The sequence below is a fragment of the Podarcis tiliguerta genome (assembly GCF_965153285.1).
Source record: "Podarcis tiliguerta genome assembly, chromosome: 1".
Taxonomy (NCBI): Eukaryota; Metazoa; Chordata; class Lepidosauria; order Squamata; family Lacertidae; genus Podarcis; species Podarcis tiliguerta.
The window spans coordinates 43,248,317-43,319,333 of record NC_139534.1 but is presented as its reverse complement, the minus strand read 5'-3'; the positions used below and the strand labels follow the sequence as shown (position 1 = coordinate 43,319,333).

Genomic DNA, 71,017 nt, shown 5'->3' with positions numbered 1-71,017 from the left:
TATGCTGTTCAACACCAACATATTTATTTAATTTTTGTGTAAATTTTTGCAAATAACTAAATAAAGCGAGCGTAAAGCTTGTTCCCTTCGTAAGTGACCGAAAATGACGCCTGCTATAAAAATGTGTGTCATGCACATTAAAAAAAAAAGGAAAGATTACAATATAACTGGAAGGTTAAAAGCATATTCCAAGTATGATTCCTATAGACAGAGAGCTGAAAAGATAAGATGTAGTTAGTCATGCTGTGATATGGATAATGAAATCATGATTCAATCCTAGATGACTGCAAGAGCCAAGGGCCAACCACTACTACTGAACAACATTCATACATTTGGGAGAGGCATGTGTAGGAATGCACAATAAGGTGTAGTGTGTGTGTGTGTGTGTGTGTGTGTGTGTGTGTATCCTCACTAAGTTTTTTAAGGAGCTGTTCAAAGGGCTGTTGAACTCCTTGACATTGATCTCCCCCACCTTAATCTTAATGGGCTTAGGGATAGGCTCTGGGTGTTACATCTCTGGGATATCTGGTAAGTACCTCTGGTACAACCTTGCATCATTGCTTAAATGCATTATGGATGGGTAAGGGAAAAGGAGGTCTTTTCTTCTTGAGGATCATATACCAGCCACATTGTAATCAGGGCTTCGAATGTGAAAGACTAGCAACCTGATCTAAAATAGTAAATCCTATGTTCCTAATGGATCTATTTTATGATCCCTCTATTTAATGTGGACATGGTATTGAAATGAAACAGACTCCCAAATCAATATTTAAAATTGAATTCAAAGGGGAAATAAAGCTTGACTTTTTATTTTCTCCTCATGGAGGGATTTTTTAAATGGTGACAAATATCTTGTCGAGTATGCCAAATTTTCGTCAAATGGGGGGAAGCTTAAGTGGGAAAATTTAAAGAGAAGCGAGAAAAGGGAAATAACTTTATTTGAATTTTCAGAATTTATTTTGCTTGCAACATTGGATTTGCATATCTAAATTAATAGCACTTTATTGTTTTGGGGTGCCTTTTGATGACCCATTTTGGCTAATGGAAAACAAGGCACCCTCAAGCGCTTATTTTGTTATGCTTCCTTTGGCAAAATGAGAACACGTGTAAATGAAGTGCACAATCACTGGAAACAAAGCATCATTTCACACATTATTTTTTAAATTCTGTTGATTGCTAGATGCATGCATGGGTGTTTAGCAATCCTAAAATGGTAGGGAGGCAGGGCTGGAGATTCTGCAGTGGAGAAACCTCCAATTCCCAAGTTGTGCCAAGTAAGGCGGAAGAAGGAGGGTGGATTTTCCCATTCGGTTTGGTTCCGTTCAGCTTCCGATTTCCACTAGGGAAGGCCAAAAGGAGTATGCCAGTTTCAGGATAGGTGAAGCTTTTCAACTCTCCTGGGGGCATGTTAGAGAATGAAGGGGCTCTATATGTAGTGGATCCATGGCTTGCCCTAATCCACCCAAGAGCAACCTCTGAAATAACCTCTTTTTGGGCCCTGGGGGCCTCCATCTCCAGAGAGGTCTGCAGTATCATAAGATCCTGGGAGCCACCTTCCCAGGGAATGTAGGATTGCTCTCTTAATTTTAAGGGATATTTTATTGTTAATGTGGCTCTGTACATACTCCTCTTTGCTCTGCATCCAGTGCACTCCCATTGCTGGTTTATGAAGCCCAGTACACATGGTGTCAGCCACAATCCATATCTAGCCTGAAGCTCCTTGAGAAAGACTGCATTTTTGTGTGTTTTCTCCCAAACTGTCTTCAAAACACATCCAACCGTACTGATGTGTACAACACATGCAAATAGAAATTGAAATAGAGTGGGGGGGGGAGATGTCACTGCTTCATTTTAAGCCGGTATTGTGTGCACGAGTCTTTAACTTATTGCTTGAACTGCTCTGAGATAGGTAAAACAAAAAGGTAAAGGACCCCTGGACAGTTAAGTCCAGTCAAAGGCGACTATGGGGTTGTGGCGCTCATCTCGCTTTCAGGCTGAGGGAGCCAGCGTTTGTCCACAGACAGTTTTCCGGGTCATGTGGCCAGCATGACTAAACCACTAATGGCGCAAAAGAACACTGTGGTTGAAGCCAGAGCACAAGGAAACATCGTTTACCTTCCCGCCGCAGCGGTACCTATTTATCTACTTGCACTGACATGCTTTCAAACTGCTAGGTTGGCAGGAGCTGGGACAGACCAACGGGAGCTCACCCTGTCGTGGGGATTTGAACAGCTGACCTTCCGATCAGCAAGCCCAAGAGGCTCAGTGTCCCTGAGTGTCCCTGTGCTCTGATGATGAGTAGTATAGAAATTTTCTGATCCATACACAGAGAGCTCCATATCTAAGTAAGAATGCTTGGTACATCCTTGGCTTTCGATCCTCTAAACTAAAGCATTTTGGTAATGCGGAAATAATCAACACATTCAACAATAACAATGGAATGTTATCAGATTATTCAGTTTAAGTTCCCTGCTTTGAGGTGGCATCCTGTCTACAGAGCTAAGCCTCTGAGCTTCTAGCCTTTCCCCACCAGCATTATTGACACGATAGCTCACTTAATTCTTTCTGAAAATCTAAATGACATTATTCCGCAAACTATCACATTCCTATCGAGGGAGAGGGTAGTGTTTTGGCATGAACCAGTTGGGTTAAAAGTTAAAATATCCATGGAATCATAGAATTGTAGAGGAAAGGACCCCCAAAGGCTAAAAAAAATCTGGATTTTCACTTTCTGAAATATGGCAACCCGATAGGATACACACATTCGTTTTGGAAGGAAGGAAATCAATCCACCTTCCTGCATCCAGCACAACGATGGCGGTGACAGGGGAAAGGACTGGATGGCCTCAGGGTACCATGGGAATTGCTTTGTCATTTGCAGAGGAGCTAGAGAATGCCAAACAGATTTCCAAACAGAGTTAGCACAACAGAACATTAGATCAATCAACAATAATCAAATAAATGTGTTCTTTTGGTGTGATCTGAAAATACCTTGAGACTGGAAAACTGTTGGCTATTGATATTAAGGGTTTAATAAGAAGCTGTCTTGTACTGTCCGATCATTGCTCCATCTAGATAAGTATGGTCTACAGAGACTGGCAGCAGCTTTTCAGGCTGAAGTCTCTTTGTTCTCCTTGAATATACCAGGGATTGAACTTCCTGTGTGCAAAGCAGATGGTCTACCACTGAGCTATGGCTCCAAAGCATCCACTCCCAATGGTACTTATGTACAAAATGCTTAATTCCATGTTCCCACAATCCTGTGCTGGTGACCTGTGCAGGGTGAGGATTCTAGATACGTAGCTAGCTTCCAGCTCTAAGTGAAGGACCTCAAGGTAGGATGAGAGAGACTTGGCCTCTTCTAAGAAGACTCTTGTGTTTTCCAGTTGCATGCTACAGACATGAAGTGCTGCAAATTCCCATGTGGGACATGTGGTTGGAGTTGTTCTGCAGAAGTTCTGACCAAGCTTGAGGCTGAGAGAAGGAAATTTATGCTATGCATGTGTAAAAGACAGACTTTACGTGCCATTAGGTTTGTGTGCATCACAGAGAATCATTGCGACCAGATGCAGTGATGGTCTTAGGTGGCTCTCAAAAAGGGTCAGATAAATTCATGGAGGTTGGGATAACTAAGGGTTCATCCACCCTTCTGCTTTCCCCACTGCCTTCCCCTGGGGAGATCCAATCTTTACTGCTGCATCAGAGCAAATGTCAACTGAGCTTTCTCTGGATTAACATTTGCTCTGATTTAGAGCTGAAGATGCTTTCTAAGCCCAGATCCATGCCTAGAAAGCCCAGTACGAGCAGAAAACCACTTGGACCTTGCTTTGGTCTCATGCTTTCTAGGCATGAGACAAGTGGAAGTGTGGATGAATCCTTAAAATGGAACTTCTATGCTCAGAGACAATGTAACCTGGATTACTAGATGCTGAGGGGGACAACAATTTCCATTATGTCCTATTTGTGAACTTGAACTTCTGTGAAAAAATAAGTTCCTATTTGTGAACTTGAACTTCTGTGGGGGAGAAAGTTCCTATTTGTGAACTTCTTTTCTATTATGTCCTATTTGTGAACTTGAACTTCTATGGAGGGGAGTTCCTATTTGTGAACTTGAACTTCTACGGAAAAAAAGGTTGGGCCATATGTCTACCTAGTCCAGCAAGGCATTTCTTAGGTGCTCATAATGAAGTGTGTGTGTGTGTGTGTGTGTGTGTGTGTGAGAGAGAGAGAGAGAGAGAGAGATGGGGGAGAGAAACACATATAAAGGCCTATCATTTCCATAAATTCTCTGGGCCTCTAAGTCCTAAACATTTTGCATGAATCACTTAGCCATGTAATAGTGCAAAAGCAAAAAAAAAAAAAAAATGTTACCCACAGGACAAGTTTAGGAAGAGTAAACACACATCAGCATCAACAGAAATTTAGTGTCCCGATCAAGGGAAATAATAGTACCGCTCTGTTCTGTCTTGGTCAGACCAATACTGTAACCAGGTCTGGGTGCCACAATTTAAGAAAGATATTGACAGAGGAGGGCAACCAAGATGATCAAAGGTCTGGAAACCTTATGAGGAACAGTTGAGGGAACTGGGTATGTTTAGCCTGGAAGAGAGGAGATGAAGAGGAAATATGATAGCCATCTTCAAATATATGAAGGGCTGTCACATGGAAGATGGAGGAAGCTTGTTTTCTCTTGGTCTGGAGGATAGGACTCAAACCCATGGATTCAAGTTACAGGAAAGGAGATGCCAACTAAACATCAGGAATAGCTTTCAGGTGGTAACAGCTGTTCAACAGTGGGACGGACTCCCTTGGAGTTTGGTGGACTCTGTTTTCATGGAGGTTTGTAAGCAGAGGTTGGATGGCCATCTGTCATGGATACTTTAGCTGAGATTCCTACATTGGACTAGATGACCCTTGAGACCCTTCCAACTCTACAGTTCTACGATTCTGTCTCAAGCAGCAGCAAGTATGTGTTACCAAGAACAACAATAACAAACATGTGAAAATTATTTCCCAATGCCAAATGTGCAGTCATTTAGACACTGGGTTATATTTTATTTTCTTTCAAATGCATGCACAATTATTATTTATATTTACCAAGAATGGATTTCTGTTTTCAAGCCCAAACTCAGTTGCTTTATTATTTTTTTTAAGACTCCTTCATTTGCTTAACTCCAGCGCCATCTGTTGTTAACTCGGGGAAAATAATGGCCAAATCCAAAGGGAAGCCACACCAATAGATAATGAAATATTAATTTTAACTTTCTGTTGTGAACATAAGTGGTGGCACAGAAAACCATGTTTCTCGGGAGTGGAGGTGAAGGAACTCCCTTAAGTGGGAAGACATCTGCTTTGCATGAGAATGTCCCAGGTTCAATCCTGGCATCTTCAGGTAGGGCTAGGTGAGACCCCCGTCTGAAACTCTGGACGGATATGCCAGTCAGTATAGAGAATACTGAACTAGATAGAAAAATCCTCAGACTTGGCTGAAGGCGACATCCTACGTTCCAAAAGTGAATGGAGTTGTCACCTTTCTTAAGCAGTGCTGTGTTTTTAACAGCGGACTGACCCACAAATATTTGGCAGGTGAAGCATCTCACCAGTTTGATTTGTGTGTGCCAGGCTGCAGTGAAAAAGTCGCAAGAACATAATAAAATCCTGCTGGATCAAGCCAATAGCCCACTTAGTCCAGCCCCCTGTTGCCACAGTGGTCACCCAGGATGCCTGTGGGAAGCCTGCAAACGGAACCCAAGCACAAGAGTGCTCTCCCCTCCTGGGTTTTCAGCAACTAGCATTCAGAGAAGCATTGCTGCTTCTGACCATGGAAGCCGAACATAGCTGTTATGGCTAGTAGCTACTGATAGCCTTATCTTTCATTAGACAGGGTCAGAGTCCGTAAGCAAAAATGCCAACCCTAAAAAAAAAAAACTTAAGGAAACCGTCGTGCAATGTTCATGCCATTCACCATCATGTGAAGCCAGTGTGGTGCAGTGGTTAAGAGCGGTGGACTCATAATCTGGGGAACCGGGTTCGCGTCTCCGCTCCTCCACATGCAGCTGCTGGGTGACCTTGCTGGGAGACACTTCTCTTAAGTCCCTCAGCCTCACTCACCTCACAGAGTGTTTGTTGTGGGGGAGGAAGAGAAAGGAGAATGTTAGCCGCTTTGAAACTTCTTTGGGTAGTGATAAAGCGGGATATCAAATCCAAACTCTTTAAACTCTTCTTCTTCATGTGGGCAATGGTAGCTGATCCATTAAGGCCCTTCTGCACCAACCTTGTTCTCCAGCTAGCTTCCACCTGCCTGCCTTTTAACCAGTCCAGGGGGGTGGCACCGCCTGTCAATTCTTCCTCCTTAGGCTCAGTGTTGCTCTTTAAGAACTCATCAGGGTGCAGGATGGGGACAAAATTGGGAAAAGTGGCTGTCATTCTCTGGCTCCATCTACTCTTGGTCTCCCTGCTTTCTGCTCTGCCAGTCCCAATGGGCTCTGGCTGCCATTTGCCTCTTCACTGCCCCCTCCAAATCCAAAATTTACTTGCCAGTACATAACACATTCTGAAGCTTGGCAACCAGCTGACATTTCTACATGAGGTGCTGTAAAGATTCCACCCCTCAAAGAATTCTGGGCACTGTAGTTAATTAGAGGTTGCTGAGAATTCTAATTCTATGAAGGGTAAACGGCCCAGAATTCTTTGAGAGAAAGAATATGCTTTGAATGTGCTTTAAAGGTGTGGCGTACCCTACACAGCCAAAGTTTATGTTTCTATGAAAGTTTCCTTTCTATGAAAAGGGGAAAAAATGGTATCTGTACATGCAATTGAGAAATAATGTAACTTCAATGTCAGCGAGATAATTTGAGTCCGCACCAATTTACCATTAATAATAATAATCGTAATAATAATAATTTTATTATTTATACCCTGCCCATCTGTCTGGGTTTCCCTAGCCACTCTGGGCAGCTTACAGTACATATAAAAACATAGGACAACATTAAACATTAAAAGTTTGAGTCTCTTGCATTCGAATATCTATCTGTGAAGGCACCCAGATATTCTACCTGCAGTCAAATTAGCTGATGCTACTGTTACCCAAGATTACAGCACCTGAGGTTACAACCCTCAAAGGGAAATCCATGCGTGAACAAGTCTTACATTTGTTATGTATGTTGTTTTGCTTGCCTGTTTTCCTTTGAAATGTCAGGTATCAACTGTTGCCAGGTGCAAGAGATGTTAGGTGGATCTGGCAGAACAGTTCTTGCTACCTGCTTGGCTTACTAACAAGTAATTATTATTACCAAAGAGAACACAAGTCAGCATCATTGCAGAAGAGTGGGAGATATTTTATCATGCCTCTTCCATACACCAACAAGGAAAGTGCTATCGTGCTGCTGATTTTCAAATCAGAATTACAGGTGCCGCTGATAGCGAGCGCTGAGCCATGAAGCTGCAAGAACATGGCTCGATTCTCAGATACCACGCTGAGTTCTGCTTCTGGTGTCGTTAGAAATAATCTTACAAAATGAGCAAATGTGAATATGGAGCATAACTATGGGAAGCAGAAATGATATTCAGCTGCTTTCAGATAAGCCTAGTAGTCAAGTAGAAATTTCTGTACTGATAAAACTAAGCAACATTCTGATTTGGTTTGATTCCTTTCCCCACTTTCCTTTTGCAAAGGAAAAACATTGCAACCTTCGCATCCTAACAGTGCAATCCTTTACATATTTACTCAGAAATAAATCCCAACGTGGTCAATGGGTCCAGAGAAGAGTGTGTAGGATTGAAACCCAAATTAAGGACTCAGCTACATTAGTAAAAATAAAATGTTATAAATGCGTTATAACACTGTGATGCCAGATGGCGTTGTAGAGCTGAAATCAGAACTCTGTGAAATTTTCCATTGTGAGCTTTAAAGCAGTTTTTTCCCGGAGCATTTTCAGAGTGTTTTTTACAGCTGTGTAGATGCAGCCTAATAATCTGATACTAATTCAGAGAATAAAACATCTCTTTCTTTCTTTCTTTCTTTCTTTCTTTCTTTCTTTCCTTCTTTCCCAGTTCTATAAGGCATGTAAGAACTTGCACTCAATATGACAATGCAGGTTTACTAACACCTGAAGCTCACTACTTCTCTTGTTGAAATCGCCACCAGCATGGTTAGAATGTGGGAAAGGGTACATATTGTCACCCCACTACTTTCAATATGGATGAAATGAAGGGTCTAATCTTCACCAGTGATCTTGTCTAAGGATCCAGGCAATGAATCCCATTCTGCATGCATTAATACAAGGTGTGATTTTGTGTACATGGCCATGACCCATACACCATTTGCATCATAGGTTATGCAGCAACTTAAACAGCAACAAGGTCATTTCTGCACACACAAACACAGCTGTGTTTCAAATTGCATCTTTACATTGCTATACACACCATGGGGGGGGGAATATTTAGGAAGTTTTTGATGTCTGATGCTTTTAATGTATTTTTAATCTTTTGTTGGAAGCCACCCAAAGTGGCTGGGGAAACCCAGCCAGATGGGTGAGGTATAAATAATAAATTTATTATTATTATTCTTATTCTTATTATTATTATTATTATTCACCCAATGCCCATGACCTGATTTGTTTCCCCGCATCTGAAACCTTCCCAACTTCTATTCAAAGAAGTTGTAACCTGCACAAACGTGATGGATGTCTTACATGTACACAGGTTTTTAAGTGAGATGGAAGCTGGTTTGAATGGGACTGCATCACAGGATGTTTTCAGATTTGGTTTATCTGTAAATGAATTAAGAGAAAAGTCCTCTTAAACCTAAAGCAGTGCTCCCAGCAACGCTTGAAAATGATGTTCCATTGAAATCAGTGGGACTCAGAACAGAGTCACAAATGCAAGCTTGCCATACAATGGCTCGCCACTGGATTAATCCACAGCATACATTGACTTGCAGTGGATGTATGAACTGCCTCAAGTTAAGTGTGTTCTTTCAAGTGGTCTGCCTCTTTGGCAGCACAGTCTGTTGTAGGGAAAAGAGAAAATGAAGCTCCGTCCTCCCAAAATGTATCTAGCTCGTTCCACAATCAGTATATACATTTTATGATATTCTGCACGGTTACATGTGATGGCTGTTTCAGACATAAAAGTTACCACTTGACATCACAGTCATGAACTGTGAGCTCAGTTTCCTTAGCAAATGTGTTTAGGATTTATAGTGAAAATACTTTCATTCTTTTACACCACGTACTGTATTGGAAAGGAAATGTTGCAAAAAAGGGTCAGATTCCCTCTCTTTGCAGCAGATGGGCCTGATGCCTGCAAACTGTTTTTGCCATCATGAACAATGGACCCAGAGATATTCTGAAGAAATGAAGACGATGGGTGACTCCTGCCTCATCCAGCACCTTGCCTAAGAGTGCAAGGCAGCATGGGGTAAGGGCACCATCAAACCTGGCTTTTTGACCCTGAAAAAACAACAACAACACTGCTCCCTCAAAGTGCTCCATGGATACCAAAACTGTGCACATGTTGCCATTTAGTCTGGCTCAAATGCACTCTCACCACTGGTGTTTAAAGCCAGAATTACAGGTGACGTTAGTTGCAATCTATAGGTATCTTGTTGTTTCTTGAGAAATTCTGATGTTTCATGCAGTGCTTTTTTTCCTTAAAAAATGGTTAGGGGTACTCTCATTTTGACTCAAGAAAATCACCATTTTATAGTTCAAATTGGGAAAAATACAGTAAATGGACAAAAGCACAAAGATTCACAAATTGTTTAGGGGTATGCATACCCTTACGTACCCCCCCAATAAAAACAACATTGGTTTTATGTGTTCTCCCTGCTGCACCCCCACCAGCACGAGGGGAGCAGTAGCCAGACCACCTGCAAAACAGCTGGAACTTTTGCTACAATCTCCCTGCTTTGCCTTGCTATTGCTCCCCCCACACCCAGAGACAGGAGAGATTTTTTAAAGGGAAATTCCCTTATTCCGAATAGGATTCCTAGCAAGAAAAGAGAAAAGTTGACAGCTATGTGGAGGACACTAGACCCACCCGCTGATTTACTACAGCTGGCCTTGACACCAGACTGCAGGGTGGGGAGATTAGAATGCTACTTAGCGGGCTAATTGTTTATTATTTGAGAATCATCGATGTTGTTTGTTATTTATATTGTGTGTTGTTTTTATTTTTTCATGTTAGGTTAGACATTATATTGATGAGCCCCCTTTCCCCCTTCCCCATATGGGGTGGGTGTGGGTGTGTTGCTGTAAGTGGCTTGGAGACCTTTGGGTGACAAGCGACTAACAAATTTAAAAAAGCAATTCCTTCAAACGTTATCCAGTGGTCACATCTCCGCTTCACCGTGGCTTAACGTTTTCAAATGCAGTGCACGGAAGCATTATGCCGCAATGCTTCTTGCTCAAATCCGGGGCGCCTCGCTCTGCAGTGACACCCGCAGAGCTCCATGCAGACGATCACTTCCCGGGAATGCTGCTCGGAGACCGGCCCCTCTCGGATGAACCGCGACGCCGCCCGCTCCGCGTCTTCCGTTCCAGGCAAGTCACATGAGTGGTCTGTGCTCACTCTCCCCCCATTCCCCCCCTTTTTTTACAAAATGGAACGGTCCGCGTTATGCTGCGTGCCGTAGTACGGATGAGGGGCGGAGCTGGGTTGCTGGCGGAACAAACCAATGAGCGGGAAAGGGGAGAGGGCAAGTTTGCGGAAGGAGAAACGCGTTTTGTAGCCTTTGCGCGCGGCGGGATATTAGCGAGCTGGGAGTCGAGAACCTGGCATGGGCGCCGTCAGAGGGCAGGAGCACCAGCCTCCTCAGGAGGTAAGGCTGAAGCGGCGGGGCTGTGTTTCCCTCTCGCAGGACAGGCTGGCCTTTCCCTTGCGGGTGGCGCTTCCCTGCCCCGCTTTTGTCTATGGGCTGCAGTTCCCCATAGCGCTCTTGGGGGCGGGAGCTTTCCGGGCAGCGCTTGCTTTGCAAGGCGAGCCCGCAAGTCCTGTTGCCTTGCAAGAAACGCGCCCCGAACACGTCGAGGTTCGCTTCTGCGGAAGGAAGCGTGTATATAGGATGAGCGCAGCCAGGGGCGCAGGCTTCTCCAGGAAACGTTAGTCCTGGGGTCGGTGTTTGTTTGTATGACGGGGAGGACACTTGCCGGGCCAGTGTCACACTCTGCACATGCTCAAGGCGCTCATCATTGCTATTACCTCAGATGTCTTCCTGGGCGGGTGCTTAGTTCAGTAAGCCCTCAATTTACGCGAGGGATCACGCCTAAAGTCAAAATCGCATATGGGTTCAATGGAGGGTGGGATTACCAAAATAAATTTCCCCTGAATGCCCCGTCCCATTTGTGCCCTTTTTATTCATTTATATATTTTTTTACCACATGCATAAAGCAGAATGCAGTGGTTCCCAGCGGGGCACACGCCCCACAGGGGGCAATTCGATTTTTAAGGGGGGGCAGTTCGAGAATGAGTTGCTAACAGTGAATTTTTTGCATTTCTTGTGGTTCTAGGGGCCTCATATACAGTATATAAATATATACAGTGGTACCTTGGGTTACAGGGGACGCGGGTGGCACTGTGGGTTAAAGCCTCAGCGCCTAGGGCTTGCCGATCGAAAGGTCGGCGGTTCGAATCCCCGCGGCGGGGTGCGCTCCCGTTGTTCGGTCCCAGCGCCTGCCAACCTAGCAGTTCGAAAGCACTCTCGGGTGCAAGTAGATAAATAGGGACCGCTTACTAGCGGGAAGGTAAACGGCGTTTCCGTGTGCGGCTCTGGCTCGCCAGAGCAGCGATGTCACGCTGGCCACGTGACCCGGAAGTGTCTTCGGACAGCTCTGGCCCCCGGCCTCTTTGAGTGAGATGAGCGCACAACCCTAGAGTCTGTCAAGACTGGCCCATACGGGCAGGGGTACCTTTACCTTTACCTTGGGTTACAGGTGCTTCAGGTTACAGGTGCTTCAGGCTACAGACTCCGCTAACCCAGAAATATTACCTCGGGTTAAGAACTTTGCTTCAGGATGAGAACAGAAATCGTGTGGCAGCAGCGGGAGGCCCCATTAGCTAAAGTGGTGCTTCAGGTTAAGAACAGTTTCAGGTTAAGAACGGACCTCTGGAACGAATCAAGTACATAACCCAAGGTACTACTGTATTGTGACATACACATTTTAAAAATTAAAATCAGAATGCACACAGCGGTGACAATGGAGAGGTTATCCAAACAGAAAAGTTTGTCTAAACAGAAAATACACTGGGCACATTCAGGGGTAGTAGCGCTTCGGGGGGGGGGGGGCAGTCAGGTTTTTAGAGATGCTTAGGTGGGGCATGGCCAAAAAAAGGTTGGGAAGAAACCAGTGGCTGAATGCGAGCAAGTTAAATGCATGTAAGTTTGCAGACTTACTGTATTGACAGGCAGTACATCAGCTTCATTTGGGTGAGTGCAGACTGAAATAAAGCTCTCCTTCCAAACTCCCATGGTGTAACTGGAGGATAGGAGGCTGCTTGGAGTTGCATATTCTCTGTTCCAGAGAGTATTTCCCTGAGTGTCATGTCTTGCGCTTGAAATACCCTGTGGATCCTTTGGAGGTGGGAGTGGGGGAATGAAATACCACATTTCCTTTGCTGTTCAGAAATCGGTAATGGTAAATGTTTGTCACAGAGAACTGGATAGCTGTGTTTATTTTCTGTGAGCATTTTCTATAGAGCAGTTATATGTTGTACTGTGAACGGACAGTCCACAATGTTGCACCACATCTAGAAGGTAAAAGTTGTTATTATAACAAATTTATTTGTACTCTGATGTGACTCGAGGCAGCTTACATATAAAATGAGAACTGATAAAAACATAGGAAAACATTAATTACCGTATTTTTTGCTCTATAAGACTCACTTTTTCCCTCCTAAAAAGTAAGGGGAAATGTGTGTGTGTCTTATGACGCGAATGCAGGCTGTACAGCTATCCCAGAAGTCAGAACAGCAAGAGGGATCGCTGCTTTCGCTACGCTGCGATCCCTCTTGCTGTTCTGGCTTCTGAGATTCAGAATATTTTTTTTCTTGTTTTCCTCCTCCAAAAACTAGGTGTGTCCTGTGGTCTGGTGCGTCTTATAGAGCGAAAAATACGGTAAAAACAGTAAATCATTGTCAGAAGTAAAGTTCTGCTTTTTGTCTAGCAGAGCAACCCTATGCATGGTTTCTGAGAAATAAGGCCCACTGTGTTCAGTAGTTACTTGGTCCCAGGACTGTAGTTGCTTGTCATCCTTTTGAAGAACATCTCACAGGTTCTGGGTGATGCGGGGAGTGGCAGCAGAGAGACACTTTCTCTAGCAGTTTACTCCCATAATGTGCTTTAGTACCAACATACACATACATGGAGCTGCATGTCTACCAACATACACATTTTTTAAACTCTGTCAAAATACAGCTCTGTATTGTAATACAGGGGGAGTCACTGTGGAGCTCTACAGATTTTCTTCCTCTTCTAAGACTACAGTTCCCATCACCCTTGACCATTGACTGTTCTGGCTGGGACTGATTGGACTCGTCATTGAACAACATCTGGAGGGCTGTCTGTTATGATGTATGAATAGCATAGCTTTGTGACCTTTGCAAGCATCCAGCTTGTACGCAAGTATAGACCACCTTGTAACATCAGCACCGGTCTGAAGTGGATATGATGTTTACTACATGCATTTTTTCTCTACTACTTACTACTACAACAACAACGACTACTTATCTTTATATGTCATCAATCTGATTTGGTTGCCCCAGCCACTCTGAGCGCCTTCCAACAGAATATTAAAAAAACAATAAAACTTTTATAAATTGCACATAATTTTGTGTTTTAAGATGATATTTCCCTCTCTCTCCAAATGACATGGCTGTTTTATCAGCCAAATTCATCTGATCTTCATTAGTGCAAGGGCTGCTGTCAGAAGTGCCTCAGAACACATGATAATAACAACTTTGGTGCAAACTTTACGTTTCTTAGAGCTGGTGAGCTAGCAGAAGCTGGTGCAAGGACTCTTATTAGTTCAGTGGAACTTTCCCTCAAGCGCCAAGATTCAGGACTCTGAAAAAATACCAAATAGCTCAAGAGATATAAAACATTGTAAACATCAGTAATTCCACACTGCAATGGTGGTATTAGAAATGTAATGATTGGGCTAAGCTGTAGAAGTTTTAGAATGTTTTATTAAAGAATTTGGGAACTTGGTTGCATAGTCTATATAAGTGACAAATGCGCCTGTCTTCCTTGAGTTGAGGAACATTGGTTACTTCATTATTCTTGTGTCTGACAGAATCAGAAATCTCAGCATATGCTACTGGAGGAAAAACCTGTGCAATAGTTGAACAGTTCTCATATGCCGGACTTCCACCATCTTGTTTTTGCAGGATTCTCTGGGGCTATGTGCATTGATATTTTTATAGCAGTTCCATAGGACGGAACCAGCTATAAAAGTATTAAAACTGTTTTACAATGTAGTCAACAGTGTGTCTACTAAAAGGAAATATTTTGCAAGAAATTTGTAGTGTGTACACTTAGAAGAACATGGTTTTGTTTTTTTGAACATAGAATCAGTTTATTATCTCTTCTAGGTTGAAACCCGTGAAGATGAAGAGCAAAGTATTAAGCTGAGTGAAATCTTAGAGCTGCTGGTGGCAGCTGGATACTTCAGGGCAAGAATTAAAGGGCTGTCCCCCTTTGACAAGGTGAGAGTGTAACAAATTATGCACAAGGCATGCTTTAATTGGTAAAAAAAAATTATCAGCAAGGGCTAATTTGTACAGATGAGTACAAATGTTATCCAGATGGCTGTGAATTAAGAGTGCAATTTTAAATGTTTTTTTTTAATAAAAATGAATCTCTTTTTATATGTGTCTCAATGCAATTTGCAAAGATACCATAAAAGCAGCTAAAATAGTTAAAAAACGGACAGAATGTGCAATCAGCATAAACATTGTTGCTTGCCGGAGGGAATAAACCTCCCTCTCCTCCAGATGTTTACTGTTTTGAAGGTTCCCCTGACCACCCCAAGCCGATTTTGTGGGGTTCTGTGGGCGGTGGAGAGGAATGCCCCGTGTGAGTGGAAGCCCTTATACAGTGCCCAAGAGCACTGCCAGGAACTGGTATTCAGAAGCAATACTACCTCCAACTGACACTGGAGGCAGAACATAGCCATCGTGAAAATGTGACATTGGGGGCTATCTTTTGTGTTTCATTTTTAAATAAATGCACAAGATGCTTCTGTGTAACTTCTGTGTTCTTCCACCAAACATCTGCACGGGATAAAACGAATGTGCTTGCCTTGTTCTAGGTGGTAGGCGGCATGACGTGGTGCATCACAACATGCAGTTTCGACATTGATGTGGACTTACTGTTTCAGGAAAACTCTACCATCGGCCAAAAAATGTAAGTGGGAGCTTGCCAGAAAGAGGTCTTACTTTCCAGTTGTGTGATGTGTTCAGTACCAGTCATATTTGTAATTGAAGCTTGCATAAGGGGTCACCTAAGCCTTAAGAATTATTATTATGAATTGAATTTCTATACCACCCTTCATCACAGGGTGGTTTACAATATAAAAACACAAAACTTGCATACCATTATAACTAACAATAAACTGCAGTTTAAAAGGCCATCGTTTGTTTAATTAGCCAAAGGCCTGGGAGAAGTGGAATGTTTTTGCCTGGTGCCTAAAGATATGCAATGAAGGAGCCAGCACGAAGCCACTGCAGAAAAGGCCTCTTCTCATGTTGCCACTCTCCTGACATCTTATGGAGGAGGCACACAAAGAAGGGCCTCAGAGAATGCTTGCAGGCTCTGGTTTGGTTCATATGGGGGGAGGCGGTCCTTCAAATCTGTTGTGCTCTCTATTTTTTGGTCCTACTGCCACTGATGTGCCCTCCCAGTAATAAAATCTCTTCTCATCCTAAGCCTGAAAGCAGCCATGAAAATAAAGTAAAACGTTTAAGTACAGCAGGAACATGTAGAAGCCCACACTTACATTCTGCTGCCTCCTCCTCCTTTTTGCACTATTTAAATGTTAGGACTTTTAAATAAAACAGTGACAATTGCAGTCGTACCTTGGAGGTAGAACGGAATCCGTTCCAGAAGTCCATTTGACTTCCAAAACGTTCAGAAACCAAGTTGCAACTTCTGATTGGCTGCAGAAAGCTCCTGCAGCCAATTGGAAGCCCCATTGGACATTCGGCTTCCAAAAATAGTTCGCAAACCGGAACAGTCACTTCCGGGTTTGCGGCATTCGGGAGTCAAAAAGTTTGGGAACTAAGCTGTCCCAAAACCAAGGTATGGCTGTAGAGTGTTTCTATTAAAACATGAATGTCTTAAACTGTTGTTACTTTACCATGTGCTACCTTGGGAAGCTCAGAACTGATTAGATTTGTGTCCCATTGGCGCACTGGATCGAATTCACACTTGCTTAGCTTCATTCTAGAATAAGGAAATCACAGACCATTCCCTGGACTGAAACTGAAAGCATTTTATGAAGTAAAGATGGATTGTTTGATAAGAAGCTTTTAACAACAGGTTTATAAAAGAAACAACAACCTTGAATTTTTTCCTCAGTTTTTAATAAGAGTTTGCAAGCTTGTCTAAAGATGATTTTTTAAAAAAGAAGTGCTTCCAGTCCTACAGATCAGCATTTATCAGCACAGTTCTAAATTGCTTGTGTATTCACTTTTTAAAATCTAATATTTGATTTCAGCCACTAGAGGGCAGTTTCAGGCTAGTTAAGGCTTTGCTTCCACCCAGTTTCACCTTAAGCTCTGTCATCCTTCACCTTCTTTCCAGTGCCTTGACTGAGAAAATTGTATCCGTCTTGCCGAGAATGAAATGCCCTCATCGCTTGGAGCCTCATCAAATACAGGGGTTGGATTTCATCCACATATTTCCTGTTGTGCAGGTAGGTGCTCCTTGAAACATTTCTCCCCCCAACACCTCCGTATAGTAGGCCTGCTGATGAAAAACCATATTGTAACCCTCTTTCTCTCTCCCCTGCAACTCTAATAGCCACTGGGGCATGGTTTTGATCAGGAAACAACCAAGTAGAATGTGTGTTCCTAATCATAAACAAATGGTTCCACTAATGTGGGTAGGAGGCCCTTTAGATGCTGTGGGGCTCAAAGGTCCCTTCAGCCCTAGCTAGTGTTACCATTGGTCAGGAATGATGGGAGTCTAGCAACACGTAGGTGGCTACCCATTCCCCATCCCTGCACCATTGATTAATCCCTTTTGTAGCCTTGCAGCATTTCCTGTAACCAAAAAGTGTATGGAAAGAGATACTGCATCGCTGTTGCTTGCAGAGACTGTATTGGAAGCATAGTTCAGTCTCGTGATTAGATCCTGAACAAGGAGCAAGTTAGAGGCATCTTCTAAACCTAGTGTTTAACTTGGGATCTCAGAGTCTTTTATATAATCGTATATATATCGTATATAATCTTCTGTGAAATAAAAATAATTCAAAGCATTTAACCCATTTCCAAATTTGAGTCAATTATTAGCAAGACTCGGGTGTTCAAATGGTTTGCTATTGCCCATGTAAATGGGAATACTGTTGCTTTATAGTTTTATATGTGCTTGCTTTTCTCTGCCCTGGAACATCATTTGCAAAATTGACGTTTCAGCCAAACCAAGCCAGGAGGGTGTTTCTGTGGCAAGTGAACAGTGAGGAGTTCTTTGCCTGGAAAGCTGGCTACTTAAATAGAGAACATGGGTTCCCTCCCCCCCCCCCCACACACCAAAGCAGAGTAAAGCATTGAGAGCTGCAGATGTAAGAGCAAGTCAGCAACTATTTCTGCCTGGTTATCAGTTAGACAAAGTGGGGAGAAGTAGGTTGACAGCCAGAATGAGACCAGCACCTGCTACTCTTCCATGGTCCTTGTTTGTTTCTGCATTTTTCAACTAAGTGCAGCAACGACCTGCTTGCACCAAATAGGAGTTGAACTTAGCCTGAGATCTCTAGTTGCCGACTCCTGATCTACAATGACAACATGCGTTAAGATTTTCCTTTAGGTCACACGTCCCAAGCCTTGTGCCTGTGCACAAGGACCAATGTCCATTGGCATGCTAAGTCTTCGGGCAACCTGATAAGCAAGTGACACATCTGATCTGGGCCTGCAGATTGTCGTTCGTGACTACTCAGGTTTTGCTGCTATGCACTTTTGCGATATGGTCGTAGAAAAGCAGGAATTAGAGTTTCATGCAGCCCAGTCCAGGTGTCTCCAGATGTTACTGAACTACAGCTCACATCACCCTAGAGTATTGACCATACTGGCTAACAATGTTGGGAGCTTCAGAAGGACGGCATGTTGGCCACTCCTGCCTCTAGACCCTGTGAAGCAGAGTTGGCCTCATGAAGAACAGATTAACTCACACTGTTGAGAGGAAAAGCACAGCAAAGGCTGAGTGAAACATGCCAGAAATATCTACAAGTGAGAAAAACAAGGGCCTAACCTGTCTTCCATCATATTTGTGTCCTTTCAACATTTTTGCCTCCTAATAACCCTGTGAGGTAGGCTGAGTTGAAAGGGAGTGGCTGGGTCGACAACAGCTGGTCAGAAATTAAAATCCTGGGTTGGTATTCAACTGAGTTTTACTTGAAGTAGACCTATTGAAATTAATGGACCCAACATAACTATGTCCTTTAATTTTAGTGGTTTTATTCTGTGTAACGCTTAGCTGAATCTAGTCTCAGTCAGACACACTCATCTTTTATGTCACGCTGAGACTCAGTGGGTTTTATGTTTCTTGGTTCAGATGATGAACATGCACTGATGGCCATGTTCAGTGTCTAAATGTTTCAAAATATGAAAGGTAAGTAGCTGTAATAAGTGTAACCCTTTGTTTATAGAGTGTTGATTTTCCTTATTTTTTATTCCCTTTTTGATATCCAAGTCTGCCCTGAGTATATATATATCTATCCAAGGCGTTGCTTTAATGCTGGTGGTTTCCCTTTTTCTTTTCTCCCAGTGGCTTGTGAAACGTGCAATAGAAACCCGTGAAGAAATGGGAGATTACATCCGCTCATATTCTATATCTCAGTTTCAGAAGACACACAGTCTGCCAGAGGTAAATATTTGGCTGCGTCTTTTGTAATTCAGAACTAGAAGTGATTATTTTAACCGTCTCTGAAACGGATAGGATTGATGCAAACCTGCACCAGCTGATTTGGCTCATAGGTTTCAGGACATAAGCGGATAGATCACACGTTATGAGCTGGCATTGGAGCAGAAAATATGAGTAGAGTAATTCAGTCCAACTCCTTAAGTATTAAATGCCCAGTTGCGCATCAAAAAGGTAGATGAATTTGCAGTGCATCCAAGTGCATTCATCGGGTGATCTGGGAAGCTGTTCTTGAAGGCACTTTTGAAGCTGTGCTCCTATTCGGTACTGAGTGGCACAAGTCACTTTTTTCTTGTAAGGTCTTTTTCACAAAATTGTATTTGAATATATTTGTGCAGTGGCAACACAAACCTACACTGTGCAAGCACCAAAACGTTTCCCATTCTTAAAAATACGTTGCCGACCTATTCTTAGTGCAGAATGAGCCATTCCTTGAGAAGGAAATTCCAGGTGTATTGTTTCTCTATGATTAAAAGGTGATTGACAGTTGATAATGTTATACCTTAACATGACAGCTGCCCACTGGAATAAAATAGTTCAAATTATTTTTTTTGTGTTTTGGTGGTTTTCGCTCACATTGTCGGAAGTTCAACTTATGATTCTTGCATCTCCCTGTGTCTGTTGGTGCCTTTCATTATTTGTGCAACTGCAAACTAGTGAGCATCTTTCTCTGCCTCATTTGTCAATAAATGGAAAGTGATGTTAAAGGTGTCAGTGCTGGAAGATACTCTGAATTTTTCTATCTGATGGGCCAAGTTCCTGCTAATGTTTTACTATTAACACCATATGTCTAAGATGTAAATTGCATTGTGGAGCTTAGTCCTAGGTAAAGTAGGTAGGATCGCAGCTTCATTGTGGTTTATGTAGCCTGAGGCTATTCCTGATTCCCACCTTTAAAAGTTGCTGCAGAGGCGCAGAGTACATATTTCCAGCTTTGGTTGGTTCTTCAGCCACAGCCATTCCTGGATTGAAGTAATCTGACCACAGTAATTCATGCTTTAATAATTTCCCAATTAGACTTTTGTAATATGGTCTACATGGGGCTGTCCTTGAAGACAGTTCAGAGATTATAGTGGGTGCAAAATGTGGCAACTGGGTATTGATTGCCACAGAAAGATCTGCACTATTTGCTATCATGTCCAATTCAAAGTGCTGTCCATAGAGGCGCAGGTCAGTTCTGTGTCCAGGGCAGCTGTCTACCAGATCCACCTGGTATACAGGCTGAGACCCTACCTGCCCATGGACTATCTCACCAGAGTAGTACATGCCCTGGTTATCTCCTGCTTGGACTACTGCAATGTGCTCTAGGTTGGTCTACCTTTGAAGGTGACTCAGAAACTACAATTAATCCAGAATGCGTCCGCTAGACTGGTGACTGGGAGAGGCCGCCGGGAGCATATAACACCATTCCTAAAGGATCTTTACTGGTTCCCAGTACGTTTCCGAACACAGTTCAAAGAGTTGGTGCTGACCTTTAAATCCCTAAACAGCCTTGGCCCAGTATACCTGAAGGAGCATCTCCACCCCCGAGGTCCTCCTCCAAGGGTCTTCTGCTGGTTCCCTCACTGCGAGAAGCGAAGTTACAGGGAACCAGGCAGAGGGCCTTCACAGTAGTGGCACCCTTCCTGTGGAACATCCTCCCTTCAGATGTCAAGGAGATAAAGAATTACACAACTTTTAGAAGACATCTGCCCTGTATCGGGAGGTTTTTAATGCTTGATGTTTTTGTTGTGTGTTTAGGGATGCTGTAAGAGTGGCTGGGGAAACCCAGCCAGATGGATAGGGTATAAATAAAATAATAATGATGATGATAATGTAAATATGCAAACAAATTAATACCCAGCTACCTGAAGGTGTCTGCCTCCTGATATATTCCTCCCTGTTATCTGAAGTCTGCCAGGTAAGCTCTGTATGGTCATCAAACAAAGCCTTGAGTTCCCAAACTTGGAATAGGACTTTGTCAGTGGTAGTTTCCTAGCTGTGTAACACGAGATTAGGCTGGAACCTACATTAGTCACTTTTCTTCACCAGCTTAAAACATATTTTTAAAAATCTGTTGGGCCTTCTGAAGTGTGTACATGGCCCTTGATTACTTGTATTCTGCTGAAGGGTTGGCTGTATTTTTTGGTACATTTTAACATCGCAGCTTTGGACACAACAGCTGGCCAATCTTTGTTGACACTGTTGAGGTTAAATCTGTTTGTGTGTTGGTATTTAAAGCTATCTAAATTGCTTTGCAGGATGATGACTTCATGCAAAGAAAAGAAAAGTCTGTCAAAGCAGTTAGTGAAATCTCTGTAAGTGTGGCATTCAACAGTGGGGGTTTTCAGAAAATTTACAAATAAATAATAATTGGATTTAGCGTTGTTTTGATTATGTATATATTTTGGCTTTCATTTACTCCCCCTTCCCTTTTAAATATGCATAGACCATGTTTGTATGATATATCTGCATACCTGCTTCCTGGGCATAGTAACTTTTCTTCAAATGAATTGCAACTTCAAAGGTGCTCAGTTTTATCCATTGTGGTATCCATTCACTACATTCCTAGTTAGTTTTTATAAAAGAATGCATTTTTAGAAATTGATCTCCCCTGGGGTTCATGGCAGTGGGGAGGGGGCTAGAAAATGTTTCATCCCACATCATTGGTAACACGCTAAAGGAGAATTTTCTGGTCAAGTTGTGGAATGTCAACAACAATCCCAGCACTTTGGCATATACAGCCCTCAAATGACTCTCTCTGCTAGGTTAGTACAAGTGGCAGCCCTAGTTAGAGTCTGTATTTGAGTTGGGTGCAAGCTGAGTCAGACATACAAGATTTTAAACCTGCATTCCTGGACATATTAACTAGAGGATAAGCCCCATTGAATATATGTATAAATACATGTGTTTCTTTATGTAAAAAAAACCTGCCGAAATAATCATTGCAACTCTACCGCATAAGAAAATGTGTACAGTGTTGTGCAATAAATCAGCTCCTTTCCAACCTGCAGAGGGTTTACTGTGACAGGATTTTATTTCTCTGTTCGTTTAGATTGCATTGCTCCATTATAATACCATATTAATTTTAGTTAGAGTTGACATGTGGCTCTTGGAGGCTTGATAGATTGATATCCCATTGTGCTCATCTTTTGAATACCAGCTCTGTGTATTCCTTCCCTTGTCTCTCTTTGTCCGGTGCAATGTCACTTTTAAAACGCCACACAAAACAGAACGTTGCGCTGCTGTGAATTCGGAAACGCGGGAGTTTGAATGGATTCCGTTGCATCTCAACTGATGTGCTGTAGTTGAAAAAGATTTCCCACTTGCAAAACTGCCAACATTGATCAAAACATTTTTAAAAGAAAAAAGGAAGGAGGGTAAAAAGCTCTTGACATATCTTCCTCTGGCAGAGTCAACAGAGTAGAGAAGCCAAGTCGTGGAAACAATGATCTCGTTTGTCATTGTATCTCAGGGAGTGTAAACTGCCTTTGTCATTGTGTCTGGAAGAAAGTGTGGAATGTCATCTGAAGGCACTGCTTTTTCTGAGAGTTCTTCTTAACAAAGAGTGTCTGGCATTGATGCTTCTTTCTTTTTAACTGTAGCTGGGTACAAGAACAACTTGGCTGTATTGAAGCATTGCTTTTATAAAAAAGAAAGGGGGGGGGGAAAATTTCCTTGAACTTAGTTCAGCAACTTTTTTTTCTTGCACATTCTTACCACCACCCCAATTATGTTAAATCGATTTTCTTTTCCTATGTGACTGGCTAAAGTAGCCATAATGAAGAGAGTAGTAATTAAGCATAATTATTCAATAAGAGGCTAGAAGTGGAATGCATGAACACTAACTGCAGTGACTCGGAATTAATCATCTCTTTAATTATGCATAGTATTTTTTTCCCTTACTTTGTTTAAGATGTTTTGCAGATATGTCTGAGATCAGGTTGAATAGATTCATATGTTCTGGAGTAGCCCTGTTCTTAATAATAGTAATAATAAGCTAGGAAAGTGCAAAAGGGAGGGGGAGGGGTGAGTCTAGGTCAATGAGCAGCCAGTGAAGGATATTATGTTATGACGGACTGTGTTGTGTTGTATTATGGAGCCACAAAAGCCCTGAGAAGGTCCAGGTAGGAGGTTTCTATGGAGAAAGAATGTTGACATTGGATTGCATACTGACCATTTGTAGTTTGACACATGTTTATGCTCATTTTGTTGGCTTTCAGGAAGTTTACAAGCCACAAAGGAAATACCAGCGACGAGCAGGAGCAGAAAAGTTAGTCGACGAGGAGTCTAAAGTTCATGCTACGCTTCTGGAATATGGCAGGTATATTCATTTTGTTAAAGTGTGTTCCAGGGAACCCAGGATTTCTTAGGGGCATCTGAAGGATGCCAATAATGGCAGACAAAAGATCTGAAAGACAGCATGCTGTGGCTCTCTCTTCCCTGTAGGCAGATGCAGGAGAACCTTAAATGTCTTCTAGGGGCCAACTAAGAAGGGATGCTAATAGTGTAGCTTTGCTGTTGCTGCTGTTTCTCTTTTTTTGCAAATTATCAGGCTAGGGGACCCATTCCGGAACTGTACAGTGAGGGGTAGGGGAGCTTTTAATTTTTTGCCACCCATTCTCACTAGCTGCAGTTTGCACCACCAGCAAAGGCCCCATATGTTTAGATGGAGCCTTCGTTGGCTATGGCGTTGCAGGGGCCCTGATCCTGATTGGGAAGGAAAAGGCTAAAGCCCTCTATGCTCCATGCTAGGTTCATGATGGGGGTGGGGGGTGCTAATCACGTATGCCATCTTGAGCTTGGAAGAAAGACAGGATGGTAATGTAATTAATCATGCCGTCTGCTCAAGTTCTTGGGGGGAAATGTTGCTCCACAACACATTTAAGTGTCAAAAGACTCCGGGTTAGTGACAGCAGATTTCCATAGCTACTCTCCTGGAATAATCTAAGTGTGTACAGAGCACAAAAGCAATGTGTTGCTTGCCACAAATAACTGGTGAAATGGTTATAATATAAAATGTATTGACATTTTGGTTCACTAGCTTTTCCACTGCAGTTCTTTAGTCATGCAGGTGGTTTGCACACTTACAATAAGCCTAAGTGTGTTTGAAACTGTGGCCTAAGTGTGTCTTCTACTCCCTATGGCAAGCCAGATCACTTTTTCAAGTTCTTCATCTTTTTGTTTTCCTATCCCTCCTCTTTAGTATCACTGGTTATTTCTTGTGAGTATTTTTCCTCCTGTGTACATGTGGTGTGGATCCCCCCCCCTTCCAGTTGGCTCTTGGCACTTGAATTTGCATCTTTCACGTTAACACGTCTTCCACATTTGGTATTTAACAGCATTGTTAAATTAATGTTCACGGGGACTGTCTTTTTTTCTCAGCGCAAAAGTCACAGTTTTCTCTAGGGGCTAAGGGGTGAGAGAGAAGAGTGCATAGGGAAAAAATCCCAACTTCCACTCTTTTCGCATACTCCCCAGGAAAATAGTTTCCTAGCTGTTACCTCCCTGATTTGCTGCTCCTTTATATGTAAATATTTTAAAGGACTCCTTTATCACGTGAACCCAGCTGATCTCAGACGGCAGTGATTAAACACAGCAGTATCATGGAGCCTAGAGTGATTTTACGTGGCTTCGTTAGTTACAGCAAATATAGCAGCCATTGGTATATAGCTGTCTACAGAACATAAGGCTAATCCCCTTTCAAAGCCATCAAAGTTGGTAGCCACAGTTTAAAACTGCACTGTGAAGGACTTTCTGTAGACCATCCATCAGTTAGCTTCAATGGACAACCTTGGGGTCTAGTGTTATATGAGAGAGAGGAGAACACTCACTCTATCACCATGCCCACTTTTGCCACATTGTGCATGGTGTTCGAACCCTCATATCAGTTCCTGCCCTGCCCTGCCCCTTACTTAGCTTTTTCCCTGATCTAAAAAGCTCCAAATGTTGTGAACTTTTCTCATGGGAGAGAAAATTGCTCCAGCCAGCCCCTTTTCCTGCAACTTTCCCTTTTGCTGGGAATGGCTGTTCAGGTTTTCAGACTGGGTCCCCTGCACCAGATCAACCTGGAGATGACCAGGACTGAACCTGGGACCTTACGGCATGCACAGCGTGCCTTCCTCAGTATCCTCTGCTTTATAGGTTGTGTAGCAGCATATTAAAAGCTGGTTGCCTGAGTGCAGTGGAACTACTCCCTAGCGGGAGAGTGAAATACAGCTGCAGCAGAAGGAGATGTTTAAACTAGAACTTCAGTGGAAAGGGCATATTCAGAGAATGCAAATAAAGCTAGGGAGGGCTGGCAGATTAATGCCTTGGGGGGCAAAAGTGAAATGTTCTTGGAATTAAAACGGGCTTTCATTAGCAATTCAGCAACAAGCCTCGGAGCACCACTGTCATTAACGATAAGGCAACCCCCCCCTCCTCCCCCCCTTTCAGCCCCCCTGGAACCTGCTGTACTGCAGAGGTTTAGAATGCACTGGGAAGACTTTGATGATGAATTGCAGTGTTGCAACAGGGAAAATGGTTTACTTGTTAATGGCATATAAATTACAAAATGTACACTCAGAATAAAATGGTGAATATAACTAACCCCAAACTGCTGCTGCGGTTGCTGTTGTTTTTCTAAAAAGCACTGAGAGCTGGTCTTGGCATGTTTGCAAAAGCACATCTTCTGCAATGAAAGTGAATCCAGCTGCATATTCTGATTTGTTTCCCCCTCCCTTTTTACTTTTTCTAGGAGGTATGGTTTCAGCAGACAAGGGAAAATTGAGAAGGTAAGCTTGTTTCCTCATCTGGAATCCAGCTGAAAAAATATGTGTTGGACAAAAATACTAGACACCAAAGCAGGTTTTTATATATATATAAAAGTGTGATGCAGCAATTGATTATTATTTTTCATAATATTGAAAACTACTTGTTTGCTTGTTCTTTCTAGGCCACCCAATCTTACTGTGTTGTGGTCACCACCCTGATGCTGCTGTATTCAACACATTGTGGGGAAACATTGCTAGAATTGTTTGTGCTCCTTTTCACTGTGGGTTAAATTCAGAGCCAGTTTGACTTTTGTCACTGCCTGTTCCAGACAAAGGGGCTCAGCAGTCTTTATTTTTGTTTGTTTTTATTTTTCAATGTTTGTAATTAGCCCTGCATGCAAGGATCCCAGGGTGGCACACTGTAAACATTAAAACCATTGCTAACAATAAAACTAAGACAAAAGTAACTCAGCATAATGCAGTTTAGCAATTCACAGGCAACAGAAAACAAACAAAGAAAACCCCTCTGTTATTGTTATTTTCTTGGGAACTGCTAGCAAGCATGATGTAGCCCAGTGGCGCCCTGCAAAGCAGTTTCAGATTGGCAGACTTTCAGCGCACGCTGTTGGAAAGAAATGTTTCCTAACATTTCAAGCTACACTCTGGTTGGTGGGGGATGTGAGTTAAATTAGTATTAGAGAACGAAGAGCACTTCACCCAAGAAAGTTGCCAGTGAAGTTAATTAAGCCGATGGAGCTTATTTTCCGATTGCAGTAATGTACATGCATTGCAAAGTTGTGGAAGGCCCCAAAGTTCCATGCAGCAAGAATGCCGTTCCTAAAGCTGCATCTCACTCCCTTTGTTGACTTCTACAAAATATGGCTGCAACGCTTCATCATATCTTATTGACCTTGCATGCTTTTAGCCTAAGACTGTCAAATGCTTTCGTTAAAATTTAGCCACTGTGAGGGAAAGGAGGTTAGGAGGTCCTGTTCAGGATACCGTTCTGCTTCTTCTGGGCTTCATCCGATGCTATGCAAGAGGAGTTCTGCTCATGCGGCAAAACTTCCTCCATCCTCTCAGCTCCTGCACATACCCAAAATCTGCTCTCAATGTCCTCCAGCCCCCTGGAGCAGATTTTGGGGGTGCTGGAGGGGCTGCAAGGGAGAGGAGGTGGGAAGTTAAATTGTACAAGCAGAGGTCTGCTGCACGAACAGAGCAGCAGTGTTGGATACATGCCTGTGTCTGAATTATTACTGTAGTGTGTTTCTAATGTGTCCATGAAAGGCTCTCTGGAACCTTTCCTTATAATATATTCTGAAAGCATACGTTATTCGTTTCCTTTTTTTTAATTCCGCCCCCCTCCCCACCTTGTGATTTTGTAGATGCACCTTTTCCTTGTAATGTTAGACAACATCCTTTTCTTCAATAGGTTGAAGACAAGAAAACGCTGCTGCCTGCTGGGCTTCCATCATCTGGGAAAGCTGATGCCTACACTGAAGATGACCTCCAAGCTGCAGAAGAGGTGGAATTCACTGATAATTTGTGACAAGGCTCAGTTCACGGTTGCTACTTCCTACTACATGGAATGAAACAAAGCTGGTGGTATAGAGGTTTCCCCCACTTCCCTTTTTGTATCTGTAGATTTTGCATTCTCAGAACCAACATGCACTCTTAATTGAAATTGAGTTTGGCGCAGATACATAGTGCTACAAAATGCATGTGGTAGAGTTTTAGTGGTGCACTTGCCTTTCAGTAGATAGCTTTATTTTATGTATTGCATTTGTGTCCCGCTGTCCTCTGAACGTCTTATGGTGCCTTAAAATGGGATTAACACTGCATTGAATACAGAAACTCAGCCATTCAAATGTGTGAGTGCTGTTGACAGCTGGTGCACCACATGTATATAAACTTGGGTATATGCACATGTTTTCAAATAAAGTAAAGTGTGACTGTTCCAAGAAGAATGATGTTGTGAGGGCCTAAAGAAAATGATGTTTTCTTTTGCTTTGTGTTTCACCAAAGTAGAGGAGCAGAGGACTTCAGATTATTACACAGCATTTTGTGTTATGTTTGTTTGTGAATAAACAAGTGAGCAAAAAAGGGGGGGGTATATCCATTGCTTTCTTACTAAGGAGCCATGTTTGCAGTAGCTCCCAGGCTGCCATCACAGGGTTGAGAAGGAGTTTTGTATGAAAAGGGGAGGGAAAGTGTGTATTTGTTTTGTTTTGCTAACCTCCAAGCCTTGACACATTTTTTCTATAAATAAAAATTAAAACATGTGCTACATGTTTTGAAACAACTGTTCTGATCTCAGCACTTTTATTTTTTATCAGCTTCGTATTAAAACATTGATGACTGAGATGGCTGCAATGGGAACAGAAGAGGTAAGCAGTTCTGTTTGTTAGTCATAGTTTTTTTGGAAAAAAGTATTATTTCAACCACTACTCTGGTATTATTAACAGGCCAAAAAAATTCTTTCCAGATATCACTCAGTCTTGATTTCTGATATCTGAAAGTTCCCTTCTTCATGGGCCTATGAATTGAAACTGGAGTGAACTGCAATTCAGTAGAGAAAGAAAGGATGCATATTTCTCATTGCCTAGCTGCACTCTGTACCTATCAAGCAAACTCTGCAGTATATACAACTAAAGTTATTCACATCCCTGTTCTTTCCTCCTGCACCTGCAGATTGACTTGAAAGCTATCACAACCCATGAAATAGGGTTAAATGGAGTCAGGCTGCCCGAGGCCTTACATTGCAGTGTAAATTGACACAAGGAAAAGACTACTAAGCTTGAAAGGTGGTCTTTTTCAAAAGGTGTTTAGCCTTTGTTGGTTGTGTCCTTGCCTACGAAAAGCATAAGGAGAGTTATCTCTGCTTATTAAGCAAAGATACAGACAAGGCCTTTGACAGCTCACAGCCTTTACACTCCTCGCTTTGTGAAAAGAAGAAACAAATGAGGAAACTTCCAAAACTCCCAGTTCCCTTTTTTCTCCAAACCACGAAACTATGGTTTAATGCAGGGGTCTCCAAACTAAGGCCTGAGGGACTTGTTTATCCAGCTCGCGGCGACCCCTGCCACCACCGCCCGCTTTTGCTGGTGCTGCGTGGCTGCCCACTTCCGGGTCGGAGGAGCACCGGAAATAGCATGTGTGCAAGCGCAAGCATTATTTCCAGTGCACATCCGGGTCGGAGGAGGCCTGTGCACATGTGCACAAGCTATTTCCAGTGCTCCTCCAACCCGGAAGTGTGCCGGAAATAGCATGTGCACACACATATGGGCACGCACTCCCCCACCCTCCGGCCCACTGCGCGTTTGGCGCTGGAGACACCTACCCAAGGCGCAGTAAGTTTGCTGGCCCCTGGTTTAACAGCTTCTCAACAAACCAGGCTGTTAAGACATAACTTAATATTTTTGCTGAAGACTTTCTGATTCGTTTGCTCACCAGCAGTAAGAGAAAAGTACTTCTTGCTCATCTTTTCTGTCTCCCAAGTCTGCAGAACCTTTGAAGAGCCTTCTCATTTGGCTAGGTTCTAATGGAGTCCACTATCATCCTGTACACAATTTTTTTTCTGCTCCCCTGCCCCACAGCACACATACCTCAGCAAAGCCAAGGTCTTCGTTCACTCATAGTAATGCTTATCACTTCTATGCACACATGCAAACTTTCTGCTGTTGCTACCTACATTCAGTGACCAGCAGATGTCACTCAAATTCTCTTCCCACCTGGCTCATTTGCACGGTGCCTCATCTACATACACAGCCCTTTCTTCCATTCTTGGGATATGAGTCCAAAATGCTCCTTATCTCTCAAATATACTTTAAGCAAGAAACCTTCATAGCAAAGCAGCAGCAATACTTGTGTTCTGACTTGATGTAACTGAGCCAATGCCATGGAAGCCTTGCTAAGGTAGCAAATGTTGTCCTGTTCCCGTTCCTATAGCCGGATTTTATGATGAGGGGGAAAAGGCTTGCTAGCTGATGCCCACTCTTCCAAGTATCTCCCCACTGCCCCGGCCAGCTCTGCTTGCTTATTCTCCATCCAAGCCTTGCTGCTTTCATGGAGGACAGTGGTACTTCTTCATGGAAACAGACATTGCATTTACATCAATTCAAACTGCCCTGCTTTTTCAAAAAGCTATGTCATGTCCCTTCATAAGACTTGTGTTCTACTTTCAGGGCAGACTGACCGCAAGCACTGTAGGGCAGATAGTTGGACTTCAGTCTGATGAGATCAAGCAGATAGTATCAGAATATGCTGAAAAGGTAGGTGATTTTTTAAAACTGTTTTAAGAAAACCATACCTGAGCAATTGCCTATTAAGTCTTCAAATTTTGAAGCTTCAGTTTTAAAATATATATTCTTTAGAACAGTATCTACAATAGTGATGCTAGTTGGTGTGCCAATGCTTCTCTGTGCAGGCATACAAATCTGTGCTGTCATCAATAAAAATCAGATTCCTGTGTCTCTGTGTCTTCTAAACAAGTAGCTAAAAGTTGCATATGACTTTGTAGAGGAATAGTTTCTCCCACGTCCTTGTGCGTCATGAAACAGTGTGTGAAGTTTTACAGCTGTAATATATGGAGCTATTCGATGTCGTGCTATGTTGATCATTCAGTCAGACCAGATGGAGCAATTCTCCCTCTCCTTCCCCCCACCAGGGAGCTGTTTTGGGGGTCCTCCTGACACACACACACACCCAGGCCAGTTGTGAGGGAGCAGAGGATAAACCCCATTGCTCAGGTGGAGGACCTTGCCTGGGCTTCCACTGATGGGCAGCATTATTTGAATTTCACCCATAGTTGTTGGAGTCAAGCTGTGTTTTGTTTGCAAGAAGACAAACCCTCCCATCCTGATTTCTTCCTCTTTATCTATTTCCTCAGCCCACTCCTCTTACCTTTCTGCTAGTTATAGTTTTTTTTGAAAATCTGGCTTGGCTATTTTGGGCTTTTATAATAGATTTCCTGTCAGTGCACAATGAAGATTGCTTAAAGCAATGGTGTGTGTTTGTGTGCCCTTGAGTTTAGTGGTTACTATAGAGCAGTCACTTAATTATGTCTTAAATTCAGGAAGGTCAGGCTTCCCTGGTTGTACTTGGGTCTAAAGAGATGAGTGATGTGTTTGGGAGGAAAAGGAGAAAGATGCACATAGTCTTGCATGGATTGAGAGGGAATTATGCAGTTGCAGTGTTTAGGCTTAGAACCTGGAATCTGTGCCTGAATCGAGAGGCTCTTAGGGAAAAGAATATAGTTTCTAACTTTGGTAGCAGTTTTTAAATGTTCAAAGTGCTTTACCAAAAGTTAAGATAAAGGTAAAGAGGGAAAGGATTTGCTGAACAAACAATCGAACTGGAATACAAAGGGGGGAGGTGTGAGGAAGTCCGAGAAACAAGCTAATGTAAGATATGTTCTGAAAGATTGAATTGTTTTAATTGTTGTTATTTTTTGTATTTTTTCTGGTATTGTTTTTTCTTTTTTCTTTTTTCTGTTTGTCTTCTTTGTTACTTTGTGAAAATCTTAATAAAATATTATTAAAAAAATAAATAAATGTTCAAAGTGCTTTACCATTCTCATCTTGGCTATTTCCCCTGATTTAAATATACCAACTACTTGGGGACTCCTTTTGAGATTCTTTTTGACAGTATATAACTAATAAGTTAACTGTGTTAACTTTAACAGTGTTATGGGAATGGAAAGAGTTTCATGCATGGGGATGTTGTTGAACAGTTGTGAGAGCAAATAAGGGCAGGGGGTCAAGTGCCTTGCACATAAAGTACCTTACAAATTGCAGAACCACCTGCTCCCACAAAAATTAAATAGTCTTTTTTTCCATTTTGGAAATAAATGTCCACCCTGAGATCTTCAGATGAAGGGTGGTATATAAGTTTAAAAAATAAAATTAAAATGCTTATTTTTCTGAAATAGAGATAACTTTGTTTCTATTTTCTGGCACCTCGTTGATCTGCTACTTTTTCTCTTCAGTTGACAAATGAATGGCAAGTTTAAAAGAACTTAGGTGGGTGTTCGTAGCAACTGCTGAATGTTTTAATTGACAAATCTAAAAACAATTCCTGGGTTTTGCCATCCATCTGTGAATGCAATTTTGTAGTATGCAAGAGAATTTCCAACTAAATGTTTATGATCTGAAGATAACAGAATGTGTCGGCTCTCACTTAAAACTGCTACACGTCTAGTGTGGTTTTGAAAATAAATTACTTTAGTAGAAACCTTTTGGACTTCAATTTCAAGCAAGAGCCAAGAAGCTTCAGTTGTGTTATAACATACGTCTTCCATAGCCCTACTTGCTATACCTCATGTTTCAGTTCGTAAATAGCACAAATAGATGATATTGTTCAAAACTTTGTTTTAACAGGTCAGATGTTATATCCTTCTTTCAACAGAATGTTTTTTATGAGTACAAAGGAAAAATAAATCACGGAGCAATGGCTTGCAGCAAAAACTGCAAAAAAGTTGTTGTTATTTTTAAATGGATAACTGTTGTATTTTACTGACTGGACTTAACCGTCCAGGGGTCCTTTACCTTTACTTTTTACCATACCAGACTGCTCTGGACTCCTGCGAGGTAAAGGAGCATTACAGAAATAATAATCATAATCATATTAATCATGATCAAAATGATCTTGATTGCTGCCTTCCACATTTGTTGTATTTTTCCATGAACATAAAACACAGAATGAGGTAGCAGCTAAATACAGTAATTAAATTCCAGTCAATTTATGTGTGCAGGGAGAATTAGCCTTGCAGCATAGTCTATCTGTGTTTACTTTGAAGTCAGTCTAGTAGCAATCAGTGGCAGGGGAGATTCCCAGTGCCGGGCGAACATTGCTCCCAGTTACAAAGAGGGTGAGAGACAAAGAGGTAGGAAACTTGGCATGGTGCTCGGCGTCGGTAAGCGCCCACTACAGAGTCAGCCCCATTGGTTTCAATGGGACTTAAGTACACTTAACATTGCAGTCCAGTCCTGAGAAGTTGGTGCTGAAATTCAAAGTAATGCTGCGAATTCTCACCCCATCCCCATATAATGATGTGCTGTTGAATTTTAACAGTATTATCCACCTGCCCTTTGCTCCCAGCACCGTATCTCTTTCTAGGATGGAGGAAATGTGTTGAGTCAGCCTTGCGGGTCAAAGTGGAACATGCCCAGTTCCCCTCACATTTCTGCCTCCGGAAGAGCTCTGCCAACTTCCACACTTGCTTACTCCCTGTAATGCAGGACATGCAAGCATCCAGACCTCTGCACACTTGTATGCGGCTGCCCAGTGGTTTATGGAGCAGTCTTAATGCACAGATTAGGCAAGTAATGATTCCTGTGCGTCTGACAAAGTGCTGAGGGGGTGTTCCATTCATTGTGTCCTCTCCCCGCCCCATCTTTTTCTAGCAATCAGGACTTTCTGCAGAGGAGCGTCCAGAGAGACTTGGAGCTGCCCAGCAGCACAGAAGGAAGGTGGCATCTTTAAACAAACAGATCTTACAGAAAACCAAGCAGCTGGATGAAGTATGTGGGGATTTGTTGTTGTTGTTCCCTTATTTTGAGGGTTTGTAAACCACTTTGCCACTCTGCACTTATGGAGAAGATTATAACTTCAGCATCCATTTAGGAGAATTATAATATGAGTAACCTGGGTCTTAATAAGCATTGGTTACATGGATTTTTTGCACATAAGTTGTAGGGTTTGTACATAAGTTTGCACACTTTCCTTGATTGTCTCTACGGAAGCAACAGGTGCTTACTGACTGCCAGCAATTCCGAATTAAAGCTGTGAGCTGTGTTTATGTACAAGCAAAGGCAGCATTTAAATTCTCCACTGTCAGAATATCAAATGTTGAGGTCAGACAGGTGCCCTCCCTGTTCTACTCCCAGTGCCTACTAGGGATTCTTAATTCCAGCAGGTTTTTAAAATTACATTCTGATATTATAGTTTTAACTCATTTTAGACTTACTGTATTGTACTGGATCTCCTGCACACTGCTCAGAGACAACCGTGATTAAGTGTACTATAAATTGCTGAAATAAATAAATAAAAATAGTTGGCATTTAAAGCTGCACAGAATTGCATCGTTAACAGAATCTTTCAAAGGAGTTGTGATTCTTTTTCTTCTCCAAATGCTGGAAGGTCCACAAATCATAGAATCAAAAGAGTTGGAAGGGGGACCATCAGGATCCTCTAGTCCAGTGGTTCTCAACCTGTGGGTCCCCAGATGTTGTTGAACTACAACTCCCATCATTCCTGAGCTCTGGCCTTGTTAGCTAGGGGTGATGGGAGAAAGGCTGCTCTAGTCCAACCCCCTGCAGTGCAGGAATATGCAACTGTCCCATGTGGGGATTGAACCTGAGAATTTGGTGGCCCCATGCTCTTACCAACTGAGCTATCCAGTCCTTAGCTCCTGTAAACATTACATTGGTGCTCACTTGGCTGCTGCTAACATTATTGTTTTGCCTGTCAAAATCTTTGCAGATTCGCTGATTTAATTGCCTTCTGTTCCATTCTATCTGCCATTCCTCCCCACCCCCTTTTGTACTTTAAGGAAGCCAAATGGAATACAATTTCCTAGAATCAACCTGGTTTTTTCTAATATATGTGTTCTCCTGAGTTATATTTCTTGATGCTTTTCCAATATTTGTGCATCATGTCAGTGAATTTTATTTAAAGATGAACTGCGGTGTCAGCTACGATCCAGTAAAGGCTCCCACCAAAGAAGGGTGGGGGGATGATTTTCACTTGACTTCCACCAACTGTCCCAAGTGCCACCTTCCATATTGTTGACGAGAGTCCCCTGAAGCCCAGAACAGTTTTTGGAGGGTACAGGCCCGTTGCAGGAAGTGAAAGCCAGCAAAAAAGGCCTATCTCATGCACAAATTATCTCCAGTGGAGCATTCTGTAAATAGAGTTCCTCCCACAGTATAATTCATCTGTTGTTGTTCTTCTAAATCCAGATGTTTTGATCCAAAAAAAGGGTATCCTGGAACTGCTACATTCTGTTCTTGTTCAACTGATAGCCTGTCCAGAGAACTTTGTTGATATATACATAACTACATGGGTGTAAACTTTATCTCTCACACATTCCTTGCTTCTAAAACCTTCCAGACTCTCAAAGTGGAAATTTACTGTAAGTTTAGACCTCAGGAGAATCAGTGCCTTTGTGTTTTCTTTCTGTCCATGGATAAGCAACCGAAGGAAGCTATAAGAGACACTTTGCAATAATATACTGCAAGAGAAAATAGTTAAAATTATGGCCCTGTTCACGCTTAATGCTGAAACAGGAAACATTTCATCCATCTTGCAAGCACTGACCCCTGACACCTTGTGGACACCAGCCCTGCCTTATTTCTTCCAAATTTTCCTGTGTTGAGTGGGGGAAGTCTGAAGGGAGCTTCTACCCATGTTTGCTTGAAACCTCCATGTGATCAGAAACACTTACAAAGCACCGCACTGTAGAGAAGAAAGAAGGACAGGAATAAATTTGCCAGTGCAGGGACAAGCAAAGAACCTCAAAGGTGCACAAAATTAAGATTGATTCAGCCCAACATGTTTAGGTTTAAAGAATTTGCCTGGGGCATTGTAAAACAAATGTTATCCACCTGCTGCATTGCTAATTGATTCCTCGGGACATAAAACATGAATCTGGGAAGGGGGCATGAAATGTTTTTGGTAAAGAGGTTGTAAAATATTGTCCTTTTTATTATGAATAGCTACAGTTCACCATGCAGTGTATATGGTTTGCATAGACCTATTTCTCAGATGGGGTGTTTCATAAGCAACAGCCTCGTTTCTGAGGTTTCCCACTGCTACTTTTATAAATTTTCTTTACAATCCAGCCTGAGCAATGCTTCTGTAGATATTAGAAGAACCATTAAGTATAGTTCCAGCATGTTTCTTGGTGTGTATGTCAACGCATGCCATTGTTAGGAAATGTTGCTGCCTTTGATTAAAATACCAGATTGGTGATCCCTTAACTTGACTTTCCCCCCTGTGTTCTTCTTTTGAAAACAGTTGCAGGCAAAATGTGCTGACCTGCAAGCAGGATGTAGTGAGGCTAAGAAGAAATTGAATGAGGTAAGCTCCTTCTTCCCTTTGTCCTCCCCTCTTCTACTTAGACTGGTCTCTGTCAACTCTGTGCTGGCCAGATGCAAAAGAGGCCTCTACATCTAATTGTTGTGTAGAAGAGAATTTTGGGGTGTAATGCAAGCTACACCTGCTGAAATTCATTCTTCTGCTCAGTTGCATAAGAGCCCTGTCACCTTCTTCATTTGACCACCTGGACCGAAATGAACTTGAATAATTGTAATTGTAATAATGGTAACAATGTGCACCCGCACCTATGCAAATAAGAGTAAGAGGCAGCCCGGAATATCGCATTTTCCATTGTTGCTTGTTAGGGAAGGTTCTGCTACGTTAGTAAAAGCTGCCTCCTGCTGGTTATCCAAATCTGTCCCAGACAAGCATAATGCCATATTGACTTTTGTCTTGTAATGATACTGCAGCAAGAAATAGGAAAGATGAAAGAAACTTGTGCACAAGATGTACCAGTGTTTTATCCCTTGCAAAAAAAAAAAGGGGGGGGGGAGACTTTAACAAATCCTGTACAAGTTGGTATGAGAAGGGACCATGCACTATCCTGGTAGGCAAGTGTGCAATCCAGTACTCACCTCTGTAGGCAGCTGGAGGAGACAGCGCTGGTACAGCAGAACTGTACCGAGCCTGGGCTCACATCTCAACACTGATGGCAAGGGTTACATCCAGTTGTGACGGCCAAGGGCCCTGTGAGCTACTCCTGGTGCCTTTATGAGAACAACTGGTCATGCTATTTGAGGAAAAAATAGGTAGAGCTTGCCAGAGTTTTAAATAGAACCCTTTCATTCTTAGAGAGCTTTGCTTAAAGCTTTGTTTTTGGGTTAAATTGGTTTTTATTACATTTTCACACCATGTGTTATTAATTCCAATCCTTTAGGTTAAGAATCACAGTGAAAAATTGGACAAGGAGCTGGCAGCCTTAGAAACAGTGGAATCCCAAGCAGATTCAAAGTATGTGTCTAGTTCCTCTCCAGCCTTCCCTGTCCCCTTTGCAATGAATTGTGTTAATTCAGCAGTAGTCCCTGTTAGTGGTGGTGGGGTTTTTGTATCTATAGTTTATATTGTGTGTGTGTGTGCGCGCGCGCACGCACATACACACACATTCTAGTCCAAATGTTTCCTTTCATGGCAGAATGTTCTTTATGCTGGAAACTCTGTCAGCCTTCCTCAGCTTGGTGACCCTGTATGGTTTTGGCTACAACTCTGATCAGCCCAACCAACAGTCAGGGCTGGTTGAAGTCTCACGTTAATTCTTGACATGGTGCAGTCACTGCAAAATGATGGTTAAACATCATTTTCAAATTAAGACTTGCATTGATTTGCAAGGATTAGGGGCTGGGAAAAACATCTGGCACTTCTTGAATGTTCAAAAACACCCAGCATCAAAAAAGGTTATTTTAAGAATTACTGTTTGCTCACTGAGCCTTAAAATAACCCTATTAAGGAAAGTCAGCATATTTTCTTCCAGCTGGGAGACTTAGCAGCACAGTCCTGTGCAGGTCTACTTGGAAGTAAGCCTCATTAGGTTCAATAGGCCTTACTCCCAGCAGTGTACTGGAAGGGAGAGCAAGCAGCAGTGCTTGCACCGACAGAACGATCTCCTTAGTGCAGCACTGAAATCCATCTGTGTGTTTTATTGTTTTAATGTACTGGCTTTTATGTAGATTCTGTAATGAGCTGGAATTTTTCATTATGATGAGCAGTATAAAAATGTTTCTGCCTTTTAAATCAGTGGGTATTAAGAAATGTTTAAGTTTGATTGAATCCTGTCCATTGTATCCTTCCATGAAAATGGTATATATTCAAACTGGAAGACCCTAAGATTTGCCGGTCTCTCTTTTTTCCTTCAAAATTAACCCATGAGAAACAGGTGCACTCGATTGATAATGGAGTCATCCAAACTGTGAGCAGCAATATAGGAGAACGTTTCTTCTGTGAGATTCTACCTTTCTGTTTTATTCAGCTCTGTTGCTGCCCTAAATTGCTTCTTTAAGATATTTTTTTCCCCATTCCCCAATGCTTCATTTTTCTTAGAATAAATGACTCTAAATGCTCGAGAATAAATAATGTGTTGTTGTTTTAATTTAGTGTATTGCAGAAGCTTCGGGCACTGGTGGCAATGAATGAGAACCTCAAAAGCCAAGAGCAAGAATTTAGAGCACATTGCAGAGTAAGTTCTTTAGATGCTTCATTCCAAGTCAGTGCCTGCACACAATTCTTTTTAAGGATCCAGATTGAGGATCCATAATCCAGATGTACTCCTGTGCTTCTTTGTATATGCAGCAGAATACATGTATGGACCATGTTTACTAATTCCTGTTGCTTAGGAATGCTTTTGCAACGCAGTAACTGGAAAAACTACTTCCATGTGGTTAGGGGCTCCGTGTCAACATGAGGACCAGAGGTGTAGTGGGGGACGCACTAAACACCACGACAACGCACTAAACACCACATCATGGGAGGGGAGCCCACACTTACCACGGGGCGTGGCCTACAGTGCACCTGAGCCACATGTCTCCTGGGAGTGACGCAGTGGCTCGGGTGCCTGCAGGCTCCCTGCTGCCCGAAACAGCAGGGTGGGGCTGGCATCTGCCCACTGCCTCCCCCTCAGGCTCAGCTGCCCTACAGCTGAGGCCCCAGCTCACCCCGCCCCCAGGTGCAGGGCACATGTGATGCCCCAGATGTCTAGCTAAGCCGCTGTTGGGTACCTTGTAGTAAAGCAGAATATAATCTTTTTTTAAAAAAAAAAAAATGCCATTTGCCTTGGTCACCTGGCTGGTTCCCATTCCACAGTTCCCAGGTGGACGTGTGCAGTGTCTTAACATTGCAGTGTCTTAACACTGACATCTGTTAAGATTGCCGTGTGGAGCTCCCACCACCTAGGTGCCAAGGTAATGTATGAATTGGACTGAAACCATAATCAGTGGTTGTTGCGAGGTACCTTGAAAAAGTGCTCAATATCAGGAGTTATAAAATGTGTAAATTGTATGAGAAAGGAGGAAAGAAATGGAACGGGGCAAGAATACAAATTGAATTTTAAACCCTGTAACTTAATATTTTGGGGTGGCTATTTTCATTATGGGATGCAGTGTGCTCAGTGTTGCTTCTGCAAAAGCGCTTTCGAAATGGTTAGGGACAGTAGGGCTTGTGCAAGATGCTGTAGTCATGGTGGTGCTTGTATTTTGATTTTTTAAAAAAACTCGAACTTATTCCCTTGCCCTTCTGACTTGGGTTCATTTGCATAAGAGTCAGACTGTGTGTTTTCCCCTCTCTCTCCCCCACCCCCTTGACAATAGAGTGTGCTACTTTACATAATGAAGAACATTCACCTCCTCTGGAGCCCTAAGCACAGAATGTCTATACGTTTTTGGGCTCTTTCTGATGCATATTTTACGAAAAGAAAACACTGTCTCTGACTTCTGTTTCCATAAAGAGCACACGTTGATTGCTAATGAAAAGAAACAATTATTATTTTCTTGCTGTTCTAGGAAGAGATGGCACGCCTCCAGCAAAACATTGAAAGTTTGAAAACAGAAGCAGCTGAAAATGGAGAAGAGAAGGTAAACAGAAAATATTTAAGCATTCTTACTGAGCTTTGGAATCTTCTTCCCATGTATATTTTTTAAGAATTTTAAAATGCTTGCGGTCCCTTTGCTCCATTTAGAAGTGTTTGCCCTCATTTGGAATGCTGCCTGAATTTTTTGTTTTGCCAGTCTGTTAATTAAAGGTGCCAACGTGTGTGTGTGTGTCTTTTGATGTGATTCACTTTCTCTGGTTACTTAAAATGAACACTTCATTTCACTTTAACAAAACTTTATATATTTGAACTCATGTCTTTCTTATCAAAGGCAATTTCTTATACACAAGAATTGGGACTTGGAACACTGGGACACAGTCAGTTCCCAAAAGTGTGTGTATTTTTTGGAGGGGGGTAGTTTGTTCCTTTATGTACACTGAATAGCAAATCTGATTCTGTTTGCCTGTGTATTTTAATAAAACAAACATCAGGACACATGGCAGACATTTAACAATGGATGTGGCATGCAGGTGTTTTCCATTAGAGGACCTCTAAATTGTTGCCCAATTTGAAAGTACATGAGGCTTGAGCTTGGACTCCACCTTCAAGAAGATTGCTCAATTCAGATGATGCTTGAAACCTTGCAGTCCATCCTCTCTTCCAGAAAACTTCTCTTTTGTTTTGCACTAATCATAGTTGGTTGTAGTGTCCAAATCAAACTGCAGAGTTCTTGCACTCCAAGAAAAACCCACTTCAGACCCTGGCTTCTAATTTCTGGTTTGGAGGACAAGCCTTAACCATGGTCTGCCGATTCGGATGCTATGGCAAACTGGGGTTAGTGTTAAACAGGAAAAAGCAAGCCATCTGTAAACTTGCAGCTCATTACTGAATGTCCAAATAATGAACAAAAAGATACTTTGAGCTTTCCTGGAGCAAATCAGAACTCCAGGATAGCTTACCCAGGATTTTATTCTCCACAAGGAGGACTATGTTGAATAGTCTTCTGATACTCTGACTGGTGTGCTTCCCCAAACCCTACTGTCCTTCCACCTGCTAGTGTGCGTTTTTAACAGCTGTACAACAAGCTGAGCCCGAACAGATTCAACTTTACCCAGGATGGACTCGTGATGGGGAATATTCTTCTGCTTCTCTGGGCAGCTTGCTTTTAGGTGAATACGCTATATATGTAGTTGCACAAGTTAACATGTTTGGTTGGATCCAGTAAAATGTGGCAGAACATAGCTTTCTTGAACCCCTTCCCCTCGGTATGTTTTTAACTTTGGTGCAGAACCAGTATAAACCCTGGGCCCAGTATGAATAAGTGACCCTTTGTCATCATAGTCTCGACTGAATTTGGTCAGCTGGAAATCAGTTTTATTTTATGTCTCCAATGTTAGGAACCCGCTAAAATTATAGACCAGCAGTACAAAACCGAGAGAGAGAAGCTGCAAAAGATCAGACTGCTTCTGGTGAGTTTTCCAAACCGTAAGTCTGGCTGGGTTGGCAGATGTATTTGCTAAATGTCTTCCTGTCCTGCGCAATGTAAATTTCTGGTTCACGCGAGACTCCCGGATTCTTCTGTAATGGATGTTTTAAAAGTTGGAAATACCAGTTTGGGGGTAATTATTTGGAAAACATCACCTTTCGCAGTGGAGCCAAGAGGCAGGGGGTCCGCATGGCAGCAATTGATTCCGTTATCAGGTTGTTTCTAAATGTCAGTTTGTTTTTTAGAAACCTAGTCACAGTTTTTGTTTTGTATATTGTTTTCAACTCCCCTCAGGCCCGACGAAACAGAGAAATAGCCATTTTACAACGCAAGATTGATGAGGTTCCCAGCAGAGCTGAGTTAACACAGTACCAGAAAAGATTTATTGAACTTTATGGGCAGGGTACGTATATCAGGCAGAAATGCATTCCTCACAGCTAAGCACTATAAACCTATGGAGCATGGCAACCACTTCTTGTTTAATGTTGTTGTATCACTGGCTGTTTGACATTCACATCGTATGCCTTCGCAGACAAGCAGGGTTTTTTCCAAAACATGGATTTTAAAATGCCCTCAGGGCCAAAGATTTGGCGCTTTGGGGGTAGGTTCTTGAATGTTCTGCCACTTAGTTCTACAGTCTATATATTAAGACACTGTTCCTTATGACACTAGGCAGGGGGGAAAACAATAGCAACAACCAACCCACTACATGCAATGGGTACGTCAGGGCTGCCCTCCCCACTAATACACCAGTTAATATGTGTGATGTGCAGCATTCATATTTGTTTCCAATCCCTGCTGTTCTTCCACTTCAGAAACAACGTGTGTGGGGCGTGTGCATGCACACAAATAGCTGCACGCTCATACATACGCATGCAGTGCAAGGTGAGGAAGCCTTCTCCAGGCCCATGATCCCAATGCACTTGTAACTCAGTTGCTGCAAACTAGTCTTCATCTGCTTGTTAGTGGCTGACTACTTCAGTGGAAACCCCTTCAGCAGCAACAGCTCTTCTGCTCATGGAGCACTGGCTAGGGGTTTAAGTAAGCCTAAGGAAGAAGAGGAGGAGGAGGAGTTTGGATTTGATATCCCGCTTTATCACTACCCTAAGGAGTCTCAAAGCAGCTCACAATCTCCTTTCCCTTCCTCCCCCACAACTAATACTCTGTGAGATGAGTGAGGCTGAGATACTTCAGAGAAGTGTGAGTAGCCCAAGTTCACCCAGCAGATGCATGTGGAGGAGCGGGGACGCGAACCCGGTTCACCAGATTACGAGTCCACCAACGAAAGCCTGCTTGTTTCCCAAATGCTCGTCCTCTGGTGAAATTCTTTGTTCTTGGAGAGATGGGGTGGGCTGTCCAAAAAAACGAGGGGGAAAAGACAAAGGTGACAGAAGAAGAAAATCAGAGGTACTGCGTTCCATAGGAACCTGTTGTTTTCTGGTACCCAGAGGTAAACCCCTCCTATTGTCCTTGGCCCTCATTTTCTGTCTGCCCCAGTTGTTCACTTAGTTTTTCCACACACCTCCCTTCCACATACCTCCCTCTGCTCTGGATCCTCTATGCCTGGCTGTCTGCCATTTCCAGAGATCATGGGGAAACTGTTCCTTTACACTAGGTGAAATCTGCAGGGCAGGAAATGTCTACCTGCTGCACCCTCTTTGGGGAGATAGGTTAAGGTTAGGGGGATGCACTGGTAAGCAAGCCCACATGGGCATTTGACACTTTGACTCTAAATAATTCAAGGACTTGAATTTCTTAACTCCCAGAGGTGGGCAACTTCTCGCCATATGGTACATGTTGTAATTGTTGTATCCCACCCACCTACCCCCAAAATTGCTCAAACCATGGTGAGGAGGGGTTTTTAATTGTCTCTGTAAAAACAAATGTCTAGTTCTTATAGTTACAGGGATGTCAAATTTGTGCTCATCAAAATTAGCAATGTGATCTTTTATATTGAACAAGTGGTTTCCATGGCTGCTTATTATACTTCTGAATTTTTCCCGGAATAGGGTACTCATCTGCAATGTCATTTCTCATTGGCTTTCCTCCAAAACATCTGTTGGGGGGGTGCACATACATGCACGCGCACTGAAGCTTTATCAGCAGCCAAAGCAAAATAATATATGGGTTTTACCGCTCTGCCTCTTCAGGCTATTCAGTACCATTAATGGCTATAAAGAGTGTTCTGTGTCAGAAAGTACATTACCTCTCCTTAGACCGGAACCATCGTTGTATCACTGTCCCAGCCACACTTAATGTAGTGAATTGATGATTTAGGAGAATTCTACCTTTTGCCTGCCTGATCTATGCTAAATGAGCATTGCAAATCATTTAGAATAACCCTTTTTGCTTTACAAGCTGAAATACTGTCACTCCCAATAAATTTATGTGAGCTACAATTCACAGAATGTTGGTTTTATGTTAAGATATATTGCCAGCCTTTTATAGGTTGGCTGAGTACTTGGGAGTGTGTTCTTTCCCTCCTTGGATTTCTGTGACAATGTTGAAAAGTTGAAAAGAATGTTTGCAAAATTGTGTTTCCAGGTTTTGGCTGGGATCCAAATAGGCTCATGGAGGAGTCCTAAAGGGTTTCCCTACCCTTGGAGGATGTTTGAGACAGTTGTTTTTTCCATGAAATGCCAGCTCAAAAGGTCCCCTGGGTTTTGGGGGTGGTTTTACAGGAAGGGAAGTATGGTGTGTAGGGAGGGGTGTGAGAAAGATACTGTGCATAAATTAAAGTCATCTTATCCTTCTGTTAGCTTTCAGGCCTTTACATTTCTTCCTACAGAGCTAATAGGAGCCATGGAGAGATTCTGCTCCTTAATAGGTGGAGAACCAGCCTTACATATGACAGCAGGTTCACCTTTTAACCTTTAACGTTGTACACCTTTCATGTTGTGCACTGTTAACTTATTTAAGTTAAAAATTATCATGAAAGGCAGCTTTCTCAGTCACCCAATTTTGAGTGCAGGTGACACTGGGACTTCTTCTCCAGAAGCTTGTGTTTAGGAGTGCAGCCTAAGGTTGCAACCGTATACTCACTTAACCAGAGTAAGTCTTACTGGACTCTCTTGTACTTACTTAAGAAGGCATGTCTGGGATCATGCTATAAGAATCTTCCCTTCATTTGCAGTTTCGGCAACACACAAAGAAACGAAGCAGTTCTTTACCCTCTACAACACACTGGATGATAAGAAGGTGTATTTGGAAAAAGAGGTAAGCTGCTTGATCAGATGTTCTAGCTGACCACAAAGCCCCACCCGCAGTATAAGCCGTTATTTTTGCAGTAAGGGGAACTATGGGGAATATATTTGGGTTCCTGTTTGGTTTTTCCTGTCTGTTCTGTAAAAGGGTTTTCCTTAAGGCAGGAGTGGATGGGGAACTCATGGCGCTCCTTGATGTTGCTGGACTACAGGTCCCATCTCCCCTGACCACTAGCCATGATGGCTGGGGTTGATGGGAATTGGAGTCCAACAACATCTGGAGGGCAGCAGGTTCTTAGTGGGGGAAAATCATTAGTGGGAGACATCACTTCACAGGATTATTATTTTTTAAGAATTGCACAATCCTTTTGTGTGCCACATAGCGTTAATTAGTTCTAATGTAACTCAGTGTGGGTAGAATGTCTCCTCTGTCTCCTCCACATAGGAGTTCTTGCCAAAAAGTTAAATGGCAAGGTGTAATTATATTACTCTCACCCTCCACTGATGAGAGCGAAACCAGACATAAATTCAGAGATGCCTCTTAATGAGAGGCATTATTTCTATAACCGATGTGCAGTTAAAATATTCATTATCTTTTCCTTTCCTTGACGTGATTATGACAGTGCTGAGAATGTAGTTATTTTAAAAGTCGTCTTTTAAAATGCTAAGTGTTAAATTGATAAATACTGCCTGACTGTGTATCAAGAGCTCAGTGGTATCGAGCATGTGCTCTGCATGCAGAAGATCACAGAATGCAGCAGTTCAGTCCCTCCCAACATCACCAGGAAGGGCAGAGAGAAAACCCTGCCTACAGTCCTAGAGAGCCCCCTGCCAGTTGGTGACCATACTGAGCTGGATAGACCAATTGTCTGACTGTCATAGTCTGACTCTAAGGCAGCTTCCTCTGTTCCCAATGTTGAATTGAGATGTCATGGAATTGTGGGCCAGCTAGATTCTGCTAAATTTGCTTATTGATGCCTGATTATGCAAAAAGTTGTGGTCTTCAAAGGCTAAAGCAAACATGGAGAAAAACAAGTGAATTGGAAGAATATGTGTGCTTTTGTGTGAATGCAGGACAAGGAATCCATATTCCTGTAACCCACTTACAATTTTTTTTTGTTAAGTGGTGTACATAAATCTTGTCAAATAAATACATAAATAACCCAGGTTGACTCCTGAATGAGATTCTCCTAGCCAAAGAGGATTTCCCCATCTCCTGCTTCAGCCCTCCAAAAAGGCCAGCAGATCCTAATTAATGGTATGGGATGTGCTGAGGAGAATTCGGTGGGGATGGAGGTCACAGAGATTGATTATAGGGGGCTGGTCTGAAGTGCATGGATTAAATCAAGCAGTGGATTCTAATGCGGGCCTCCTCAGGTAATCGTGTCAGAATGCAACTGCTTCAAGGCTTTTGCTTAAAAGAGGTCAATACATTATGAACCTTCCTTCAAACTGACTTGAGACAATTGGTCCATCTATCCTGATTTTGATTCTTCTGACAGGCAGCAGTTCTCCAGGGTTTTGCTTTGAATAAAGTGAAGCATGTGATTGATTGCCCTGTTGAATTTGGCAATGTGTTGTCTCGTGTCAAGTGTTATTTATAAAGGGGTGGGGTGGAGGGGGAGACCCATGGTTTCTTTGAGGACCTGCTGTGGTTTGCATTGTTGTGCCACGTAAATAGGAAACCGATTGTGTTCTTTCCAGCAGCTAATGCAAGGCAAGAAAAATGCTAGCGGAGCAAAAAAATGTGCAATAACACTCTGTGAGGCAAGGAGAATTTTTGTCTACAGCTTAGTCCAGGGTTGTCACCCTTTTTCGAATAGCGGATGCCATGGGGGTGTGTGGCAAAACACAAAATCAAGAGTACAGTCATTGCTGCCCAGAATTCACTGGGGTTTTGTAACTCTCTGGTTGCATATCCCTTTGTACATGGTACTTCAATTTCTTATGAGATGGCTTTGATAATGTTTTGATAAATAGGATAGCAGCAGCCCAATATTTATTTGAACACATATGCTAGCTGTGAGGAGCACAAAACATTGACTATATGCGCCTGAAAAGATAAAAGTTAATAGGTACACAATTTGTCTGCAGTCATCTACACATGTTTGTGTGTAATGCTCTGAATACCCTCACACTGTTGTATTTCAAGTACTGTTCTTAGGGTAACATATTACTGGTTCATTAAATGCATGTTCATTACTTCATGTCTGAAAGTATGTGTGAATACAATAAGAAATTTGTGGTAACCCAGTGAGGCCTCAGATACAATGTTTTTGAACGAGTTGGTTCACGCACATTAAACTGCAAATCAAGTAATTTAGTGCAGCAAAATCTGTATGATCATGCATTAGCCAAGCCGTATCATTTTCTGAACCAGCCCTATTGCTTAAAAGGCATTTGCTTTTTTACATGGAAAACTTTGCATAAAAATGCATCCTTGTGTTTGTCTTTCCCAGGTTAACTTGTTGAATTCAATTCATGACAACTTCCAGCAGTAAGTAGTCCTTTCTTTTTTGTGGGTACGGCCTTTACTAACACAGCTTGGCCATTTCACCTCCCTTACAATGACCAGCCCTTGATTTAAAGAAACAGCCACATGCCTTTATAATCTTTCCAGAAGTTTCAATGGTCTTAAGAAAAAAATTAAAGTCATGTATCCCATTCAAGAAATTATGCATGTCACATTATGCTCCTAAATGGTTCATGTAATACTTGTTTCAGTGCCTTTTCTCTGAAACTATGACAGTATGCTGCTTCTTGTTTTTCAAGCGGAAATATAGAAAACAGTCCTACATTATTATTATTTCTTTGGTCAGACAAAGGCACACTATAATAGGCTAGCCCTAAGAATTCTGTAGAAATCAGTGGGACTTGAATAAGCATCACTGGAATCCAAAGAGGCCAAGTTTGTCTTTTCTGTCAACTGCAAGCAAAGTTTTACTTCCATGATTTACAATTTAGGCTGCAGACATATGCATGGACTCTCACTCTTTCCACAAGTGACTTTAGCACCCATTCTCCTTTGTCTAATGCCCTCGTGTAATGCCCTTGTCTAATGCCCATGTGTACCCCATTCTCATTTCAGAGCCATGGCTTCTTCTGGTGCTCGAGACCAGTTTCTGCGGCAAATGGAACAAATCGTAGAAGGAATTAAACAGAATCGAATGAAGGTTGGTTTATTATTTTCACATAAGTTTTGGTGGTGTTTCTTCGTAGACCTCAATATAACCTTTAGGATTTGTGCAATGAAATACAAACCTACAGAACATCTGGAATATGCGTTCATTCCTGCGCTGCTACATTATGCTCATTATTACCCTGTGAGCATACTGCAACATTCTAGCAATTGAAATAGAACCCAGAGGTTGAAGATGCATCTCTATACCAAGCACAATGGAAATGATTTGGATTCATAGACTTGGTCCTGAAAGCAAATGCCTTGGAACATAATCAAGTGTGTGTTGTGTTCCTCCATCATGCAGCCTTCACCTGTTAAAACACATGCACAGTTTTTATCCCAGATCACATATCTGCCAAAATTCCCTTGCAATATTCTTTAAATTACAGTGGTGCCTCGCAAGACGAAATTAATTCGTTCTGCGAGTTTTTTCGTCTTGTGAATTTTTTCGTCTTGCGAAGCACCGCTGTGTATTGACGGCTTCCCATAGGAATGCATTGGCAGTTTTAAAAAAAAGGTGCAAGATGTTTTCGTCTTGCGAAGCAAGCCCATAGGGAAATCCGTCTTGCGAAGCAACTCAGAAAACGAAAAACTCTTTCGTCTTGCGGGTTTTTCGTCTTGAGAGGCATTCGTCTTGCGAGGTACTACTGTACCCCTTTTTCTTTCATTCACAGAGATCCTTCCTTCAAATAAATGGCCATTCTCAGTTTTTAGATTTAATGATTTGTAACTAAGATGTGCTGAATAGAACAAGGGATAACCTCAGGTGTAGGAAAGCCACTATTATTTAGGGTAGGCAGTACTTCTGCACTTGATAATAGACTTGACTCTGGCAAAGGCAGTTCATTATTTATCAGAGCACAGAACATCTCTGACTAAAGATAAAACTTGGATTTAAATTAATCAGTCAGGCTTATAAAGTTTCTCTAGTGGATGGCACAGTAATCTTCTTGCTATCTCAGCATTGAAAGGACCCCCTGTAGATGTTCTCCTGTGGAAAATGCTGAACCTTAAACAAAAAAACCCAACAAGCTTCTTTGCTACATCCACTCTCACTCAACAAAGTGGAAGGTTTTTCCTTCTTGCTTGCCATTTTTTAAACTCATCCATTGGGGTGAGATAAGCATTTCTAGCACAAAGCACCAGTGTGGGCCATATACAGTGGGTTGTCCAGTAGGGAGTCAGTACAACTGTTGAAACCACAATACAGGTATCATTGAACAAGATAGTGTAGGAAAGAAACATCCCATGAGCAGAAAGGCAAAAATTCACTTGGACTTGATTTTCATTTATGAATGCAGACCATGAAGGTGGGGCCTCATGAGTTACCTTACTTTTGAGATTTTAAGCAAAGGGGTGTTGGAAAACCTTCACCACAAGACTTGTGGCAATGAAGGTTTCATAGTGATTTCACTTTTTAATCCTTTGCTATATTTCTGCTCTTTCCTAGTTGTACACTACCAAATGTTTCTATTGTTGGAACAGATGCAGGGAGCACTTGTTGTTTATCTGGTGTTTTGTTTTTTCAAGAGAGGAGGGGAAAAAATGCTGGAGGATTTAGTTTTTGGTCTTCCGTGTTGCAAGGTACCATAATACTTTCCCCTTGTTACCAACAGATGGAAAAGAAGAAGCAAGAAAACAAAATGAGAAGGGACCAGCTCAATGATGAATATCTGGAGTTACTGGAGAAACAAAGACTCTACTTCAAAACGGTCAAAGAATTTAAAGAGGTAAATGGGACAGTGGTGGTTGGGGGGAGAGAGAGAACACGCACGCAGAGATACTTTGTCTCAAAAGCTCTGACCATGACGTGGTGGCTTAATAACACACACACTGATTCAGCACTACTTTGTGATGCCACAGTGTCCCGTCTCCACCCCCCAATCATCTAGCGCTGTAAGTTTGTGGGCAGAATGCAGATTAGCTGTTCACAACCTGATACCCTGCAGATGTTTGGTGCTACAACTCACATAATCTATGTTAGCCATAGGGCTGAAGAGTTAGTCCTAAACACAGAGGGCATGAGGTTCAGAAGGGCTGGTGCGAATGATTCTAGGTAATATAGTTGGTAGCAGAAGGCTAAGAACAATCAGATGCATTAGTCTGGTTTTTTCCAGTGTGGTGTAGTGGTTAAGAGCGGTAGACTCCTAATCTGGGGAACCGGGTTCGCGTCCCCGCTCCTCCACATGCAGCTGCTGGGTGACCTTGGGCCAGTCACACTTCTTTGAAGTCTCTCAGCCCCACTCACCTCACAGAGTGTTTGTTGTGGGGGAGGAAGGGAAAGGAGAATGTTAGCCTCTTTGAGACTCCTTAAAGGGAGTGAAAGGCGGGATATCAAATCCAAACTCCTCTTCTTTCAGATATTCTTATTTTCCAGCATAATTCATACGGACCAATCACATCTAGCACCTTTTCACTTTAACAGTAAATTCCACCTGCCTTGCCTTCCGTATTACCTACAGCATGTGTTAAAAGACAGACAGCTGATTTGGGCTGTAATCCTATATGTTTAGTTGGAAATAAGACCCATTGAATTTAATTACCCTTGCTTCTTTGTAGCCATGCAGGTTTGCACTGTTAGTACCATCATTTAACTGACATGTCTTGTTTAATATTTTAAATCTTCCATCTCTTTGTTTATCAACAGGAATGCCGCAAAAATGAAATGCTTTTATCCAAGCTGAAAGACAAGTGTTCTTGAAGAACTTCAGACAGCAATTCATTTATATGATTGAATTCATTTTCGTTCTGATCCAGCCCAATGACTAGATGTATTCCTTTTTGAGATTTAATGCAGTATAGCAGTTCAGAAATATTATTTGATTGTCTTTTTATATATGCACACACATATAAAGTAAAGTGACACTGTTTTGTAAATGATTTACCTTTGCACTAGTTAACATTTCATGTGCACTAGAAAACATATATTATGTGTTAAACAATAAATATGTATAAATCAAAAGCTCCAAATTTGTTTGGCTGACTAACTTGCTTTCTAAGCTTTTTTTCTTCTTCTATTCATGATAAAAAAAACTTCTTCACTAACAGGGATGCATGCAGATATTGATGTTTTGCCCATTTCTCTGACAAGCTACAACATTGACATCTGAAATTCTGCCCAAAGCATAGAAACCTTCAGCACAAATGACAGAACTTGATCTCTCTTTCAGGATTTTCTAAATCCTGAGTTCATCTAGAAACAACACGTGTGCTAGCTGAAGACTGAAAGGGGTCCCAGACTGCAGAGGTAAATGGGCTGAAAAAAGTGCAAATGCTTTAACTGAATCCAAGCGCCCCTGCTTCCAAAGTTGGCAGTAGGGCTCCTTTTGCAATGGGTTGGTGGTGTATGTGGGGTACCAAACAATACAAGCAGGGGAATCAGACGTTCCCTCTGAACAAGCAGACAGCACTTCTAGTCACACAATAGATCTGTGTTTTCTTGTATTCTTCATACGATAGGGACACACCTGCCTGCAGTCCCCTACATTGCGTAATATGCCTTTTTGAAGGGTTGTCTGACCAACAAGCAGCTTAATGTGTGTGGGTATTGAGAGTCTGCAGCAGGTAATTGTGGGGGGACTTGATATAGGCATAGTTTTCAAACCAAGCTGATGCAGATGTTTCCTCCTGTACCAATAAATTGATTTAAAACAAACAAAACAAAAACCTCCTAGTCTCTGCTCCTGGAGAGATTAGGATCTTGAGGTAGCCTAAAACCTCTAAGCAATAGTTTAAAGATTGAGAATTCGGTCTGCATTGATGTCACCAAAGTATATATTGCATGCTGTTGTTTAAAATATATTTGACAATTAAGTTATTTTATACTGACCAAGCTATCAGACTCGTTTTAAAGAGCCTGATGCCAACTTTGCATTGATCTTAAAACTGAGGTAATAGCTGAACATGCAGCTGAGTAAAAGAGCTTTACCACATTTATCCCAGCATAGTAAAACATATGTGTGATGCTGCAAGAAAAGATTGCAACCAGTTGATGCAATATGTTTTCTGCTCTTTGCAGAGCAATACGCTGTCCTCCCCAGTTACCATTCAATGCTCAGAGTCATGATTTTCCCCATAAAATGCATTTAGCACTATGGTAACAGGGCTAAGACATAAAACACATGCTGGCTACATGTAGGCAAATCCAGTCCAGTTAATAGGGTCATTTGCAGCTACTGAAGGAAAGTTTCCACATATCAATATTTCCTTCAAAACAACTGATTTGAATGGACTTGTGATCTGGGAATTTAGTTTCAATGCTCCCCTGCTGTAGTCTTCAGAAAATTGCCTCCATCCTCTACTTAACCCAACACTTCCTTGTGTCATTTCACATGATTGTTTTTGCTCAGTTTTGCTGCAATTAAAGTTTTAAAAGTTCAGCCACCCAAGTTCAATGATTCTTGTATCTTAGCAGTCAATGATCTTTATCCTGATTCATATCTGAAGAATTACTAAAGCAAACAAATATTGTTAGGGGTTTTATTTGTTGCTGACCCTTTACTTACCTTCAGGCTCTGTGTATTGTAGTGCCTTGTAACTCTTGGAATTCTTGTTTTTGGTGCCTTACTACGCCCGCCATAAATGTTTCATAGTTATTTGATGACACTAAAACTGGCCATTGGCAAATGAGCAGAACAACTTTAAAAATATGGTCTAGCCTTTACAAGGCAACACAGGACAGCTTGTTGCACAGGCTTAATTGTGATCGGAGTGGGGTTCTTGAAATTATTTGCTGCCTTTCATATAGGGAGCTGTAGCCAACTGGGCAGGAGGACTTTCGCAATGGTTAGAGATTTCATCTCTAGAAAACTGGGCTGCATTACAATGGAGGGTGTGTAATGGGCTATGTTTCTGATATATCACCCGTTCTTATTGCTTAATTCCCACAGTCAAGCGAAATATGCAAACGGAATTACCTAGCAAACAAAATTTGCATAAATGAGCTTAGTACAATCCAATAGGTCTGGCAGCCATGCCCCCCCCCCCCCATTGCTCTTTTTACCTCTGCCTCACAAAAAGGTTCTTGAATGCATTGTTGTAGTTTTTGTTAAAAGCTGTATAAATCAGAGGGTTGAAGAAGGAGTTGGAGTAACCAAGCCAGAGGAAGATGCTTTTCCAGACTGGTGCTATGGTGCAGGAGCAGAGGGGGCTTATTAGTTCTGTGACAAAGAAGGGAATCCAGCAAAGTACAAACACACCAATTAAAATGCCAACCATCATAGCCGCTTTCTTCTCTTTCTGTTCTCTCCATGTTTCTCCATCTGTCTGGAAAGTGACAGTCGCATGACGAGCTGTAAACACCATCTGCGGCTGATGAGAAGCTTCTTTCACCTTGACATAAAAGCAAACAGGAATTATTACCAAGACAGTTTTGTTTAAGTAAAGGATTTCTACACACACACACACCCCTTCACTGCTTTTCAAATGACAGACCAGCTGTGTCCAAGCACAAAATCTAGACTTCAACCTGTGTGTGTGTGTGTGTGTGTGTGTGTGTTGCAAGACTTCTGCTGGGGTGGAGGGAGGCAATAAAAACACAGATCAGGACAGAACTACGTTGCCCCATTATTCACTCCTGCAACATACAGCACAAACTACTGCTCAAATAAGTCACTACCTCAAATAAGTCAGAATCCAAAGGCTGGTGAGGTCTTGTGCATGGATTTATGCCTTTCAAAGCCATTCTGCCCTAAACCTATTCCCCTTGCTCTCAAGCAGTGCAAAGTAACATCTGACGCAGCACAAGGAAAGCAAAAATGGCAATGTCCCCAGGTGAACATCTGCATATAAATGGGGTTTTTTTTATCCTAGTCATACTGTTTGGCACTTTCGTTATAGTGATCCAACATTTGGCTAGATGGGGGAGCCAAAGGAAAACTGGCCCTCTCTCCTCTAGCCTATAGAAATGTATCCCCCTGTCCAAAGCACACCCACCCACCCACCCCACAGACAGGGTACTACAGCAGCATCAATAACTAATGGAATAAAACATAGCAATGAACAAAATGGGTTCTATCCAGTTCTTCCACTGCTAGATGTCTTTGAACTGACCTTCATCACATGAGAGCCCAGGGTGGTTTGATCTAGCAGAGGCTAACGTCAATAGGAGAAACAGAAAGACTGTTTTCCTCAATCAATTAACCCTTCCCTGTAGACCCCCTCCCCCCAAAAAATTACACCAGTCTGCCTCAAAACGTTGTACCCTCTGACATGAATCATACACACAACACTGGAATGGCCCCATCTGTTTGCTCTTTGAATGGCTAATATTGCTGGGAAATATTACTGGAAAACTAAAACAACCACAACCACCAGCAGCAGCAGCAGCAGCACTGCAGGACTTGCCTGATACTGGTTGATGAACAGTATTGAGGAGCAACTCTGGTGCTGAACCCAGCTCCAATTAAGGACTTCTGGGTGACATCCAATGATTTCCACCTGCTTGTGCAACAGAAATCCACTCATGCAGTGGGACGTCTGGTCTTTCTCCCACTTCAGCCCCGCCAAATCAGCTGGAGATGCTCCCATGTAGGGGAAGCAGCAGAATAGTAAGGAGAAGCTTTCGTTGGATCTTACTCTTTGTATGAGGCTTTACTGACAAACAGCAGAGACCCTACATGAGGTACAGCTCTTTTTGGGACTGTTCTGGCCTAAAGAATGCTCTGTCTGTCCTCAGCTTTATTCAGTAATCCAACTACAAAGGAATGGACAAAACATAATCGTTATCACTGAAGTGAGAAATTAATAGGCATTTAATGTTGCTTTGCACAACTCAGGGTTCCATCTGTAAGGGCCTGGCTGTTTTGAACCTCTTTAGTATGAGAGGAGGGTAGCAGCCCAGAAAGGCTAAGTGTGAGCAAAAAGTCACTTATCAGTCATCAGGGTGGATAGTGAGGTCTTTCCCTACAGGTGAGAGACATGACTCTGAAACCCATGCTAGGAAATAGAAGGGCATTTATTTGCCTATTCCTCCTGCTCCTCTGCATTGATATTCTCATGATTCTCAACCAATAAATCAATGACTGCAGATCTTTCCCCTGGATCTATATTAGTAGCCAAGCAAATGCTTCTCTGTTGAACTTGCACAGGGAAAAAACGAAATTGCTATAGTAACAGAAATTGGTAAGTGGGGCTGGGAGCATACCTGCCAGTTTCACTTCAGACTTTACTGCCTCCAGGACATGCAGTAAATATCGTCTGCCTCACTGATTTGTTCTCCTTCCTGCTGCTTCAGGTGTTTCCTGTCATCCTGGACCCTTTTCTGCAGCCTCCTCTCCTTTGTATTTGCTTCTACCTGCATCAAAAGTCCTGGCAACCAGAACTGAGCACTGTGGTCTACTTTGATCCTAACATAAAAGGCTTGGCCCTGCAGATGATTAATTGCCAGGAATGTTAGCAAACCTTATCCTGCTAGCAACCTTACCTGTAGTGACCCCATTGATGGCAGTGGGACTACATTAAAACAAAATATATTGTCCATTTTATGTCCTAATTCTGTTGCATGTGCAAGTCCTACTAAATTTAAGGGGGCCTCCCCCCCCCAATTCCTCCAAACAGATATTGGGTTGAAGCCACAGTTACAAACAAACAAAAAACTGAATCGATTTTCTGTGTGCAAAGATTAGGGACCCCTCCGGACAACCTGTTTATTGAGCATTCATCATGATTTGCCTGCACAAATCAGGAGATTAGATTATATCCTGTCTTTATTGAGTATTCATTCTGATTTGTTTGCTGCAATGAGCATATGTCCTGCATTCCTGATTTGCTGGCAGGCTTTTTATACTCCACCCCATTAATCAATTGTTCATCTAACACTTTTCATTGTGTTTCCCTGTCACTTTCCTAACAGTAGAAAGTCTGGGGATTATTATTTTTTAAGTGGATTTGTTGCACTAGGGCAATAGAACTCCTTAATCCGTTTAAAACGTGCAAGCCTAAAGTTCCTATGTGTGCTTGAGCCACTCCTGTGAAATAGCGATAGCTTGCAGGTACCCCAAGTCTTGTTAACTCTGCACAACACCTCTTCCTTTCCCAAAAAGATAACATTGGCTCAATGTTTCTTATCTCTTGTCCGTTCCTTTTATTTTTTATTTCAGTATTGAAACAAGGACACAGTGAATAAAGAACTCCAACAAACATATTTGCAAAAATGTGCAGAATGTCAATAACCTATTTCTATCGGGACTGTGACTAATCAATCTCCTTCATAGATCATATCAGAATACCAGGAAAATGAAGAACCCAACTTCGCAGTCCTTGCCCAGGCAAGTTTGATTACACTGGAAGAGAATGCAGTGACTATCACTCTGCTCACTTGAAGCATCAATAGCACTAGTAGCTAGCATTGTTAGTTATAATTAAAACTGCTCCACTGTAAAGCCAAGCACGAAAGAAAGGTTTCAAGACAATGGTGTGCACACGAAATAAAAAGACAGGCTTAAAATAAAGAAATTCATTTTGGGTTGGGACTGTATATAAGGACCTTTTGCCTATCAAGAAAGGAAACTGGACTGGGGGTAGTGGAGCGCTTTCCTAATCAATGATGCTAAGAGACTTATGCTGTAATTCTATCCAAATTTACATAGAAGAAAGGCCCATTTAATTCAGCTGAGGTTACTTTGACATAAATGTGAGTAGCAACCTGCTGTTGCTTGCAACAAGTAGATTTGTATGTGCATTCCCCAAAATGTAACTGTTATATTCATGTGCCAATTCACACATTCAGATAAACTGAAAGTTGCAAAACATGCAACAACTTTACCATGATAATACAATAATCTAATAAAGGCAGCACCATTATCTTTGCTGCACCTTCCCCTCCCACGTGGTGACATGATGAAGATCTAAGGGCCCCTTGGGGTTTACGATCCACAATTCCCTCCGCCCTTGCTTAATATGATAAGAATAAATTATTTTTCAAGTACTATTAAGTACTTGCCTTAAGAAATGAAGATTTTTGTCCCACACATCAAGTTGCACCTTACCAAAACATTAGTAACATGTCTCACTACTTTTCAATGGGGCTTAATCCCAAGAACTGCACCCTCAAATTTCAGTATGTGTGCAAACACACATTTTCTTGTGTTTGTGTATCTTATTTCCAGACACAGCATTATACAAATTTCGTTTTTGATATCACAAAAAAATGGTATGTAGCAAAGTTCTTTCTCTGCCTACAAAAAAAAAGCAAACGATTGCAAACTTGAAAATTATGGAGCCAATAACATAGGAAATGCAATTTTAAAAAACATCGGAAGGTTAAGCTTTCGTGGACTACAGCCATGTTATCACATGAATGCAGCATTATTCTGGGCTACCCATGTGGTGGTGGGACTGTAATGCAGAAAAGTGCAATGAGAGTTTTGTAATTAACAGCGGGAGTTTCCCAAAACTGTTTTTGATAACAACTTTATCATTATACCAGTAAGCCAAAAAACAAAACAAAGAATCTGATAAAAATCCTCTCAGTTTTACAGTCATCGTCCCCTGAAAAGAAACAATTCCATCTTCTTGTCCCCACAAACTACCATGTGTACATGTATATAGCTGTAACTCAATGTAACACTTCATGCATCTTATGAAGTGGACTATAGTTACCAAAAGCTTCATGCAATGATACATTTTGTTAGTCTTTAATTTGCTACAAGTATCATTGTTCTTTTTGCTGCAACCAACTAACATGGCTAACCCCTCCCCCCCCCCCGACTTGGAAATTGCTGCCATGGATTTTGGACACACTTGAATGAATTAAAGCTGGAATCTGTCACAATCATTCACATCAAGCCGTGCAAGGAAGCTATAGGGAAATCAACTGGGATCATTTATGAACTGAAACGACAGGCACTGAAGATCAAGCCCAGACAATGTAAACTTTTGTTGCTGACTTCAATGGTATGGAGACTGTGACCAGCATGAGAAATGGTAGTACATATTAATATGGATAGCTCAGTCGGCAGAACATGAGATTCTTAATCCTAGAGCCATGGGTTCAAGCCTCACATCGGGTGAAAGATTTCTGCATTGCACCCTTGCAACTCTACGGTTCTGTCAGCAGCAATTCCTTATGATAGCTAAATAGTACCTCCTCATTCAGAGGCAGTAGGCCTTTGAATACCAGGCGCTTAGGGAATGCAGCGAAAGAGCCATGCAGCAAGTCAGCTCCCTTTGTAGGCATTATAGAAGCACCTGGCTGGCTAGGAAAGAGGAGGCTGTACTAAACAGGCCTGACCACCCACTCTCCTCTCTTATCTCCTTTACGTGACATGCAAAGTTCATTCCTGCATATTCTACCTCCCCCGCAATTCATCTTCACGAGTGGCTATGAGTTAAGAAATGCACACAGGTGGATATGGTTATGTAGCTACTGATGCATAGATGGGCAGACAAATGATGACTCTAAGAGAAAGACTTCATTTCCAAACTCTTTGCCACAAGCAAGCTTGTGTGACAGAATAATTCAATACATAGTTAAACCATTCTGTAATACGCCAAAACAGCGCAGAGAGCTGGGGGAGATGTGTGCATGCCAGAGATATTGATACAGTGGTACCTTGGTTTAAGAACAGCCCTGTTTACGAACTCCGCAAAACCAGAAGTAGTGTCCTGGTTTGCAAACTTTATCTCAGTCTAAGAACAGAAGCTGAACAGTGGAAGGGCACCGGTGGTGGGAGGCCTCATTTGGGAAAGTGTGCCTCTGTTTAAGAATGGTTTCGGTTTAAGAATGGACTTCCAGGACGGATTAAGTTCGTAATCCAAGGTACCACTGTAATTCCCTTCCTACCAAAGAATGAGTCCCAAGATGGTTTATAATAAAAAGCACCCCATCAAAAAAATGAAAGGGGAGACAGACACTATTAAAGAATCTTGAGGATTAACAGTGTAATCCTAAACAGCATAATCCTAAACTCATAAATTTAATCCTACTGCCTTCAGTGGCACTGTGAGTGTGTTTAGGATTGCAGATGAAGACTACAGCAGACTCAATTTAATTGAACATGGTGTGGGCTTCCTTCTGTGTAAACACGTACATAATTGGGCTGCATGTGTATAAATAAAAATATTAGCTCTTTTCCACTTGGGTTGTGCCAAAGGATAAGACGGTGGAAATTATTATTTGCCTCATCTTAAAGCATTGTAAAACCTTAGAAACACTGTACACCAAATATTTGTATTTACAATGGTTTCTTTCTTCACACAATGAGCATCAGCTTTTGAGGCAGCACCAAAAAAATAAAAAAAATAAAAAGCAACGCATAAGACGAAAACAGATTTCAAACCAGCTGTGTAATTTTGCACCTCCCCATTCATCCTGTCACACTGGCTGTCTAATGTCTGCATTTATCTACTTTCCATCTCAGATGTGCCACTCCACTCTCATCCTCCAGCTATTCCTAGCTGAACCTTTCTGTCCTGATGTTCACTTTTGCTGTTTCTAATACATCCAGAAGTCCCTACAGCTGTTCTAGAAACTCTTCCCAAGGTTAGAGCTAACCCAGGAGCATAAATAACACTGAATAACTTTTTCCAGACCCCACACACCTGGGATTAGAGGTAGACATTCCCCGCAGCAGAGCGCAGAACTTCCAAGCAGGCTTAGAAAACCTACACTTCACACTTAAGAAGCTAAGCAAAAGCTCTGCATAAACGCACTTCCTCCCCCTTTTCACTGTGGCCCCTGAATTTCCAGCTGCAGCCAGCTGCAAATTTCCAGCTTGCATCTTTCAGCTTGCAAGTTTCAAAACTTGATTCCGAAAGAAAGAAAGAAAGAAAGAAGCTTTCATTCAAGGCTGCATAAAAGTTTCAGGCTGCTTGAAGCAACTTTTCCAAAGGGCGAATGAATGCCTCTACTTCCCAGCCTCAGTTGCTTTTGAAAAGATCTGAAATTCCGGAGCTATGAAACCAAAGTCTGAACTGCGCTGCTTAGAAATAACCCTGGCTTGCAGCAACTGCTGTCTACTCAACGGCCAAGTTCAACAACCAGACCTTGAATTGTTTGGATGCCTGCTGGTGAAACACAGATTGAGATTCATGCTTGTTAAACTTCTCCGACCCACCGTTCGCCCTATTGCTCAACCACCCCAAGAATCGGGCCTTCTGTGTATGCTGCGCGCGACCCCCTGCTCCCCCGCAGAATTGGAGGGTCATTAGCCCCCCCCCTCCACAGATCCGAGGGTGGCGTTGCGGGGGAGCCAGATTCCAACGAAGCCTCGCATATCACGTTCCCCCACCCTCTCTGCGCTCCCAACTTTTGGGAGGGACCCCACGGGTCATCTAGCCCAACCCCTTACAGACCAGAAAGAGGCGTTGCGGTGGAGCCGGATTCTAACGCAGCCTCACATATCACGTCGCACTCCCCTCCTCCCTGCGCACCAATCCCCCCCCCCACGACGGTGCTTTACCTGCCCCGTTTCTGGGAGGGGCCCGACGGCGTTCCTGCCCCCGACGCGGAACTTGGCCGCCTTGTAGATCTTCCAGTAGACGAAGAGCACGACGCCCAGGGGCAGGTAGAAAGCGCCCCCGGTGGAGAAGACGGCGTAGGCGGGCTCGGGGCTGACCTGGCAGCGCTGCTGCTCGGCGCTGTACGAGCTGCCTCCCCAGCCGAGCAGCAGCGGCAGCAGCGCCAGGAGCGCGCCCAGCGCCCACGCCACGCCGATGAGGGCGCCCGAGGCTCGGCGGCGCGCGCGCGGGGTGTAGCGCAGGTGCCTGGAGACGGACCAGTAGCGGTCGAGGGCGATGGCGGCCACGCTCCAGATGCTGGCCGTGCAGCAGAGCACGTCGAGGCAGACCCACGCGTGGCACAGCGCCCGGCCCAGGCGCCAGCGCCGCCCGCCCCCCGACAGCTCCTTGGCCAGGCTGAGAGGCATCACCAGCGCCGCCACCAGCGCGTCGGCCGCCGCCGTGGACGCCACCAGGTTGTGCGGCGCGCGGTGGAAAGCCCTCACGCGCACGATGGTGGCCAGCACCAGCAGGTTCCATACCAGCGTGGCCAGAGTCAGCAGCGCCAGCAGGCTCAGCACCAGCAGGCGGAAGAGGGACAGGGGCTCGCCGTCGTCTGAGGACGAGGTGCGGTTGGCTCCTCCGGCGCCTGGGGAGGAGCCGTTCAGCGGCATGGCCGGCTTGGCGGGAAGAGCAGCCGCTCGCATAGAGCTCCCGGCGCGCCAAACTGAGGGAAAAGGGAGCGGGCGGAGGAGGCGGCGGGTCCAATCAACGCACCTCGCTCCTCCGAAGTGCTTGGGAAACTCCCGCCGGCGGGCAGGTGGCCGGCAGCCGAGCCGAGCAAAGCGCAGCAGCTGCTCGCTCCGCCCCCTTCGGAAAGGCCGCTCCCGCTGCCAGCGCCACGTGCTGTTGCTGCTGCTGCTGCTGCTGCGCGCGCCTTGCTTTCTCTACCCCGGGGGTGCGCACGGTCTGATTTAGGTTTGATGAGGCCCTGAGCTACTGAAGGTAATGGGGCCCTTTATATGTCTAGCTGTCCAGTTTGTCAACAACAAATTGTCGCTGGTTTTTTTGTGTTGAATATATGCTGTATGGTGATTTATGAACCTAATAGGTATCTAAAGCCATTTGCACATAACAAAGCATGTATTTGATCAAAGTAATTGATATAGAAATGAACAAACCAGTGATATTTGAGGGAGCAGGCTAGCAGGCGGGGCCCATTACTTACATCATAGGAGCCTGCACAACACAAAACACTGTTGTTGTATGTAGGTTTTATTTTATTAGTTTTTTATCTCATATTTTGGAAATGTACATCCAGGTTTTTTTTTCTTTAAATTGTTTTGGGGGCCCCACTCGGGGCCCTAAGCTATAGCTTGTTTAAGGTAAAGGGACACCTGACCATTGGGTCCATAGCCGGGGGGGGGGGGGAGGCAGGGGACCAAATTTCCTTGATTATAAATCAAGGAAATCCATAAAAAAATACTAAACTAACTGAAGGTTCTGCCTCCAACATAAAGCCTGTCCCGCCCCCTACATAAATCCTGGCTATACCTATGCTTCCTTCCTTCCTAGGGAGATTTGCAGTGCAATCCCATGCTGATCTACAAAAACTGGATGCCTTAATCTGCCCCAGCTGCAACAAAACATGTCTCTCCCCAAGGCACACTCCTCCATTGTCTCCTGAGATGGACAGATGCCAACAACATTAGAAGTAATTTCACCTGTTACGGTGGGAACTCCATGGAGTGTCTTTAATCCAGGAATTGGAAACCTGTGAGCTTTTAAATGTCATTGGGAAATAAATAAATAAATAAATTTATAATTTTATTTATACCCTGCCCACCTGGCTGGGTTGCCCCAGCCATTCTGGGTGGCTTCCAACACATATAAAAATAATAATAAAACATCAAGCATTAATAGTAACAATCTGACCCAATATAAAAAGTTACAATAACTTTAAAATAAACAACTTATATAAAATAAAGCAATATTCAATAACCCATTAGAATCCAACTACAATTCCCACCTACCCTGGCCATTACCCATCCTAATGACTACTAATGGAGGGCTAATGACAACTGGAGGCCAACAACATTGGCAGAACCATAGGTGAAAGCAGGGCTAGGTTAAGTCACTTCCACAAATATAGCTGATTTTTAGTAATTCATAATAATCCAAACAATCCACTTTTGAACTGCCAGAGCCACTCTGCTATCACCACTTTTCACATTTAAATATTTATGCTGCTTTTCGAAAAAGTTCCATTACAAAAGAAATAATTCTCAAAACTAGCACCATAATGTTAACGCAAGACCCCAAAGACATATGAAGCATTCTTTTTCTCAACCCAATGCCTGCTAGACAATGCAGCTTCACACACACACACACACACACACACAATGAAGAGATATTATTTTCCTTTTATTTCTTCTTCTTCTTGCGGGAAGAGGTTCCACCATGGTGATGCAAAACTTGTAAAACCCATTGCCATCAAAAGCTGTGAAGACAGCAAGGCAATAGGACTTATATGGGGAAAGAGTTTCCTGCTTCTGGTGGTGGTGTGTGGTGTGTTTTTTTTTTTAAAAAAAAGCTGTCCTGTACTTCTGCATACCTCATGTTCACAAGATGCTGATTCCTCCATCTTGTTTTTCAGTAGCCCCGTTTTGACCCCAACTTGGTTGGCATTCAACCACCGGAGTTGGTTATTAGAGGGACAGATAGCAACAACAAAGGCAAGAACAGTTTTAATAGGGCTGACTTTTGAGACAGGAGCAACAGCACTAGCTGTAGTGAGTGGGATGAAGTAATTGCATCTGTGGAAGAGTCACCTCTCCCTCAGTCTCCCAATTGGTTTTCTACGCGAGAGGCCATCTCACAGGACACTGTTGTTATTTTCTTCTCGATAAGAACTGTTTAATGTCCTTTGAGAAAGTTGCGCTTATCGTCATAGATAATCATGCTGCAGTTGCTATGGCAACCGGCTTCAGCATCTCAAGAGCAAGGCTGTAATTTAGAGAGAGAGAAGACAGATCTAGATGAGGTCCAGATTTTCATAAATTATAAGTAATGGAAAAGCAAATTGGCCCACTTAATGGAAATGGAAGGAGGGGGAAATACAGAGAGGTGGGTCCTACTTCTTCCACAAAGCAATTAAGAAAAAGAAGGGAGGAAATAAGTTGTTCGCATTGCATATGCAATTACTATTATGCAAAATGTTGCCTCTTATTAGGCGCAGGAGAATTACAGTTTGAATTCGCATTTTCTCTGCAGTGGCTGAAGCAATAATCTATGGAACAGCCTCACTTCAATTTCCGGTCTGTCCAAAGGAGCTTGGTGCCTTGGCAGCTGATACAATCGACTTTTTCATTACTGTTTATCATTTCTTTTGTTGAAAGGTGGGAAGTGTTAAGAATGAACAGTGAAGGCAAAAGAGCAGGAGCATGCCTTCTGCGGAACCCATGTTTCTCTAGATAATGGGGAGAGGCATGACAGAGATAGCATCAGTTCATGAGAAAAATATATATGAAAAATGGGTACCTTCATTAAAAAAAACACTCCTTTTGTGAGTTGGTGCGTGTGAAAATGTAGTGCTAGGGCAAAGAAGGTAACATAGATACAAAATGCATATAACATGTTGGGAAGGCTGAGAACCGACTTATGAGATGTTCCACCGTTTATTGAAATTCTGAGAAAGGTACTGAAGTAATATTAAAATAAGGAATCATTGGTTTGAGATATTATTTGCCACATAGTTCAAAAACTTATGGGATTGCTCTTTTTTCTCACTTTCAGAACCCAACCTGCAAAGCTTTGTGGGGGAAATACTTCAAATCATGATAAAATCATGCAGTTCATCAACCAAGTCAATATTTTTCACTGGGGTTTTATCTTTGCTTTCTTAATCTCCAATTTCTGCCCTCTGAAGATCATTACGCTGACCTTCATGCACTAGAACAAGATCAGCAAATCTGCTGAAGATACCGCTTCACAGCACCCCATTTTAATATTGTTTTCTTTATTTCATTTTTGCTATATAGGTTTGTGGGTATTTTTCTAAATTAAAAAGTGGCCATGCACCACTTTGGAAACATTTCTTGGGAAGCAGTTTATAAATTCTCTAACAAATAAGGGGGGGAGAGATAGAAGAGATGGTTACTTGTTTGTAGGTCTCATTTGTTCTTTTTTATTATGCATTTCATTTTCTTTCTTTTTTATTTATTATTTCTATGTTGTGAAGTGCCTCAAGATCTACAGATGAAGGGTGACACACAAAATGAACAAACCAATGAACATTTCCTCCTTGTTATTTGTTTATTTTCCAGTTCAGCTATGGAAGAATGGGAAATGAATTAAACCTGTGGCCCTTCAGGTGCCTTTGGATTACAACTCCCATCATGCATCTGCGTTGGCCATCAGAGTGACCCATGAAGCTCACTGGGTGACCTTGGACCAGTCATGACCTCACAGTGTAGCCTACCTCATGGAATTTTTGTGAGGATTAAATGAAGAGGGGTTGAACCATGTACACCAGGCTTCCTCAGCCACAGCCCTCCAGATGTTTTTGGCCTACAACTCCCATGATCCCTAGCTAGCAGGACCAGTGGTCAGGGATTGTAGTCTCAAAGCATCTGGAGGGGTGAGGTTGAGGAAGCCTGGTGTACACCATCCTGAGCTCCTTGGTGGGAAATGTTTATAAATGTAATAAATATATTTTGTTTTTATTCATGTCCTGCCTTTCTTCCCCCATGGCGCCCAAAATGGCACACATGCGGTTCCTTGCAGTGACAAGCTCAGCTTCCGCAAGGTGGTAGCTTCAGGGGCCTGCACACTATTATAATAACATGCCTTTTTTTCCACATGAAAGCGTGCAAGTAAAATTTAAGAACGAATTTCACATTACAGAATATGCTGAAAACTGCACTAACCCAATGAGTGGTAGATCTTTTCAAATTCTTGTTTGTTTGGATGCACCCATAAGAAGTACATTTCAATAGGGTTTTTTGGTGGGGAGCGGTTAAAGAAATGTTTCAGATGGTGCAAGCCATTGACATAATCAGACCTCCCAATATGGTAACTTAGCTCATCTGGAAAAGTGAACTATCAATCTGTGTGTCATGGTAATCTGCAATGACCTTAAAGCCCCCCCTCCCCCCAGTTACTATTGTGAAACCATAGAGAGGCATAGAGTATCCAACTTGATAAACTCTGGCTGCATGGTCAATAAATCTCCCATCTGTATCACTTCATCTTGAATGATTTTGAAAGTAATTGCTATTCTATATCTGCACAAAGCAGCACAGGACTGTAGCATTCTGTAAGATGTGCCTGCATCATGCCTGGCTTATTCAATTCCTATTATGGGAAGCTTCAGCAAAGCAACTGTGTTTTCTTTTATGGGTCTATAGTGGGGTTGTTTTTAAAATCTCCCCACAGCCATTTTGATAACCTCCCTTTAACCGGCTTACGAAGTCCAATTTCCTCGTCAAGGTTTTTTGAGTGGGAGGCAATTCCTCAAGAAATACAGTATTAGTGTGCAAACCATCAGTCACCTTTATGAGACAAGCCTTGAGTGCGCGATGGCCGAGGTCTATTAAATACCCATAAGATTGATTATGGGAAAAGTGCACAGGAAACCTTACATTTCCAGTCCATTTTTATAGTATTTACAACTTCCTGTGATACTACTCATATGAGAGCCAGAGCTCAACAGACTGTTATCCTATCTGCAAGCTACTGTATACATTAAGTGGGATTCAAAGAGCTGCTTAAGACTTACGCTTGCCCAGTGGACCCTTTTCCTTTTCTTCTTCAAACAACTGAATCGCAGCTGAAACCCTCAATGTAAGAGTTTCCATTTCAAAAGCAGCTTGCCATGCAGCACGAGGAAAGATGCCGTCCAATAAAAGCCAAAAGTCCCCTGGGACTCATGAAACTATTTTCAGAGTTTTGTAAATCACCCCGTAAGTAAAAGCAGAGGTGAAGTCAAATGCATCTGCACAATCAAGCGAGAGGCATCTGTGAATCCTAGTGAATTTCTGGCATCAATTCTTACAAATAGGAGACTACAGGAAGACATTTTTACAGTAGCTCAGCCTTGCAAATTAAGCCCTTGAGTATTCCTAGCCCATTTGTTTGAGGCAGGAAGAGGTGTTGAGAGGGGGAACACCCTAACTCTGCAGAACTGCTCTGCCAGTTTGCCTGGAGATACTCTCCAAGTTCTCTTACCTGGAACAAGCTCTATGAGCAGCCATACATCCTCTGTTGCTATTCCAGCCATCTCCCACACAGGTAGCTATGGTTGTATTAGACCTCTAACAACTGAGCATCCCTCAGAAGACTCAGCGGTCTTCTGAGTTTTGACAAAATTCAAAAATAGCATCATAAGCCAACTGGCTCCAGGAGGGCAGGTGTCAACTAAGTTGTGTGACTGGAACGAGGTTCGCTTACTCAGCAGGATTCTCCCCCCACCCCAACTTAAATCTGGGTTGGGGGAGCCACCAGAATAGGTTTGAGGGCACAGGGGGGAAGAGAAGGTGGAAGTCTTCTTGCATGGCCAGACCTTGTTCCTCCACTTAGCGCTTTGTTGAATTCCATCCCAAGGGTGGAATTCAACATAGCTCTACAGCAAATGTCCTCGCAGTCCAGGGATTTCTCCTTGCAGAACGGAATGTTACCCCAACTCCAGATCACGGGTTCCCACAACCCTCCGGACCATTTGGGCGAGCCTTCAAAACTGACATTCCGGTTGTGAGAGTGTGGTTAGGACAACTGCCAGTGGCTTGTTCCAACACAACATATATTACTATATAAGCAACTCATTAGCAGGAAACCTGGCTTTCAGTGTTACTGCAAACACAACCACTTGGATTCACAAGTACCTCGCTGCTTCTGATGTTGCTCTCCTGCTGCCATGTGAAAAAGGCAGTTCATGCAGTTAAAATGCACAAGCTGGATGCCCTAATGGAACACAGCTGCAGGGCCTGAAGCCTATTCCAAAAGGGACAAAAAGGAAAGAATCCGCTTTGGTGGCAGAACCAATAGCCTGAGAAGTGTGCTATGTGCCCAGAACTCTAAAGGCATTTATTCGTGTGACATGGTGATATATAATTTTGGTTGACCTTTTGAATTCTAACCATTTAAACTCAATTCAAAAATTCATACAGAGTGCAATACCCCTAAACTTCTTCAAAGCTTTCAATTCAAGGTAAGATACCACTTTATATACGTCTCGGATAAAGGTTCTCTCTTCTTCAAACATCCTTTATACTTCCAAAAGTTACAAAAAGGCTTTTGAAGCTTTGGAGGAAAAAGGAATTGCCACTTGGGACCGGGTGGGGTGGGGGGGAATAATCACCTGCAATTTCTAAGCATGGCCCCAGTGGGCTGTCAAACCTCTAAAGAGCTTCTGAACAGCCATGTGGCATAGCAGGCAGACAACCTACGTTTACTTTGTAAGAAAACACAAGGAAGAGTCTCTGAGTACAAAAACTTAAAGAGTACATAAAAAAGAATTGTATTAATCACCTCTTGCAAAATCTGTGTACATACAGCCTAAAAATTCCGAGAGATGCCAAATCACTTGGGAGTCCATGGAAGAAAATAGAGCACCCTTTTAAAAGTGCCACATAGTATCAGTGGATAGAGACTTGAGCTCCAATCCATTGTAGCCACAGTGTTAGCTCCCGGAGGACCCGCAAAGGGTCAGCCAAGACGTATATCAAGAATACCAATATCCTGCACTGCAGAGGGGAATAGGGGACACAGGAAGAGGCGTTCTATTTTCCCGGGTAAGAGAACTGCAGCCAATTCATGTGAGCATAGACTGGAAGAAGTGGGAAAAGCTAAAAGGAATCTTCCATGCATAGGTACAATGATCACAGAGGACTGGACTGTGTCCTAAAAGTGTGTGCTTCAAAGTCTATACCAAATTCTATACTGAATGCACCTTGCTTTGCAGAGAACAGAGTAATTAAGTGAAGGATCAAAAGCCATTTCTGTGAACACGGAACAAGCATCTCAGCGGGAAAACTGCCTGCTATCTGATTGTTTCTTGTTAATGTGCTTGAAGATTTTGGATTTCTGGACGTTCTTTGATTTCTGATAGCCAAACCCTCCACCGCCACCTCTTTTTTGCAATCTCTTCCCGTGGCTGCTGTTTACATCTGAGAAAATGGTGTCAAGGAATGCAAGTTCATAAATATGTAATTAGCTTAAGCTATTAAAATTCCAAGGATGGCACCAAGGCCTCTTTTTTTTTTGGGGGGGGGGGTGGAATCATAGCATTAGCAGTACATTTTCAAAACTAGGTTGCAAGTGTGGCAAGGGAGAAGAAAACACCTGTAGAAATTTATCTAGTGACTGCCATCGCTCAGAGTTTTCCAATTAAGTTTTTCTACGGAGAGCAAAGTTAGCCCTCTATTAGATACTGTTATTACGTCAAGCTTGTGACTGAAGCAGTCGTGTTCCAAAGGATAGAATAACTGGTCCATGTAAACACAAAGTCAATGGGCATTTTAGGATGCAAAGAAGATGGAATGAAACAACAAAAGCAGACCATAATCATTTGCCCTGCCAGGCCCTCCTTAAGAGTAGTGCTATCTCTACACGCTGAAAGCTCATGCCCTCCACCTTCTTTTACACATGAAAATGTCATGTTTAAAATCTACACCTGCAGTTCTGAATTTCCGAAACTGCCATTGAACCAGATCTACTACCAGCCCAGTCGACCCCAACACATCTGAATCATAGAAAGGGGAAGAAATACTTTGCAACAAAAGGATACTAAGGTCCACAAATGGTGGGACCTTGAAGCCAAAAGAGAGTGCAACCTTCAGCAGATCCAAGTTATTGACGTTGTAGATCTGTTTCAGAGAATGGGAATCATAAGCTCTTATATAGGCTTTGTAAGCTTCTTGGGCAGATTTGTGAAGAAAGTAGTTCTTCTCGATCAATTTTTCCAGCTGAAAATTACAAAGGCAGAAGGAACGTTCAATTATACAGTCATCTAATAAATGAGGAAATGGAACATTTTGCTAACTGACACTGACATTTATCATTTGGAAGAATAGAGCAATACAGTTGGAATAGTAGACACATTTATCAAATTGTAGTTTTCAAAGTTAACAATGCAAGCTCATTATCAAGAAATACTGTTCTTTTCCTTTTTTTTTTTTTTACAAAAATATGTGGCTATAGAATTTGAAAATTAGGTATAAATTTCCTTCATAGAACGAAGTGTGAAAACTCCACATTCTACAGTGGGACTTTTTACCAGGTCTCTGAAAAAAATATATCCTGGTCTCCATCTTACCTACTGCTAAATATATACACAGCATGTTTCCACTTCCAGGTTTTTTAAAAATATATAATGCCATAGAGGAAAGGCTTCTAAAATCACGCCCCAATGTCAACCTCTCTGATATTAACGTCTTGCAGTCAACTCAGTTTACACTCACATGCTGTCATTTTATCCTTCGTAGTGAAATTCTTGTGGGAGGAAGTGCAAAACGACATCAGGGTCTGTTCCATCTATGGCCCATTCCTCTGCCTTCCCTGAGTCCCTCAGGCCATATACTGTCAACTGCCCTGTGGGAACTGTTATTATTTTACTCTCTTTTCTATTAGAAATCCTTCCATGAGGATGTATAAATATTCTGAAAGGCTACAAATAAACACTAATAAGAAAGACCATAAGGGTACCACTCAGGTGCCTCAACATACGTAAGACACATACTGTGCTATGTTCGTTTTATAAGTAGGTTGCTCCGGTTACTTTAAATGTAGCAGGATTAAAATTCATCCAAATTTAGTTTCACTCACACCTCACAATAGCTTCAAATTTGTGCACTGTGTGTTCTTCTATTATGATTTATTCATTAGATTGCTTTTTGTATTTATTTTTAGTTACCTAGATATGTGGGGTACAAATTTTTCCAAAGAAATAGGTGACGCAAGCTTAAGAATGCAAGTGGCAGAAACGCTTTTATTTTTATTTTACCTGAGATTGGATGTCAGAAATTTTGGACCAAGAAAATTCAAATTCATTTAATGGTACCTAAAAGAATAATTAAGAAAACTGTTACATTATATGCAGAAGATACTGAAAAGGCAGGTGCTGCTCAAACATCAGTTCAGAGAACTGTCACTAAAAACAAATAGCAGCTGTCTAGAACATATGGAGGCTCACCCCAAATCCCATTCTTCTGCACTTGCTAAATTAGTGTAAATAAAGCAGGGTTTTTTTTTTGGTGATGACAGAAATCCAGAGAGCGATTTCAACACAAAAATGTTTCAAAGAGGAATGGAAGTTCATACACAGCATGAGCAGCTGTTTTTGCAATCGCATTCTGAAACACCCTCATAACCAAAGACATTTCACATTTCTATACCCAACAGGGGACAATTACTCTGATGCATTCCTGTGCAAATGCGTCAAGGAAGTTTCTGTATTTGCATAATTCCTGCAAAAGATGTGTTCGTGAGTCATTTTATGGTGGGAAAACAAGCTTATATGAACCCCCTGTGGGCTACCACCAATATATGCAGAAGCACTGCCCTGACATCTTCACAGTGGTATTGCCTCCATCAGAGCCCTCACCATTCTATGCAAAACATACAAAACAAACAATTTTATTGACAACGTATGACCATCCTTGGCATCATGGGAATTAGAAGCAGATTCTGTTTGCTCTGATACTGCTGGATATGCGATGGGACCAAGAACCAGGATATCAAAGCAGTGCATCCATAGCTTGTGTTAAATTTTCTCTACTCCCTTAAACTCCACATGCATATGATGGAAAGCTTCTTCTAAATTATGCAGTTTCATTACAGCAGCCGCTCTGCAATTCTACTAAGGTTATTTAGTTAAACACTCTTTAGGCAATTAAGGCAGGTAGAAATTATTTGATTAATCATTAAAGCTTAGCTGCAGTGCTCCACACTGACTTACCCTGGCTTGCTTTAGGTAACGCAAGAAACCCAGTTCTTCCGGACGTAAAATCAGCAGAGCATGTCCTCTTCCATTTATACCCCGGGCAGTCCTACCAACACGGTGAATGTATTCCTTTTTAAAAAGAAACAATGCAAGAGTAACAAACATTTTTTTTTACAGTAAACAGAGGCACAGCAAAGGGCGCTCATACATAAACAGATCCACAACTAAACTTACATAAAAGTCTCCTATTCCCCAAATGAAATTCTTATTTACTTCAGTTATGGACTTA

General features: G+C 42.4%; 3 protein-coding genes across 5 annotated transcripts in view; 1 reads left to right on the top strand and 2 right to left on the bottom strand.

Annotated features, from left to right (window-relative positions):
* The first annotated feature begins 10,530 nt into the window (after positions 1 to 10,530).
* Positions 10,531 to 50,321, top strand: CCDC93 (CCC complex scaffolding subunit CCDC93). 2 transcript variants are annotated; one of them, XM_083409340.1, is made up of 24 exons: positions 10,531 to 10,822; positions 14,590 to 14,703; positions 15,309 to 15,403; positions 16,802 to 16,913; positions 18,980 to 19,078; positions 21,373 to 21,429; positions 23,335 to 23,435; positions 24,318 to 24,335; positions 25,851 to 25,887; positions 27,299 to 27,391; positions 28,203 to 28,253; positions 30,051 to 30,137; positions 33,270 to 33,386; positions 35,884 to 35,946; positions 36,842 to 36,915; positions 38,053 to 38,134; positions 39,453 to 39,524; positions 40,879 to 40,950; positions 41,262 to 41,370; positions 44,101 to 44,183; positions 46,630 to 46,667; positions 47,259 to 47,343; positions 48,968 to 49,081; positions 49,999 to 50,321. In XM_083409340.1, exons 1-24 carry the CDS (start codon positions 10,781 to 10,783, stop codon positions 50,050 to 50,052), a joined length of 1,869 nt encoding a protein of 622 aa, XP_083265466.1. In that variant the 5' UTR covers positions 10,531 to 10,780; the 3' UTR covers positions 50,053 to 50,321. The 2 variants fall into 2 exon arrangements, with proteins under 2 accessions (XP_083265466.1, XP_083265467.1); XM_083409341.1 differs by lacking the exon at positions 24,318 to 24,335.
* On the bottom strand, positions 47,334 to 60,637 carry LOC310664129 (5-hydroxytryptamine receptor 5B-like). Of its 2 annotated transcripts, XR_014504789.1 has the most exons (3): positions 59,753 to 60,637; positions 51,857 to 52,682; positions 47,334 to 47,662 (listed from the first exon to the last, which is right to left on the bottom strand). XR_014504789.1 is itself a non-coding variant. In XM_083412737.1 (2 exons), the coding sequence occupies exons 1-2, from the start codon at positions 60,494 to 60,496 to the stop codon at positions 52,350 to 52,352; spliced, it is 1,077 nt and encodes a 358-aa protein (XP_083268863.1). In that variant the 5' UTR covers positions 60,497 to 60,637; the 3' UTR covers positions 51,820 to 52,349. The 2 variants fall into 2 exon arrangements, 1 of the variants encoding a protein (XP_083268863.1); XM_083412737.1 differs by lacking the exon at positions 47,334 to 47,662 and having other exon boundaries at positions 51,820 to 52,682.
* Positions 60,638 to 67,281: 6,644 nt separating this feature from the next.
* Positions 67,282 to 71,017, bottom strand: part of DDX18 (DEAD-box helicase 18) — a 17,027-nt gene continuing 13,291 nt past the window's right edge. The window contains exons 11-14 of the mRNA XM_083408967.1: positions 70,744 to 70,857; positions 69,790 to 69,846; positions 68,575 to 68,752; positions 67,282 to 67,954 (exon numbers count right to left, since the gene is read on the bottom strand). Coding sequence (XP_083265093.1) covers positions 67,809 to 67,954; positions 68,575 to 68,752; positions 69,790 to 69,846; positions 70,744 to 70,857 — 495 coding nt within the window. The 3' untranslated portion in view covers positions 67,282 to 67,808. The remainder of the gene's footprint in view (positions 67,955 to 68,574; positions 68,753 to 69,789; positions 69,847 to 70,743; positions 70,858 to 71,017) is intronic.

What these genes read in the sequence shown, in the direction of transcription:
- CCDC93 (XM_083409340.1), top strand. Translation starts at nt 10,781, where the DNA reads ATGGGCGCCGTCAGAGGGCAGGAGCACCAGCCTCCTCAGGAG. An exon ending in CTAAGAAGAAATTGAATGAG is followed by an intron (nt 35,947 to 36,841) that starts GTAAGCTCCTTC and finishes CCAATCCTTTAG; the next exon opens with GTTAAGAATCACAGTGAAAA. An exon ending in TATTGAACTTTATGGGCAGG is followed by an intron (nt 41,371 to 44,100) that starts GTACGTATATCA and finishes CTTCATTTGCAG; the next exon opens with TTTCGGCAACACACAAAGAA.
- LOC310664129 (XM_083412737.1), bottom strand. Translation starts at nt 60,496, where the DNA reads ATGCGAGCGGCTGCTCTTCCCGCCAAGCCGGCCATGCCGCTGAACGGC. An exon ending in CCCTCCCAGAAACGGGGCAG is followed by an intron (nt 52,683 to 59,752) that starts GTAAAGCACCGT and finishes TTTTATGTCAAG; the next exon opens with GTGAAAGAAGCTTCTCATCA.